The 72,089-nt window shown below is 32.2% G+C and overlaps 3 protein-coding genes, 1 long non-coding RNA gene and 1 other non-coding gene across 19 annotated transcripts; 2 read left to right on the top strand and 3 right to left on the bottom strand.

Annotated features, from left to right (window-relative positions):
• Nucleotides 1-21,732: 21,732 nt before the first annotated feature.
• Nucleotides 21,733-25,523, top strand: LOC107933951 (DExH-box ATP-dependent RNA helicase DExH11). Of its 15 annotated transcripts, none has more exons than XR_005915629.1 (7): nt 21,733-21,970; nt 22,052-22,151; nt 22,512-22,890; nt 22,998-23,076; nt 23,703-23,743; nt 23,818-23,912; nt 25,087-25,523. XR_005915629.1 is itself a non-coding variant. In XM_016866273.2 (3 exons), exons 2-3 carry the CDS (start codon nt 23,832-23,834, stop codon nt 25,345-25,347), a joined length of 342 nt encoding a protein of 113 aa, XP_016721762.2. In that variant the 5' UTR covers nt 23,083-23,743; nt 23,818-23,831; the 3' UTR covers nt 25,348-25,523. The 15 variants fall into 15 exon arrangements, 2 of the variants coding, with proteins under 2 accessions (XP_016721762.2, XP_016721763.2); XR_005915628.1 differs by having other exon boundaries at nt 22,052-22,231; XR_005915631.1 differs by having other exon boundaries at nt 22,052-22,423.
• A 6,005-nt stretch (nt 25,524-31,528) lies between these two features.
• Nucleotides 31,529-33,251, bottom strand: LOC107933946 (60S ribosomal protein L28-1; the record flags this gene model as incomplete). The annotated part of the gene is made up of 3 exons (XM_016866267.2): nt 31,529-31,844; nt 32,451-32,614; nt 33,104-33,251. Coding segments are annotated over 3 exons (453 nt in total), but the record flags the coding sequence as incomplete, so codon positions are not given.
• On the bottom strand, nt 32,096-32,185 carry LOC121219725 (small nucleolar RNA R24). The gene has a single exon (XR_005916616.1). It is a non-coding gene; the product is annotated as a small nucleolar RNA R24 (small nucleolar RNA).
• Nucleotides 33,252-36,179: 2,928 nt separating the features above from the next.
• On the bottom strand, nt 36,180-37,283 carry LOC107933965 (uncharacterized). The gene is made up of 2 exons (XR_001693776.2): nt 36,798-37,283; nt 36,180-36,474 (listed from the first exon to the last, which is right to left on the bottom strand). It is a non-coding gene; the product is annotated as an uncharacterized lncRNA (long non-coding RNA).
• Nucleotides 37,284-41,866: 4,583 nt separating this feature from the next.
• On the top strand, nt 41,867-43,179 carry LOC107933949 (uncharacterized). Its single transcript, XM_016866270.2, has one exon. It carries the CDS (start codon nt 42,187-42,189, stop codon nt 43,078-43,080), a length of 894 nt encoding a protein of 297 aa, XP_016721759.2. The 5' UTR covers nt 41,867-42,186; the 3' UTR covers nt 43,081-43,179.
• Nucleotides 43,180-72,089: the final 28,910 nt, after the last annotated feature.

Below are 72,089 nucleotides of genomic sequence, written 5' to 3'. Positions count from 1 at the left end.
CATGAAATCATTTACACATCCAGTGCACAAATCATAATATGATTTTGTTGTGTAAAAACTGAAGTGAAATTTGACCCTTTTCTTGCAAATAACCAAAATACCAAATGTTGCTTTCCATTAAACCTCCACGAAATAATAAAGAAATAATAAAATAAATAAAATTCCTTTATTTTACTGTGTAACAAAATACCAAATGTTGCTTTCCATTTTGTTGTGTAATAAATCCAGTGCACAAATTCCTTTATTTTACTGTGTAATAAAATTCCTTTATTGTAATTAATGTAAGAAAAAAATGATCAGTTGGCTGTTGTTGGAAAATTTTATATATTAATTAGATTTGGGCAATTTTCTTTGTGTAAAGCTGGAGACAATTCGATCATTCTTAAATACCTCTAATTATTATTTTTTTATATATATAAACCAAGAGAGAAGTTTCCAGGCTCCAGCTGCTGTGGCGTTTAGTGTCAAATTACATCTTTCAAGTTTCAACAATTGGCCAAACTTTTCCACATATATATTGACTAATTAAACTGAGATTTTTATTTATATAAAAATTTTATATATGGTGTTGATTAGCATATGAGATATATCTGTTAGCTGACAACAACATATTGAATTTGAATATATTGTAATTAATGTATATATAAACTGCTCCGTTTGTAATTTACATTCAAAGACAAATTAATTTGAATATATTGTAATTAATGTTTTTAATTATGTAGTGTTAATTCAAGACTTATGTAATGTTTTTAATTATGTAGTGATTCAAAGACTATGTAATAGTTTTAATTATGTAGTGATTTAAAGATTTATGTAATGCTTTTAATTATGTAGTGATTTAATTCGGGTAATTCGGGTAATTCGGGTAATTTTCGAGTAATTCGGGTAATTTGAGTAATTTTCGGGTAATTCGGGTAAGTCGGGTAATTCGGGTAATTTTTAACCAAAAATGAACAACACATATTTTTCGGTTAATTCGGTTAACCGACCTTATTAACCGAAAAAAATTTCGGTTCGATTAATTATTTTAAAAAAAATTCGGTTCGGTTAACGGTTAAAAAATTTGGGAGGTCGGTTAATTCGGTTTTAACAATTTCGGGTCAGTTAACCAACTGAACACCCCTACCACCCATGCTAATGCAGAACACAAATACCCGTATCATGTATTCAATCATTCTAATTCATTACACAATTAAATAAGATAGTTCAACACCAGAATAAGCATGATAGTGTACGTATAACTAAGTTGCTCACAGATCAATCTCAGAGTATCAAACAGTTCTCATATAATCAAATTCAATCATTTATGGATTGAAGAGGCCAGTATTAATGTTAAGTAACATTTTTTGTCTCCAAAATAGGTTTCGGGCCCCAATAACATGCCACACGGCCAGGTCACATGCCCATGTGCCTTGCCCGAGCGGTTTCGAAGCATAAATAGTGAGTTACATGGCCTGGACACACACACGTGTCCCTGCCCATGTGACTCACACGGCCTGGGTACACTCCAATGTCCCTACCGTGTGGCTTTGTACCACAAATAGTGAGTCACACAGCCTGGGCACACCCCGTGTCCCTGGCTATGTGGTCTTGTACCACAAACTGCGAGTTACACAGCCTGGGCACACGTCCGTGTCCTTTACCCGTGCGAACTCTGCACTAATATGGCCACAAGCAGCCTAGACACACGACCATGTGCCTTGCCAGTGTCGCCCCAAATCGATAAACAGTAAGTTACACGACCAACCATACGGCCTGGGCACACGCCCGCGTGCCTGGCCGTGTGGCGTCGATAGTCACCATTTTCGGCGATCAAAACTTGCAGAAATTAAGGTTTCCTATACGCACCTAGAGAGATTTTGAAGTAACAACAAGGCAAAAGATCCTCAAAGCCTAAAACAATCATTCAGTAACACAATTTAGCCATTTAATCAATGATTTCTGTAACTGATTCTAGAACCTCGAGGTAAATTTTAGATCTCTATCAGACACTATGGAAGATGGAATTTCATGCAGGTGCACTATTTCAACAATTTAGTGTTCAGCCAATTTCTCCAAATAATAAGTAGTATTCACAGACAGAAAATGAGCTGACTTAGTAAACCGATCCATTACCATCTATAAAGAAATCTTCTTAGATGGACTAAGTGGTAACCTTGATACAAAATTCATGATAATTTTATCCCACTTCTGTTCTGGAATTTCTAAGGGATACAATTTAACTAAAGGAACTTGAATTTTAGCCTTAACTTTCTGACAAGTTAAACATGTTGAAACATACTTTGCAATCTCCTTTTTCATGTCAGGCCGCCAATAAGAGCTTTTCAAATTTCTATACATTTTAATGCTTCCAGGATGGACTGAAAATGGTCCTTAATGAGCTTCTTTTAGCAATTCCCTTCACAACCCATTTCCCACTAGTAGAAACATTCTGCCCAAAAATCTCAACTCACCATCCCTTCCTAAACTGAAGTTTGTTGCCTTGCTAGAAATCATTCTTTGCTTAAACACTTCACATTGAGCGTCTTTCAAATATTCTTCAACAATCTATGAAAGAAAGGTTGGCTTCACAACTAATTCTGCTAACAATGATCCATTATCAGACATAGCCACTCTAGCTCGAAGAGACAATAAGGTGGCCATCGTTTTCCTACTCAACGTATCTGCTACTACGTTTGTTTTTCTTGGATGATACTCAACGGTTAATTCATAGTCCTTTAATAGCTCTAACTATCTCCTTTGCCCCAAATTAAAGTCCTTTTGAGTCATCTAGTACTTCAAACTTTTGTGATCTGAGAATATGTAACATCTCTCTCCATACAAGCAATGTCTCCACAACTTTAATGCTAAAACCACTGCTACCAATTCTAAATTATGTGTGGGGTAGTTTCTTTAGTGCGGTTTCAATTACCGTGATTTATAAGTTATGATCTTCTCTTTCTGCAAAAGCACACATCCAAACTTGCTCAAAGACTCATTTATATAGACTGTATACTCTAGCCCAAGCTCTGGTTAAGCTAACACTGGAGCTTCAGTCATAATTGTTTTCAACTTTTCAAAACTCTATTGACATTCATCACTCCATACAAATTTCTCTTTCTTTTTCAATAACCGAGTTAGAGGTGATGCTATCACTGAAAAACCCTTCACAAACCTCCTATAATACCTAACTAAACCCAGAAACTTGTGGACTTCCAAAACATTTTTGGGCGAGTTTCATTCAAAAACTGCATTTCCCTAACAATATCTACCATAATACCATCAGTCGAGATGGCATGCCCTGGAAAATGCAGTTATTTCAACCAAAACTCACATTTACTAAACTTCGCATGCAACTAATTATTACGCAAGGTTCTCAATACAATTCTACAATGTTCTTCATGATCAACTTCATTCTTAGAATAAACTAATATATCATCAATAAAGACCACTACAAAATGATCTAAATAAGGTTAAAACACCTTGTTTATCAAATCCATGAATACCGCAGTCGCATTTTTCAACCCAAAAGGCATTACCAAAAATCCATAATCTCCATACCTTGATCGAAAGGTTGTCTTAGACACATCATCACTTTTAATTTTTATCTGATAATAATCAGACCTTAGATCAATCTTAGAGAAAATTGTAGCCCTACTTAATTCATCAAATAAATTATCAATCCTTTGCAGAGGGTACTTATTCTTTATTGTAACATTATTTTGTAACACCTCTAGCCCGTCTTCGTCACCAAATTAGGGTTACAGAGTATTACAACACATAACAAAACAATTTACATCATTAAACCATTCATTTGTTAAATTAAAATGATAAATATTTTATTCTACGTTTCATTCATAGCATAATCACAATTACTAGCTTTAAAACGAGCATATAGTACTTAAAAATAACATTGAAATTGTCTAGGAATCAATTTGAATTAAAATTGAAAAAAAAATTTGAAAATAGGGGTCACATGACTGTCAACAAATGATCATATAACAAATGGTCACAATTTCATTTACATCCAATGAACCAAACATCAAACCACTTCCATAATGCATATAACAAATGGTTAAAAACATTTTTATAGACAGACCATTGTCATCACACCCCACTATCAACAAAAATACTAATTAAGATTCACATCAATAAACACATCTCATACTTCAATTGACACAAAACATATCCATAATACTTATGACATATATATATATATCAAAATCATATTTACATGCCACTTATAACCGGAATAAAATGAACAGATAGTTATCGATCAAGTTGTCAAATAGTGTGATCTCCAAAGCCAATCCAATCGATAGCTTGTATCCGATGATCTACGAGGAAGAAAAACCAAAACGAGGTAGCTTGTGTAAAGCTTAGTAAGTTCATAATAAACTTTAACTTATCGTAAATGATGTAATTTAAACATTTTACAAGATAATTCAATATCATGGTCATGAGTTCCTTAATTACCTCTATACACAACACAAGTCTCATAAAGTTATTGATTTCATATATGAAACATGTAACTTTATCATATTACCAAACATATACATGAAAAACACATTTGGTATATAAACCAACCATCACATATTCATTTAACATTTAACATTTAACATTTAACATCTTTATTTCAAGTACTCATTTCAAATGTCCATTTTCTCATATTTATATTCTTATAAATATTTTGTATAAGCATTTCATATAACTGTTTCATTTATACATATATATTTTTTCATATAAGCATTTTCGTAAAACCATTTCATTTAAACATTTCATCTTACCATTTCATTTACACATTTAACACAATTATTCTGTATATCGCATTTCGTTTCAACAATTTATATAAACATATCATCCTCAAATTACTTACTTTAGTTAAACAATGTGAAAACTAAATAAATTAGATTAATCATACATGTCAATCATTTACGAGACAAGTAGGATTAGTACTGAAAAAGGTTCATCATATGCTTCCTGTTCTATAATAATTCAATCCAAATTAATTCATATATCTATATAATTATCTACCTTTAATCACATAATCATCACTATGAAACATATTACAAAATCATTCTTGATACAATATTCAAATGGTATACATCAATATTTCAACATTAGACACACACATATGTATATCATAATAACCCTTCTCATATAACTTAATAAATATCATAAACCAAATTTTCTCAATGTAGCTATTCACACATACAAACAAAAAATTTATTGTAACATTTTTCATTTACTAATACCATAAATATGCAATAGCATTAAGCACATGGATAAGTTGTAATTCAATTAACACATAGCTCGATGAACTAGGTGACTTGACTCGGATACTTGGGTAATTACACCACACCAGAGGCATCATAGATGCGTAACAAAGGCACCAAAGTGCAAACAGATGCACAAATATGTAATAAAAGGCACTGAAGTGCAAACCTGTACAAGCGCGCGTTCAAACTCTATTGGCATACCAATCATATCCTAAGCGTTTACTACGTTCAACCGGGAATTAAATGTAAATTCGTTACATTTATACATATCCATCAATTAGAGGCTTTCATTAATTACATACACCTACTATAAAACTATTATGTTCATTTTAACAAAGTGAAATCATAAGAGTTGCCACCACCAATCATACATTTGATATGTACCTATTTGCAACATTTGATAATATAAAGGTAACTAACGAAATTTCACATATATACAGTTTACTATTAAACAATGATATAATCATAGAGAAACATACATCTATATAACATTACACTATGAGCTTACCTACTATTTGCTAACAATTGACTCACAGGTACTAATCTAAAATTTTTCCTTTCTCTTCGGTTATCCTCCATACGAATCAAATCTTGATCTATAATGATTAAATTCAATTTATCAAATTAAAGTACATTTTTCAACTCATTTTTATGTATAAGACCCTTAATTTTTCATTATTTACATATTATCCCTAAAATTTTATATTTCTCTCAATTTAGTCCCTAAACCCAAAACTCAAAGTTAACAAAATTTGTCAAATACCCATGCTAGCCAAATTTATTCCCATATTAGTACAGTCCATAATTATTCAAAATTCACAATAATTCCATGTCAATTTTAATATTTTATCAAATTAGTCATTTAACTAAAATCTAACTAAAATCACTTTACAAAATAGTCCTAAACAACAACCAACACTACGAATTCATCATTTAATATTAAGAATAACTAAGATTCATTAACGGCAAAATCCAAAATCTTTAACAATTTTGAAAATAGAGATATAAATTAGCTGGACCTAATTGCAACGATCTCAAAAACATAAAATTATTAAAAACAGGTAAAAATGGCTTACCATGCAAGAAAATATCTATGGCCAAACCTTGAAAGCCTTTAAAAATGGCTTCTCATGCTATGTTTTCTTATTTTGGTGGAAAATGATGAATAAAAAATAACATTTGGTGTTTATTTTACTTAATTTAACATATTAAATTAATTAAAAATTATTTTAAAATAAAGACAATTCATTTAACACAAAGCATTACCATCCACTACATTACACTAGCGTCTAATTGCCATTTAGATCCCTAAACCAACATTAATTATGTAATTTAGCTAATAAACATCAATACTGATTAACTTTTACATCTTTTACAATTTAAGTCCTTTTTCTTTAATTAACTAACAAATCACTAAAATTTCCAGACCAAACTTTACTTCACCCTGTAATAACTCGACAAATTTTTAATAAAAATATTTACAGGCTCGATTTACAAAAACGAGGTCCCGAAATCTCATTTTTCAAAACTATGTGACTTTAAGGACAAACCACTTGAACTTAAGTATTCATTCAAATAACATAAATTATCAAATTAACGTTTATTATAATATTATATTTGACTTGTAAACATTAAATAATAATATTTAAGGACTCATTCATTGAATTTGTGGCCTCAAAACAACCATTTCTAACATCACTGAAAAATGGGTTGTTCATATCCAATTGACAGTAATCTATACAAAGGTTCATAATCAAATCTTTCTTCTTTATGAACAAAATTGGTGCACCCCACGGTGACATATTTTCCCTAATAAATACCTTGTTCAAAAGATCTTGCAACTGATCATTTAATTCCTTAAGCTCTAACGGTGCCATCCTATAGGGAGTACACGATATAGAAGCTATTCTAGGTTCTAACTCAATTTCTCTCTCTTCAGAGGCATACTAGGAAGCTCCCCAAGAAACACATCTAAAAATTCTCTAACCACAAGATTTTAATTGATCTCACTCTTGGATTCGGGCATGTCCATGATGTACACTAGATAAGCATTTACGTCCTGAACTATCATTTTCCTAGCAGACACTGTAGAAATTGTTCTATTTAGCAATTTAATATGTTTACTAGGCAACGCCACCTCAATACCTTCAAGAATTATTAGGCGTGCTCCTCGAGTTTGACAATCCACTATGGTGTCGGGTCTTGTCAACCAATCTAATCTTAGGGTTGCATCAAACTCATGAAAACTCAATATCAACAAGTCTGCCAAAAATGCATGTTCGCCAAAAACTAGTGGAAAATCCTTGATCAACCTATTTACCATAGTACTCTGACCCAAAGGGTTTGTTATGAGCACATATGTTTCCAAGTACATTACGTCAAGACTAATACCCTTTACTACCTTAGTATATATATGAATGCACAGATCCTAGATATATGTTAGCATAAATACTGATTCCAAGAAAAGAAAATTTACCGATTATAACCTCAAGTAGATTTGCATCTTCCTTAGCCTTTATCACATATGCTCAAGCTAACATACTAGAAATTAACTTATTAAAATTCTTCCCTAGTGTTCCCTGCACTGAACCCAATTTAGTTGTCACACTAGATTTGTTCTCATGCTGAAACTTTTGTGGGCTCCTAACTAATTGCTTAGTGTTGAACTCGGGCTTAAACGAGCAATCCTTAACCAGGTGATTTTTGGACCCACAACCAAAATAGACTCGTAATCTTTTCCTGCATTCTCCACCATGGTTCCTACCATAATATTCACACACATTTCTCACAACTCTTGAGCCACTAGAGCTTGCCATAGAAGAGATTGGCCTATTGCACCCTTCACGTTTGAAATTTGTGGTCTATGAATCCTTCCTCGAAGCTAAAGTGTGATCTTTAGGCATTTTAAAAATCGATGGATTTGAGGGACTTTATATTCCTTTTTTTCATTTTGTCCTTCTCAAAATTCTTGCTCATATCTTTAACGATCATTCCATATTCTGCGTCTTGGTTGTCATTGCTGCCAGGGTTGTGCATTCTAAAGTTTCCATTAAAGCACGAAGTTCATCTCTAAGTCCCTATTCAAACTTATCGCACATTTCTTTTTTTGTCTGGAACATGTTTTTGGCATAACGATTGAGCCTGGGGAACTCATGCTTGTACTCCATAACAGACATTTTGCCTTGTTTCAGATACAAAAAGTCTTTCTATTGGAACGCCGGCACCCCTACGACGCAGCAAAAATTAATTCATCCGGCGATCCAAACCATGGATCCATGTACGAGGAACGAATCGGGGTGAAACAAAGGTTTCGAAATTACGAAATTTTTAAACTGATTAGACAGTGACGCTTCAACAACGAGTATTCTGATCTACTATCGAACCAAGCCACAACATTTGATGACTCCGGCCTCTACGTAATCCACCCAGTTGACAATGATCAAAAGAAATCCCAAAACTGTTTTTGAGAAAGCTTTTCTTGACGGCTGCTAGACCTTTTTTTAAGCAAAGAAAACGGGATTTTTAATTTTTTAGGTTTTTTTAAAAACACCCTCTTTAACCCTCTTATAATTAGTATATACATAATGAATCATAGTTCATTAAATATTTATTCGAACATAATAATCATAATTGAAATTAAATAAATATAACAATGTTTTAAACCGAAAATTATAATTACATTAATTATAATAATAATTTTGGTAAACTATATTTATTTGAATTTATATACGAACCAAATTCATATATTAATAGAACTATGTTCTCATTATGTGTACAAAAACCTTGTACATATAATATGTTCGATATTTGATTACCCACTTAAATTAATTCTATAATTAATTTAATTCATGTGACAACCAAACGCAATACCAACTATGTTTTATTCCGTTCATTTCAACCATAGGGTGTAACCCTTTAGGTTCTTGTAATGTTAGCAGTAATACTAGAATGATTCTAATATTACAAACAATAAGTGGCATCTAGCAATGCATCATTACTACCTAAGTTACAAGAAATCATGATTCGACATAACCTTTTTGCGATTAACCTTTCATGCATTAATCCTTAAGTCCTTTATCTCTGGGTTGGACACAAGTCATGGAATAGTCACACTTGCATAGTCCATCCCATGTTCCTTGATATCTTGAGTAGACTATGATATACAAATAAGTAGGACATCTCATATCAGTTTATTTGAGCATGGCCATGCATTTCTAGTCTCACTCAATCAAGTGGCCTAAGATATTACTCCCATTATGTAAGAGGGACTTATCCTATATCGATCAACCATATCCCTCTACATAGATCTTGGTATATCCAACATCAACCTTTATAGAACTAGTTACGATGTAAGTTTGACAGTATCAAAATATACAACTCACAATGTTGGGATAATGATGATCTCAAGTCTGAGGATCCTATACATATTAATCACTATGAGTAATGTTGTGAAAATTACATAATAATCCAAGAAACATACTCATAACGGGTCAGTCCAATATGTTGTTCTCTAACATACATAATCATGCATTGATTTTGACACTCCATATCAATGACAACTCTTTATCATCAATCAACTACATGTTAGTCTTAATGTATTATTGTTGCCCTAGCCAACAATAATAATTGACTAATAACCTTTTAAGAAAAATCATATTATTCTTAGGACATTATTATACAACAGTTTATTTATACATACAGAAAAGAAACTTAAATAATAATGGTAACGCCTTATATTAATAAACATGATAAATCAAGTATGTTATTACAACCATCTCATGATTGATCTTTTGGACATACTCTAACAATCTCTCACTAGCACTAAGACCAATCACTCATATATCTAATACCAAGTGACTTAGTGTGACGATCATGCTTCTACTGTGTCAGAGGCTTGATCAGGGGATCAGCAATGTTATCATCTGTAGGTACTCTGCATATCTCTACATCCCCTCGATCGATAATCTCTCAAATAAGATGGTAGTGCCTAAGTATATGTTTGGATCGTTGGTGAGATCTAGCTTCTTTAGCTTGTACAATGGCTCAATTGTTATCACATCGGAGTTTTATAGCATCTGATATGCTAGGCACAACCCCTAGTTCAGTAATGAACTTCTTGATCCAAACCGCTTCCTTTGCTGCCTCACTAGCTGCAATATACTCGGCCACTGTTGTAGAATCGGCTACTGTACTTTGTTTTAAACTCTTCTAGCTCACAGCACTACCATTAAGGCAAAACACAAAACCTGATTTTGATCGAGAATCGTCCTTGTTGGTTTGGAAGTTGGCATTAGTGTAACCTTTTACACTTAACTCTTCCCCACCTTCATATATTAGGAACGTATCCTTAGTTCTTCTTAAGTACTTAAGGATATTCTTGACTATGGTCCAGTGACCTTCACTGGGATCTACTTGGTACCTGGTCGTCATACTTAAGGCATATAAAACATCTAGACACAATAGCGGAAACATATGGAATTTTACTTATGCGTTCTCTCTCTTGTGGAGTTGAAGGATACATTTCCTTCGAGAGTGAAATATCATGCCTCATAGGTAGGAATCCTATATTAGATTCTACCATACTGAACCTTTTCAGTACTTTAAATATGTATGTACTTTGGCTTAGACCTTCGTCTTAATCTATCTCTATAGATCTTGACTCCTAAGATGTAAGTGGCTTCGCCCAAGTCCTTCATAGAAAAACAGCTTACTAACCAAGTCTTAATAGACTACAAGGTAGGTATGTCATTTCCTATGATAAGTATGTCATCCACATACAGTACCAAGAATGTTATAGTGCTCCCACTAACTTTCTTGTAAACACATGGCTCATCTTCATTTTTGATGAAACCAAACTCTTTGATTGCATCGTTAAAACAAAGATTCCAACTTCGATAAGCTTGCTTTAATCCATAAATGGATCTTCGTAGCTTACATATCGTTCTAGCATCCTTTGGAATGACAAAACCTTCAGGTTGTGTCATGTACATATCCTCTTCAAGTTTCTCATTAAGGAAAGTTGTTTTGACGTCCATCTGTCAGATCTCATAGTCATGAAATGCAGCTATGGCAAGTAAGATCCTGATGGATTTGAACATAGCTACAGGAGAAAAGGTTTCATCATAGTCAACACCATAAACTTGGCGAAAATCTTGAGCGACTAATCGTCCCTTGTATGTTTGTACATTACCATCTATGTCGGTTTTTTTTTTGAAAACCCACTTGCAACTTATAGGTTTAACCCCTTCGGGTGGGTCAACCAAAGTCCATACTTGGTTTTCATACATGGAATTCATCTCAGATCTCATGGCCTCAAGCCATTTCTCAGAGTCTAGGCTCGTCACCGCTTTTTGATAAGTCCTAGGCTCATCTTGATCTATAGGAAGAACGTCACCATGGGTTGTAATGAGAAATCCATATCTCTTAGGTGCTTGGCGTTTCTTAAAGATTTGCGCGGTGGTTGTGTTTCTACAGCAGTTACTTGTTCCTCAATTTCTTGTGGAATTTGCTATTGTTCTATCTCTGGTTCAGTGGTATTTTGTGATTCTTGAACTTCTTCAAGTTCAATCTTTCTCCCACTTCCTTTTCTAGAAACGAATTCTCTCTCTAGGAAGACACCAGTCTGAGCAACAAATATTTTGTTCTCAGTGGGATTAAAGAAATAATATATTTTGGTTTCTTTCGGATACCCCACAAAAGTACACCTTTCAAATTTGGGTTCAAGCTTAGCAAACATCTAACGTTTAACATAAGCTTTGCAACCCCAAATTTTCATAAAAGACATACTGGGACGTTTTCCAGTTCACATCTCATATGGCGTCTTTTGAACCGATTTAGATATAACACGATTTAGTGTGAAAGTAGTTGTCTCAAGTGCATGTCCCTAAAAAAAAGTTGGTAGATCAACATGACTCATCATGGATCGAACGATGTCTATCAGAGTTTGATTTCTTCTCTCAGAAACTCCATTCCATTGAGGAGTACCAGGAGGAGTAAGTTGTGAGACAATCCCACATGCCTTTAAAAGATCATCAAACTCTAGGCTCAAATACTCTCCACCTCGATCAGATCGAATTGTCTTGATAGTTTTGCCTAGCTGATTTTGTACTTCATTTTTTAATTCTTTGAACTTTTCAAGGGACTCAGCTTTATGGCGCATGAGATAGGCATACCCATATCTACTGAAATCATCAATGAAAGTAATGAAGTAGTTAAATCCACCTCTAGCCTATGTATTTATTGGTCCACATACATCAGAATGTATTAGGCCCAATAAATCACTAGCTCGTTCACTTTTACCAGTAAAAGGAGATTTAGTCATTTTTCCCAATAAGCAAGATTCACATACTTCAAATTGTTCAAAAACAAATGAATCCAAGAGACCATCTTTATGGAGTTTGGATATGCGTTTCTCACTTATGTGGCCCAAACGACAATGCCATAGATAAGTTTGATTTGAGTCATTTATTTTCAATCTTTTAGTATTTATGTTGTAAATGGGATTCATTTGATCTAAAATATAGAGGTTATTAATCAATTGTTCCGAACCATAGAAAACATTATTGAGATAAAAGGAGCAACAATTATTCTTAATAATTATCTTAAAACCAATTTTGTGCAATCAAGAAATTGAAATAATGTTTTTAGTCAAACTGGGCACAAAATAACAATCCTCTAAACATAAATGAAGTCCACTAGGCAAAGATAAAGTATATGTTCCTACAGCTAATGCAACAACTTTTGCTCCATTTCCAACTCGCAGGTCCACATCTCCTCTAGCCAAAGTCCTACTCCTTTGTAGTCCCTGTACAAAAGTACAACTATGAGAACCACTACCCATGAAGTAGTAGTTGATAAATTAATATCAATAACATAAATACCTGAAGCAGACATTCTGCTTGTTTTGGCCTTCTTGACTTCCTCAAGATAGATAGGGCAGTTCCACTTCCAATGTCCAGTCACACCACAATAAAAACAGCTTCCTTTCTTAGACACCCTACCTTTAGGTTTCAATGCAGCTTTTCCTTTTCCAAGCTTAGGCATACCTTTGCCCTTGGGCTTTGTTTGAACTTTGGCCTTTCCCTTGCCCTTGTTATTACGGACCATCAGTATGGGCTTGGGTCCAACCTTTTTCATGTTGCCTTCAGCAGTTCGTAACATACTAAGCAACTGCGGCAGAGTCTTGTCAATTTCATTCATATTTAAGTTGAGGACAAACTGGCTATGGCTATCCGACAATGATTGCAGAATAACATCAATGGCCAACTCTTGGCTCAATGGAAACCCAAGCTTAGACAGGCTTTCAATATAGCCAATCATCTTAAGGACATGGGGTCCTACTGGACTTTCTTCAGCCAGCTTACATTGGAATAGGGCCTTAGAGATATCAAACCTCTCTTGCCGTGCTTGCCCCTGATAAAGTTCTTTCATGTGCTCGATCATTTCATAAGCAACCGTGTCCTCATGTTGCTTCTGAAGCTCAGGATTCATAGTGGCAAGCATAAGACATCCGACGTCTACCATGTCATCGAGATGCTTCTTGTAGTATTTACATACAAGTTCTTTTAGTATTTACATACGAGGGAGTAAGATGAGAAGAGAAATACAAGAGAATAGTATTAAGGCATAACACGCAGGCCGTATTTATAAAAATTACAACCTTTTATCTAATGGGTCATCGGGCTATAACTATGCATTTCAAACACCGTACATGTCAAAAATAACATAATAATTCAACGTTTTGTTAAGGTGAAGTATAAAATATCCTTTCAACCTTTTATGGCCCACCAAGATTTATTTATTATAAAACATACTGTAAGAAGATAAGGTCTGAGGCAGTCAGAGGAAGCGGGCCAGAGCCCCCGCGGTACAAAACGCATACCCCAATCAAATGAAACCTCACGATTTGATAACTTTTATCAACAGAATCATGTTTTCAAGATTTTAATCCTTGAGGTTTCATGCCAGAACAACCCTTGTTCCACTAATCAGTTAACTCTTACGGGAAACTATAAATACCAACGTCGTACCATTACAAATTTGTTAACACTTAACAGTAATAAAATACAATCAAATAGGCCACAACACCATGATTAACATTTAATCAATTATCGAAAGGAAAGGTTATCAGGTTATGCTTAAATGATATAAACGGTTGGAAACATAATAAAATTAAAGCATGCATCTCATACAATTGCATCACCCAAGTATTTAAACCCGAGTCCGTATCACACAAATGGCTCTGATACTACTGTTGGAACGCCGGTACCCCACGGCACAGCAAAACTAATTCATCCGGTGATCCAAACCATGGATCCATGTGCGAGGAATGAATCGGGGTGAAATAAAGGTTTTGAAATTACCGAATTTTTAAACTGAGTAGACAGTGACGCTTCGGCAACGAGTATTCTGATCTACTATCGAACCAAGCCACACCTTTGATGACTTTGGCCTCTACGTAATCCACCTAGTTGACAATGAACAGAAGAAATATTCAAAACTGTTTTTAAGAAGACTTTGCTTGACGGCTGCTAGACCTTTTTTTAAGCAAAGAAAAACGAGATCTTTAATTTTTTAGGGTTTTTTTAAAAAACACCCTCTTTAACCCTCTTATAATTTGTATATATATAATGAATCATAATTCATTAAATATTTATTCGAACATAATAATCATAATGGAAATTAAATAAATATAACAATGTTTTAAACTGAAAATTATAATTACATTTATTATAATAATGATTTCGGTAAACTATATTTATTTGAATTTATATACGAACCAAATTCATATATTAATAGACCTATGTTCTCATTATGTGTACAACAACGTTGTACATATAATATGTTCGATATTTGATTACCCAATTAAATTAATTCTACAATTAATTTAATTTATGTGACAACCAAACACAATACCAACTATGTTTTATTCCGTTCATTTCAACCATAGGGTGTGACCCTTTAGGTTCTTGTAACGTTAGCAGTAATACTAGAACGATTCTAATGTTACAAACAATGAGTGGCACCTAGCAATGCATCATTGCTATCTAAGTTACAAGAAATTATGATTCGACATAACCTTTTTACGATTAACCTTTCATGCATTAATCCTTAAGTCCTTTATCTCTGGGTTGGACACAAGTCATGGAATAGTCACACTTGCATAGTCCATCCCATGTTCCTTGATATCTTAAGTAGACTATGATATACAAATAAGTATGACATCTCATATCAGCTTATTTAATCATGGCTATGCATTTCTAGTCTCACTCAATCAAGTGGCCTAAGATATTACTTATCCTATATCGATCAACTATATCCCTCTACATAAATCGTGGTATATCCAACATCAGCCTTTATATAACAACCAGTTACGATAGACTTTTGACAGTATCAAAATATACAACTCACGATGTTGGGATAATGATGATCTCAAGTCTGAGGATCATATACATATTAATCACTATGAGTAATGTTGTGACAATTACATAATAATCCAAGAAACATACTCATAGCGGGTCAGTCCAATATGTTGTTCTCTAACATACATATTCATGCATTGATTTTGACATTCCATATCAATGACAACTCTTTATCATCAATCAACTACATGTTAGTCCTAATGCATTATTGTTGTCCTAGCCAACAATAATACTTGACTAAGAACCTTTTAAGAATAATCATATTATTCTCAGGACATTATTTTAAAACCGTTTATTTGTACACACAAAAAAGAAACTAAAATAATAATGGTAACGCCTTATATTAATAAACATGATAAATCAAGTATGTTATTACAACCATCTCATGATTGATCTTTTGGGCATACTCTAACACTTTCTTCATCTACTCAACAAACATTTGAATAATGTATCTTTCTCTAAACTTTTCCAAGAAGAAGTCTCAATCGATTATATGCTCAATAGCTACACTAACCATGGTTTCCCACTGTTGATAAGCCTCCCCTTCTAATAATAAGATAGCACACCAGAGACTATCCTCAAGAGTACAATTTAGTTCTTTAATAACCCTACATAAACGAGATAACCACTGCTCAGCCATGGTGAGGTCATCTCCCTTATCACCAAAGAACTCCTTAGCACCTCTCTTCTGAATCTCTCTGACAAGATCAACCTTAGGTGGAGCCATAATAGGTATAGGTGGAGCAGGTTGAGTTGGAAAAAACACTTTAGTCTGTGGTTATTGTGGCTAAGGTTCTTGATGGTTTCCCATAAATTGGTCAAACAACTGAGTTATCATTGTGAAGAGCACATTTCCAAATGCTTTCTATGCCTTACCCCCGTTGTTGGCAGTAGTAGCTTGTTCTTGGGTGGGCACATGGCTTTCTATTTCATCATCAACGGCTTCTCTAGAACTATTAGACATTTTTCTTATCTCACTATAAAAGAAGAATTATTTTAGTACATAATGTTAAGAACTAAGCCAGACTTGTATTATGCACGATAGGGGTGTGACACAAACTTTGATTTTTCTGAGAATCGACTAAATCTTGACTCTGATACCAAACTTGTAACACTCCAAACCCAATCCTTATGGAGGATCCAAGAATGGCGTGTCACTACATTAAATCATTAACTTTAGACTATTTTTGGCGCAGACAAAATTAAATCATTTGTCATTCAAGACTAAATAAAATAGTATGCTTTTAAAATCATAAATACTTTAATTGTAATTTCATTAAATTCACAGTTTCATAATCATAAGTTTGAATACAATTTCATCCTTAACAATTAAACATCCTGACATCAACCCCTATGTCATGCATAATACAAAACACTAGAAATCTCACGACAACAATTGTCCTCTGGCATAGTCTAAGCACTTCCTTTACTTCAACAGTAAGCTTGAGAAGGAAAGGTAACTAGGTAAGTTAAAAAGAACTTAGTGAGTTCCATAAGAAAACATTCCAATAGTCATTAACAATTTAAGCAATTTCTTTGAACTCAAACACAATCACACAGTTCGCCAGCTGAGTATCAATCACATATAGACTATACACCAGTTTACTATTCCTTTGGCGTATACATTATGTATATTTGACCCTACAGACCACCCTCTTCATGTTAGCCACATACCAAGATCCTTTTTTGTAGTCATTTCATTTACTTCATTCATATTCCTTTGTCATGATTTGTCAATCTGGTTTCTAGCATACTCTTTCCCTACCAAAGGCTACATGACAATTTTCATGTATCACGATCTGCCAGTTCAATACTTGTTCCATTGAAGGTATCGCCATGAGTTTATTTCTATTTTTTCCTTATCAGAAGTAGCGAGTAGTGGCTTAAGCATGAATAAGGGTTCTTACTCTTTAATATCAACCTACCATTACCAGACTTACGACTCTGAATGACCACATTTCATGTACAGACATTTCATCCCTTCAGAATATGAATACTTACCTCACACAAGGTATAAACAAAGGTATTACACACACACATGGAAGTAAGAAGGAACTCACCTAAAAATGTAGCAAGTCTAAACAACAGGACCTTTGCCCTTATCACAAAGACCTTCAAGATTATCTTGAGCTAAAATATGGATAGTTAAACTTATCATATCACTATTTCAGAAACTAAACATGTTTGCAAGAAACATTTTCATAAAACCCAGAACTAGAAAGTTTCCTTCCTTACACTAGCACATACAGCGCTAATATCACGTAAATAACCATGAAAATAACCTAAGGTTCTTCCATAATTACCAAGGAGCTAAAGCAAGCGAAGAAGTTGGCTGGTATAGCAAACCCAACTCAAGTAGATTTTTGATCTTAGGTTTTTAGAAAGAGTGAGTGTAGAGAAAATTTTGAAAGAAGATAAATGCCAAGAAAATGTGAAGATTGTTCAAGAAGTCACTACTTACTTATACATATTAATACAGACACTAGGTTTAGTGAAAAAGTCAAATCATCCTACTAACCCTTCCTTGTTTCCTGTAATAAGTACTCTCATAATAAATTATAGTCTTATAAGCTACAGTAACTTAGTTCCATTCTAACCCGATCTCATTTGACTAACTAAATAGTCCTACCAAAATGGTACCAGTTCTATTAAACTAAGAACTTTAACAAAAATGTCTACCCCAGTGGCGTGGCGTATACTCCACAAAAGAGTCCGCCAAACCATCGAGCTCACCAAAATGCGAAATTCATCGATTGGCACATTCACAGAACCTTATAATTGGCCATATCTAATACCTTACTCCCACGTAATTCACTCTAAGCATCATATCTCAATAAATAGTCATCGAGTATTAGGACTTAGCCGGACGGGCTGTTACACGAGTGATCCAAGCAAAGCATAAACTCTGGAAAGGGACTAGCAAACCTTGGATAAAAAGGCAATATGGGAATTTGTGTGGGCTTAGTGATATTATAATTGATGACTTTGCCATTGTTATAAGACTTAATTTTCCTCATTTTTATAATTTATATTTTGCGAACTAGTAAAGCTATGAAAATTAATACTTGATTGATTGATTTTGTTAATTTCCTTTCACTATGAATAAAATACCATGCAATATCATTCTCTCTTATATGTGGGCTCATCTCTATGTACTTAGAATCTTACCTGATTTAAACTCTAAACCCAAAAGGTTTGTATTGCACTATTATGATGAAATTAAATCGAGTTAGCCAAAATTTTTGCAAAGTACTTGTACATACAACCCCCTATATGTGTTTGTGAACCCTGATAAGTTTATAAATCCTTGTATGAGGAACCCCGATAAGTATGTGAATCCATATAAGTAGGACCCCATATGTTTGCAAACTTTGACATGCCTGCGAACCTTATAATGTATGCTAACCTTGGAATTAAAATTCAATGTATTTGTGTACATCTGTCTGATTATGCGAACTCTGAAAATCTCTTGTTTGACTTCATACTATGTTACTATGATGTGAAAACCCTTTTCCCTTATGCAGTAAATATCGTATGTTCGCTTGTCTTAGGTTCTACGTTTATGGTTATGTTATTCCGCTGCACTAAAATGATTTAACTCATGCTTTATGTTGAAATGTTGTGGTGTGATGAAGGTTTGGTTGGGAGTTAAATGGGGAGTTACTCGTGTGGTGGCTAATGTGGCACACCAAATTTGTGTCAATCCGCCTCGGTCGAGTTTAGGGTGTTACAATAATAGTTATATATACTAGTAGTCACTACACCAAAACAGGCTTTTAGCGGCGTTTTTAGCGGCATTTGGATAAAAAAACGCCACTAAAGATCGAGCATTAGCGGCGTTCTCCAAAAAGCGCCTCAAAAAACCTAAGCCCAACGACGTCGTTTTCTGAGCTTTCGGGGATTTAGTGGCGTTTTTAATAAAGAGCCGCTAATGCTCAGGGATTTAGCGGCGTTTTTGGAAAAGCGCCGCTAATGCTAAGGGCTATAGCGGTGTTTTTGAGGAGGCGCTGCTAATGCTCGGGGATTTAGCGGCGTTTTTGAGGAGGCGCCGCTAATGCTCGGGCTTTAGCGGCGTTTTTGAGGAAGCGCCGCTAATGCTTGGGGCTTTAGCGGCGTTTTTGAGGAAGCACCGCTAATGCTTGTGGCTTTAACGGCATTTTTGAGAAGCGCCGCTAATGCTCAGGGCTTTAGCGGCGTTTTTTGAGAAAGCGCCACTAATGCTCAGGGCTTTAGCGGCGTTTTTTTAGAAAGCGCCACTAATGCTTAGGGATTTAAAATAATTTAAAATATTTGTTAAAAATGGAAAAATTAAAATACTATTACTTAAAATAATTTTAAAGTTTTTTGCATACATTACTGATTTTTTAATTTATATATTAAATAATTTCTTATATAATCGTAAAAGAGATAGTATTATTTTAAAATATTGAATTAATTATCACTATAGTTTAGGCTTTTTGGTTTAGGGTATATGATTTAGAGTTTAAGGTTTAGGTGATACCATTTTAAGGTTTATGGATTATGGGTTTAGGGGTTATGGTTTATTAGTTTGATATTTTGAAATTAAAAAAAAAACTTCATTTGGTAGACATGTAACAAAGAAATTTACAAAAAAAAATTGTAATAGAAGAATTAAATTCATTGAAATAAAAATAAGGGTAAACTACACCCAATGTCACTATACAATTAGTGGATTTACATTTTGATCACTCAACTGCAAAAAGTTACAAAATAGCCATTTAACTATTTGAAAGTTTTCATGCAAATCACTAAAGTATTAAATTTTTTCCTTTATAAAGTCCTGCTAGTGAGTTCCAAGTAATGATTTGATAATTAGTATGGTGGATCAATACCCATTGTCAAGTAGAAGAATATACCTTAGATCCAAGTTGATCTGACAGTTGGTGTCAGAGATCAAAGAAAAAGTTGGTTGGATATTGGTTTGCAGGTTCGTAGTGTTCAAAGTTGTTTCATGAAAAAATTGAATTGTAGAAAAGGAGAATAAGATTGGTACAGGTGGCACAAACAAAGAAGGCTATACAATAATGATTTTCAATCCCAATGTTCTTTTTATAACTTCATTGCTTGTCTTATAGCAACAGATAGTAATTCAGGATCAATTAAAGCTTCAATGAAGATATTGAGCTACAATGTTTGTTTTAGGGAAGATTTAGAGGTTCACAAGAGGATGAAAGCTATTGGTGACCTTATTCAACTTCATTCCCCTGATATCATTTGTTTTCAAGAGGTTACTCCGATGGTTTAGGGATTATGGTTTATGATTTATGGTTTAAAGGTTAGGGTTTAAGGTTTAAGGGTTAGGGATTAAAGGTTAAGGGTTATGGGTTAGGGATTTATGTTTTATAATTTAGGGTTTAGATTAATTAGTATTTTTTAATTTATATATTAAATAATTTCTTATATAATTGCAAAAGAGATAATATTAATTTTAATATATTAACATTATGATTATAGTTTAAATTATTTAAGAGATAATAGATAAACTTTATATATATATTAAATGGTTTAGGATTTAAGGTTTACTTGATATTTGTTAAGTGATGAAATTTTATATAATTAATTAATGCTTTTATATTTAAAAATATTTAATATAAACCATTTGATGTATTTAAATATTAGATTATAAAAAAATTGATAAATAAAAAAAAAAGTAACAGATTGATATGAATAAGTAATTATCTATTTTGGATAGGACCAAATTATAACAAATAAAAATGAAATACAAAAACTAAAAGTTATAATTTTATCTAATTCTTTTAAATATTACTTAAAATTTAAAAAATTATTTATTTAAATTTTATATGAAAGATACAATAATTTAATATAAGAATTGTAAAAAAGTTGAGCGTTAGCGGCGTTTATGAAAAAAACGCCGCAAAAGGTATACAATAGCGGTGTTTTTGGTCTAAGCGCCGTTAAAAGTCGAGCAAGAGTGCGAATATTTTTTGCGAAGTGACGTCGTTTTGTATTTATATTTTTTTATCCCAAAATTTCAAATGAAATATTTTCTCTTTTCCCCCTTTTTCCCAAAATCGATTCCCCCCACCCCCAGAAATCCCGCCTAAAATCTCTTCTTCTTTTTTCCCCATTTTATTTTTTCCCAAACCATATTGTTGCAAACTTGTAAGAAGATTCAAAAGAAATTGAAGATAAGAGGATACAGCTTGAAGACGGATGGTCTTGATGAGATTCTCTCATTCGTCAATCGCTTCCAAGATGCTGAAGATGAGGCTATTGATCTCCTCCTCGACTAGCTCGATCACCAATCCTGTAATTTTCTTTATTTATGCTTTTCTAGGGTTTTCCTTTTTTTTTTAATATTCTATTAGTATTTTTTTTAATTGTAAGCAGTGAATTCTTCCATAATCGACAAGGAGGCGGTGCACCAAGTAGTCAGTCTTCTATTGGATGCTAAAGCAGCTGAGAAGGAGATCTGTTTGAATATGCGGATGTAATTCTTGCAAAAATCTCCTTGTTGAAAATCTAGAGACTTAATTCGTTACAGAACACTTTGATAATTAGTAAAAGCAAGTAAGGAGGGAAAGACTGATGCTGGCTTTTTTTGTTTCTGACCATCTAAAATTTCATCCATGATCCTCAGTCAACGTTTGTTTCTATGTCTATACACCACTGTGTTACAAGCTCCTTGGATAGTATTATTTTTCTAAAAAAGTATTGCAATCCTTATAACATTCATTCTATGGCTTTCTGTCTAATATGTTGGTCAGTTTCCTTTCTTTAGATCATGATTTATGAATGAAAAGCAATTCATTCTTACTAAGGTGTACTGATTTTCAGTGTTTGTTTACAGACCCTGGTTTTGATATATGGGGCATCAGTTAATTTGAATGTAAAGAAAATGGATCAACACAGGAATTTTAAGACTTGTACTGAAGTTCTATTGGAGGTCTTGTAGATTCGTTGTTTTTAGATGATAAGAGATGGACGCAGCTTGTAGAAGCTGCAGTTGCGAATGTTGATTATTTTCTGGCTGATATTCTATCATTCTTACGATGAGAAGTCTATTCCTGTCAGTATCATACATTTCATGCTACAGTCTAGCAGTAAACCATATATGCAAGCTAGTGATCAAGCCTATGTCAATACTGTAGACACCTCTACTTGGAGGTTGCTAGAACTACATTGACAAATTGTTGATTGTCATCTGCTACAACTGCAAGAATGGAAAGGTTTGTTCCTTGCACTGCATTTAATATTGGTTAAATTTGTCAAGTTGTCATTTGAAGCTTGTATTTCTTTATCACTATATATTTCTACTTTCTCTTTTATCACTTAGGTATAAAATTTTGGAGGAGCTTGGAGATGGTACATGTGGTAGTGTGTTCAAAGCCTTCAATATAGAAACATTTGAGATTGTAAGGAACTTGATCCAGTAGTTGCTTTTTTTATCTTTCTGTTTACATAACTACATGATTTATTTTATTTATCATTAAGATATATTCTTCTCATTTGTTCCTCATGTATGGTAGAACTTAATTCAATGATTAATATTATATACTTTGCTGCAGTTAAAAAAATTCCTTTGACGTGTAGGAAATTCAACTTAAGTCTTGTACCTCACCTATTTAAGTTAATTTAATGATTAATGTTGTATGCTTAGCTTCACTTAGAAGTTTTCTTTTAACATGAGGAAAGTCAGCACAAGTCTTATGTGATGATTGAAATGACCTCAATGCCTTGGAGATAGCAAATGATGAATATAGGATCAATTTTGAAGTCACTTTCTGAACCATTATGTGAATTCTTTGTTTTTAATTGGTCAATCTTTCATGTACCTACTGCTAATTTCTGGAGGTTACTTTAAAGCTTATATCTGATTTCCTGTATACCTTTTTCTATATGTATATACATTTGAAATGAGATCCTATTCGATTTCAACAATACAGTTTATGGTTGGACAGCTATCCTCTTTCTCTGCCTTATATCTGTCTTATTTTTATGTGTTGAAACTGCTTTGATCTTTCTTTTTATTGTATATTAGACGGAGAAAGCATTTCTCAAACAACCCAAGGTGTTTTTAAGGTGAACTAGCTTCTTCCATTGTTATATATGTTTTACTTTGTTGCTAATTCATCTTACTCAGACCATTGTTATAGAATGTGAAAAGCCAATGAAGCAAGGAGTTCTCACTCCTGGACGTGTTCGTCTTTTGCTTCACAAAGGTCTGTGGACTTTGAAATATTTTTCAGAGGTATTAATTTTTCTCTTTTTCTTTTCTTCTTTGCTGAGTTTTTGAATTCTTCCTGTCTTTTCTTTTCTGTGAATCTGATGGAATGCAAGTGGTATTGGTCATGTAATTACGATTAGAAATATTTCTTGTGAATTGGATATTGAGGTGATTTTTCTCTGGTTTTTTATAGCTGAAAGTTTGGATTTAATTGGAATTAGGGTTTTTTTATTTTAATCTTAAAATAATTTTTAGTTAAAGAAAATCAGTATTTCATTTGTTAAGGAAGATTTTCGATGTTTAAATTTGGAATATGATTTTCAAATTCTAGTTATTAAAAGGCCATGACTCTTTTTTTTTTTTGATTGATTCTTGTTATTCATGGTTTTAAAATAAATCTTATTTTTTTAATTTTTAGTGTGTGGTTTTTCATTAATCTTAAGTTGCCTCTTGGGTTTAATCTCAAAATCCCTGAAATTCATTTGGTTTCTGGGTGAATTTTTATATGTAAATTCTCTCGTTGCCTTGTAAATTCAAAATCTTTCTTATTTGTATGATTTAGGAACTCTGATTGTTGTTACTGTATTTGTATGATTTAGGAACTCTGATTTATACTTGATTAATGGTAGCTCGCTCAATTATTAAATAATTTCACAGGGAACTCTGGTTGGAACCTGGACACATCAAATTACAAGTTTACAAGTTTGTTTCTAGTAGCACATGTGGAAAATATAATTGCCTTAATTAAGTTCATCCACTTATAAAACCTTTGTATGGGTTGCTTCTCTCTCTTTTCCCTCCCAGCTTATGACTTGCAGTCTGTTTTGCCTACAAGAACATCTCTTTATCTTCTATAACAAACTGCTCACATTAATATTTTGATATTTTTTTGGTGATGATTACATGCTATATATTATCTGGAAAAGGGGGAATCTGTTTTTGTGGCGGCACATACATCTGCTAGAAAGACAGTTGTAGCAGAATATGCATTTGCTTTGGCATCAAAATTACGTTAGCTATTTTGGTCTTTTGCTTGTAAATCTATAGATGTTTTGATTTTTTGTTAGCTGGAGATGTGACAAATTGCTCACATTGATTAAGAACCTCAGGCCACATCTTTTTTATTTTCAAGTTTCTGAAGTTCTATGCTGAATTTGGTTTAGTTTCAAGTTTTTTGATAAGTTTTCATGTCATGCAGCATTGCACTAGAGCTGTGTATACTGCTCCAATTAAAACAATTAGCAACCAGAAGTATAGAGATTTCTATGGGAAGTTTGATGTTGGCCTTCTCACAGGTGATGTTAGTTTGAGACCAGAGGCTTCTTGTCTCATCATGACAACTGAATTGTTAAGGTCAATGCTTTATCGAGGTGCAGATATTATTCGTGATATTGAATGGGTGAAGGGGTTGCTTTTTGTAGCATTACTTTACATAGTAGTTTCATTACTTTTCTGCTGAACGCTCTTGTTAGTTCTTTTGTCTAATTTGTGAACATGATATTTAAGATGTTTCTTTCTATTGTGACTATATGAATGTAGGTTATATTTGATGAGGTGCACTATGTGAATGATGTTGAAAGATGAGGTGCACATTTATTACCTTGCAATGTGTATAGTCATAAGCAGGTTCAACTAGTCAGTTTGTTTCTCATATATATTATTTATTTTAGTTTTGATTCTAAATTTTTATTTTTATTTTAATATTTACGACAACTTGAGTTCTAACTTTTGGATTTTAATTGTGTTATTAATTTATTATTTTAAATTCTAAAACTAAATTCATTAATTTTTATATTTAGTTTTAAAGTTAAAAATTTCATAGAAAATTTAATTTAAATAATATTTTTTATTTATCCTTGAAAATATATTTAAAGTTCAAATTTAAAAAATAAAACATAATATAATATTTATCATAAAAATAAATATTATTTGATTAAAATAATTTTTTTAAATGTTATGTTTTTAGTGGCTTTTTGCGAGAAGCGTCGCTAAAGGTTTGTTCTATAGCGGCGTTTGTGGGAAAAGCGCCGCTAAAGGTCTCGAGCTATAGTGGCGTTCATGGAAAAAGTGCCGCTAAAGGTCTCGAGCTATAGCGGCGTTTGTGGAAAAAGTGTCGCTAAAGGTCTCGAGCTATAGCGGCGTTTGTGAGAAAAGCGTTGCTAAAGGTTTTGATCTATAGCGGCATTTGTGGAGAAAGCGTCGCTAAAGGTCCTGATCTATAGTAGCGTTTATTTCTAAAAACACAGCTAACATTTGCGGTGTTGACAATAGCAGCATTTTTTGCGGCGCTTTCAAAAACGCCGCAAATACTAACGCGCCGCTAAAGGCATAAAAAAACGCCGCTAAAAGCTTGTTTTAGTGTAGTGAGTACATTATATATTACTTATTATAATTTATTGTGTATTATTGTACTAGTCGAAATATGCTCTAAGTCCCTATAATTTTCATACATTTAAAAGCTAACCCTCCTATAATATAATATAATATAATATATTAATAGTTTATATATGCATCGGTAATTAAATATTATAATATCATATAATATTATATCTTTTATTATAATCTATATGATAATAATAGTTATATATGTATTAATATTTTTAGTAATAGTTATATATTATAATACTATTTTATGTATTAGTAGTATACTAATTTAGTAAATCGGTTTAAGGTCAAGTTAAGTAATCAATTTCAGTTTCGATAATAGTTATACAATATATTATTATATTATCATTAAAGTTTAATTTTATAGATTTTAATAATTAATAATTTTATATATTTATTATACATATATAATTATAGTATTAAAAATATTTATATTAAATTAATATTTAAAAAATTATTCCACTTTATAATTTAACATAAAAAAATATTATTAATTAGTTTTCTTATTAATAAAATTTTAATATAAATATGTAATACTTATGAATATATTTTTCAGAAAAATAAAGAATTGTCATTTATTTATATTTTAAGTAATATCATAAAATTATATTAATTATTAATGTCTATTATGGTTGTTCAATATTATAAAGTCAGGCTTTGAGTTGGATTTATCTTAGGCTTGGGTCAGATTAGTTTTAGAATTAGGTTTATTACAGACTTGAGCTTTCTTAGGCTTGAAGTTTCTCGAGCTCAAATTTTCTTAAACTCGAACTTTTTCAAATTTAGATCAACATAAACGAATTTCCAAACTCTGGCCTGTTTTACCAACTCTAGTATCCTCATGAAACTTAAGATGAAATGCAATTGTTCAGCAACACTTGCCAAAAACAACGAAAGTTAGTTAACGTAGCAAGCGAGCTACTTCCTTATCAATGTGTTGGCTCATTATTGTACTGAGAATTGCTTGGTTGAAACGAGTTAAAACAAAAAACAAAAAAAAAGGTTTCATTAAATTCATCTCTTCTTCTTTTGTGGCATTGAAATTGATATGCACACAGGGGCGAAGCCAGAACAATTTTTTAGGGGGCCGAATGAAATTTTAATTTTTTATAGTCTATATCTTTATAATTCTTAAAGTATTAAATTGAATTTTTATAATTTTAAAGGGAACCAAAGTGCAATTTTATATTTACTAATTTAATTTTTTTTTAAATTAGAAGGCCTATATGGCAATTTTTCATTTTGGGGAGCCGGGCCCATGCTAGCCCCCTCTAGAATCGCCTCTGTATGCATGTGATAATCGCACATCTACAAGGTTCAAAACTATATAATAAATATATTTATAAAAGGAGAGAGATTTGTTTACAGATTATGCATATCAAAGTTAATGTAAATTTAAAATTTTTAACTATTTATTTTCAGTAAAAAAAACTTACAATCATTCCATAAATCTTAATATATATAGTATTTTTGTTAAAATATTAATCGTACAAAAATATATAATATTATACAGATATCAGATTATTTCAAAATTTATATGCATAACAAGTACAATTATATTAATAAATTTAATGATTAAATTGTTAAAATATTAATAAGTGAATCTCTTCTTTTTATAAAAAATTGATATAATTAATAAATAAGACTTTAATTGAATGGTAAAATATTAATGTTTAGGTCCAGATCTTATCATATATATATTTTTTCTATATAAAAAATGATAAAAACATCTTTAAATTACTATAATTTATTTTATAAAATAAAAATGTTTTAATCATTATTTAATTAAATTAATGTCCAATTAATTTATCAATAAACAATTTAGTATTATAAAGATGTAACATATCCACACACACATATATATGTATATATAAGGGTTTTTATTGTTTGAGGGTGATATTTGAACTTTTAAGACAAAATGCATGTGATGAATTGTGAGGCATTTCGTGAAAGGTAATCCAATAGAAAATAAGCAAAATGTAAGATATTATTATTATTATTATTATTATTATTATTATAGCCTTTGGCCTTCCCTTTCAATTCATGAAGGGGCAAAGGCAACCTTACCAAAAAGTCTCCCTCGGGGCCCCACTTCTCCCCATAATCATTCATTCATCTACGTGTCACCTCATCCCAACCAAAAATTTAATAAATAGTAATTAAAATAAAATAAATAACACTTATGAAATCAAATCAAATTATATCGAATAAACCCTTAGAACCATTGGATATGCTCCCATGTTTACACCCTTAAAACCGGATATAATTTGGGTATACCGTATATCCTTCTTTCAATGTCTCAACTTTTTCTTCTCTTTTTCTTAAATAAATTTGTTATTGTTCGGTTTACTTAAAAGGTCCTTGAATTATGGAGATTAATTCAAGTTAGTACTTATACCTTAAAAGTGATACATTTAATCCCTATTACCAATATGATGCAAATAAGTTTAAATATAAAATTGACTCCTAAATTATATTGTTTTTTAGTTAGGTATTTATTAAAAATATACTTAAATTATCAATTCCGTTTCTTTTTAATTAAAAGATATATGATGCCCTGTAAGAGTATACCACATGCCATACTCTTATTGGCTGGTATGGAGTTTTGGTGGAAAAATTAGATGAAATTAATAATTTTAAGTACTATTCTTTTTTTTCTTTTTTTCTTTTTTTGAGATTTTAAGAGAAACCCAAATTAACAAATGACAAATTTCAAATCAATGGCACTTAAAGAGTTAATGCTAGTTTTTCACTGCTATTGCAGTTGAAAAATATATTTTGGAAAAGTAGGATAGAAAAGTGTCAGTGTAAAAGTGTGTTTGTTAGTTTTTAGTGTTTTTTATTGTTGTAAAAAATTGCAATTGAAAATTAAAATATTTTTTTAGGCATAATATTAAGAAGTAAAAAATTAGTTATATGATATTTAAATAATCTAATATAATGATAAATGAAATATAAAATTAAAATACCTTTTAAGTAATTAATATAAATTATTTGTAAAATTGATGATATATAAAATGTTTTTAAAAATTTAAATATAATAATTAATAAGATTTAAATAATTTAATATAATGATAAATGATATTTAAATGATTTAACATAACTATACATAAAATATTTAAATAATTTAATATAATGATAAATAAAATATAAATTAATCTATTTTTTATACACCTTTTAAATAGTTAAATAAATAAGGATATTTTAATTATTTTCACTTCCAAACAAAAGAGGTCAAAGCACTTAAATCCCAATTTTTAGGTTTGAGTGGAAATGTACTTTTCAACCGCACTTTTAACTACAAAAGCAAAGTGTTCTTCATTGTTTCTATTGTAAAAAAACACTTTTAACCATCGCAATGAAAAACGAACTCTTAATAACATTGTCAAGAAAACCATCCAAGAAAGTAGTTAATATTGTTGCAGCTTTGATTTTTAGTATCATTTGGTTAGGGTATTATTTTTCTATATATTTTAGTTATTGATTAGCTATAAATTAATTAGAATCAATAATTTTTAACTACTCATATAACTTGTTTGTAGTAAAGCGAAATTTTTTTTTATAACTAACTATTTTAATATATATATCTATATGTACGTACTTGGAAGAAAGAACACATATATGAAAGGATGAATGCAGTGAGGTTGGAATAATTTTTTAAAATTTATCGTTTATATTATAATGTAGTTCTCAAATTTTTTTTCATAAGCTCAGAATTTAAATCAATTTTTAGTTTCATGGATATTTTCAACCTAATAATAAAGGGATCATTTTAAAGTGTAGGGGCTTGATTTTAATCAATGCGGAGCCACTTCTCAATCACTTCAATCATTATTGTTTTGGGTTTACTTTGGGCTAATATATATTCCCTTGAATTTATCTATTTCTATCTAGTTGGTATTTATTTTTTATTTAATTAGCATTTAGATTTGTATTTTATCACTCACTTTACTACTTATGCACTAAGGGCATGTTTGGTTCGCTGTAATGGAATAAAAGTATAATAGAATAGAGCTGTAATGGAATAGAGGCGTAATAGTAATTCAATTGTTTGGTTGAATGTAATGGAATAGAGGCGTAATAGTATTCTTGTGTTTGGTTGAATGGAATGATGTTGTAATAACATAAGGAAAAAAATTAAAATAACTAGAATACCCCTTAGTAGAATTTTTTTTAGGTAGATGATTATTGTTATTGTTATTAAATTTTAATAAGATTATTAATATAAATAATAAATAATTTAAAATATATTTTAACATAATTATTATTAAATATAATTTAATAAAAATATATAATTTAATAAAATTCTTAATATTAAATATTCTTATATGAATTTTCTAAAATCATAATATATAATACTATTAAATATAATTTAACATAATTATTATTAAATATAATTTAATAAAAATATATAATTTAATAAATTTCTTAATATTAAATATTCTTATATGAATTTAATAAAATCATAATATATAATACTATTAAATATAATTTAAAATAATTATTATTAAATATAATTTAATAAAAATATATAATTTAATAAAATTCTTAATATTAAATATTCTTAAATGAATTTACTAAAATCATAATATATAATACTATAAAATATAATTTAAAATAATTATTATTAAAAATATAATTTAGTAAAAATATGTAATTTAATAAAATTCTTAATGTTAAATATTCTTAGAATTTACTAAAATCATAATATATAATACTATAAAATATAATTTAAATTAATTATTTTTAAATATAATTTAATAAAAAATATAATTTAATAAAATTCTTAATATTAAATATTCTTATATGAATTTACTAAAATCATAATATATAATACTATAAAATATATAATACTATAATATATAATACTAGAAAGATCAATGATGAATGTTCAAGTTTCGATTAATCAATCAATTCATGATTGTTTTTGGTTTCGAGAACTTCCTTGCCCTGGTTCTTTATTTTCGTTCTTTGTTTCACTTGATCCTGACATTAGCATTCTACTTTCTGGTTTTGGGGTCAACCATTTTCAATCTCCACCTTAAAATAATCTGACAAATTCCAAAGAAGAAAAGTCTAAACAATAAAATTGACATCTGAAATTATATATTTTATCCCAGTTATTATGGCTCATCCTTTTGTTATATACTTCACAATCAACAGACACTTACAAAGTTCCACTGCTGCAGGATTATCTTGGAAAGGTGATAATAGTTGGCTATAAAATTGCGATGGCAGAAGCAAATGTCTCAATATCAGGGGAAAATAAAGGGTAAATAGCTCCAAATCTTTGTTGTTTCAAAATCTATCTAGATATAAAATACAACAACTCAGTTCAAACCATGAAAAATAAGACAAATTCAAAAAAGGAGTAAAAAAATGTCTGGGGCAATGAAAATAGCAGAGCTCATACAACCTGAAAGGTCTAGCTCACTTCCTGCCACGAACCTTCAATGCTTGCCTGTTCCTCTTCTTGACACTAGACTTGGCTACCTTTAGACTCCTGTGCACAGCACTCAACCTTGCAAGGGCTGTTTTTGTTAAATCTGGCCTGTAGTAGTTGTCTGTCACCTGAAATGTTGGAGAAGCAACTTAATTATAAAAGCAGACTAGAAAAGCACCTAAAACTAGATTATCTGAATATCTGTATATCATAGAAAGATACATTAACAAAATCTCAGAATATCATTGAAAATCTATAGTAATAACAGCACAAAAATAGTGCACACTTGGCAAGTTCATACACTAAAATTCAGCATAAATATACACATTATTGCCCAAAGCTAGCAATATAAGCATTGAAATGACATTTTATAACATTCAAAGCTCAGAAGCCAAGCGTAACAAGTAAATTTCATAGAAGAACCCAACAAATAGATCCTTCTTACATGTTATTGCTTCATCACTGCAAGATCTTCCAAGAAAATTTATGCTTGAATGGCAAGTAACTACACCTTTAGACAGACAAATCATTATTTAACCAAGAAATCCAACAATTTTTACTAGTTCATAGACTACACATTAAATATAAAAAGCCAACATAAAAAAGGCTTCCAACATGATCTTAGACAAACAATTTCTTTCCACACACAAGACAACCTAATCATTAGCAAATTACCAATAGCAAACCCAATAAAAGAGTAGAGAAATGAGTTTCAAAAAACACTAACTATTTACCTCGTTTTTGACCGCCTTGGCCATCCTGGCGAACTCCTTTTTCATGAGTGACTTGTGAAGCAAGGCCGAAGGCTTGTTCTGCTTCTTAGGCTTGGTGGTTGCTAACAGCACAGACTGGTCTTTGCCCCCACTTTGAATGGTGACTGTTTTCTTGTTTGCCAACCCTAAAATTACAGAGTAACTCAATTAAAAAACAAAACGTACAAAAATGTGCAGAACATGAGAAACGAAGGGGATTAAATACAATATATTAGACAAACATCATAGCTTGTTAGTCATAAATTATATCTTCTCCGATTCTGACCATTCAGAAGATAAAAATAATAATTTTATTCTACATTTCGTTAGAGTTCTAAATCAATTAGGATTCCCCAGAAAATCCTAGAATTTACTCAGATTAAGGTAAAATCCATTCAATTTTTCAAGAAACCAGATCCAATTCTAAGAAATACCCAATATTTCCCTTCGCGTTTCCTTGATAACTACGAATTCATATATAAATAAGCTGCTGCTGCACATGCAGAAAATACCATTTCTGCCTCACTTCTAAAGAAACGAAAAAGAAATGAAACAGAAAATAAAACTTCAGATCAAATATTCTCAAATGAAAAATAATAGTAAAAAAAAATGAAACTTTTGGATCAAAAGAATACTAGAGTGTTTGTAGGAGTGGAGGTTGTAGAGATTGTTGGGCTCTTTGCTAAACTGAAAGCTAGTAGTTCCTCTTCCAAACTGCCTCACCAAAAAGCAATTGTTCTTCTTCACTACCTTCCAAATCAACTGTCCGGGTGCCGATACAAAAAATCAAAGATGAAGAGAAAAATCAAAGAAAACACAAAAAAAAAAAGATAGAGCATATAACTTGGAGGTGGCTTTCGGGTTGGGAGGGTAAAACAGGGCTTAGAAATCAGGAGGGTTAAACGGAAAGCTAAACTGAGCTTTTGGAAGGGAATAGAAATCATAGAATTTTGGGAATAGAAGCGTAATGTAATAACCCCGTAATAGGGCATTACACCCAACCGAACCACGGAATAGGCGGGGCCCACGGAAACGTTACCTTAGTTTATGATGACAAGATATTAATAACTAATTAGATAATAATACGTGCCAATCTATTAATGTGACACATGACAATAACAAATAAGAAATAAGAAATCTAAATAATATTTTAAAAAGTATATAAATTCTAAAAGTTATATAAAATTTTTTCTCACACCCTTTTTTTTATAACCATTAATCCAAATTCAATTTTTTTAATAATTTTATATATTTTTAATTTTTATAACATTTCATGTTTTATATTATTATTTTGAAATTAAAATATATAAAATTTAAAAATAGTTAATATATAAATGTATAAATATATATATATATACACTAGCTCATATTAGATTTGACAAGAACAAATCGTTTTAAAGGCATCTAAACAACTATTTGCTTAGATACATTCCAATTTTCTGGTAGTTTTAGATTATTTTTTTTAGATTTTATTAAATTTTAATTTTAAAAAATAATAAATATAATATGTTATGACTAATATTATATAAAACTACTAAAATATATGTTTGGAATGAATCTAGATAAATTGTTGTTTAGGTTTATTTGAATCTAGACAAAAAATTGTCTAAGTTCATTCCAATGTGAAATAATATTTATAATATTTTATAAATTTAAGTATTTTTAAAATTTTTTAGCTTTTATATATTTTTAACTTCAAAATAATAATAATAACAACAACAATAATAATATAAAAACCCAATATGTTATAAAAATTTGAAATATATAAAATTATTACAAAAGCATGTCTAAAATGAACTTGAAAAGAATTTATATTTTTTAAAATTTTCATATAATTTTAAATAATTTTAAATATTTTTACCACGTCTTATTGAGAACTTGTTACTTGTCATTGTTTGATAACAAACTAACGATCCTAACGTAAAGAAACTAAAATATGTGATGAAATATAAGTTCAAATACCACCGACTTAATGAAAATGGATAAGTTGAAGGGATACAAATTCAACCTTTTAAAAATTAGTGTTTAACCCATTTCACATGAAAAAGATAAAAGCTTATCAATAATTTTAAAATAATTTGAGTATTCTTATTACTGATTTTACTTTGGGGGGTTTAGAGCTAACGGTTTTGTGAATATTTGGTTAGTCGAATATTAAATTATATTTCATAATAGTATTATAAAAATGTAAAATTACAGGTAAAATGTGAGATTATTTTATTTGGTTTATTTGGTTAAAATATAATATTTAAGTGTTTAGTTGATAGAATGTAAGATTATTTAAAAGTACATTTTACTCAATTGTTCTTATTAGAGAATTTGTTTTTTTAACAAGTTTAGTTCATTTAATATTTTTTTAGTTTCAATTTTCATAAAATTATGACCAATAATTAGAATTCTTACGTTTCATTACAATTTATATTTTAATAAGTAATTATATTATGTTAAAATAAATTTATAAATTATAATTATAATAATTCATGAAAAATTATTGGAACACAACCATAATTATAGTTATAGCCATAATTAATATATTAATAAATAAGTTATTAAATAAATATAATGATTATAATTGTAATGTATAATATCTACTAGTTCACTATTAAAATAAATATTTTTTTATTAGTCTTAAGAAAAAAAAAGTCTAAATTGATTAGAATAATAAAAACAAATGGCAAATTGATTCAAAATTTGAGATTATGCCCATAATATAAGATTATCAAAGGAATAAGCTGTAATAAGATTACACTCTATATTACGAGATGGTTAAAATGTTAAAATTCAAACACCGTAATCTCATTTCAAAATATAACATTGCCCAACTTTCATAAGTTTTCATTTTAGGCACCACAAATAAAAGATTCGTAAATTGGGCACTATTGTTAACAACCATTTCCATTTTAGTCACCTAACTTTAATAAATTTTCATTCTGGTCACCCCTGGTAATTTAATGTCATTATACATTCATTTTAGTCACTCAACTTTAATAAATTTTCATTTTAATCACTCATTTTATCTTTTTAAAAACTAATTTTATTTTTTTCCAAAAAAAATTGAGTTTTTATAAGAAATTGAGTTATTCAAAAAAACTTTCAATTCTCTATTAAACCCAAGTTCTTCAAAAAAAACTTTTTTTTCTTTTTACTGAAAAAACCAAAAATTAATTCTAGAAAAAAACAATAAAAGAAATTAAAAAGATAAAAAAAATTTCTTATTTTTCCCGAATAATTTTCTATAAAATATCCCAGGTTTTTCTCTTTTATTGGGGAAAATAAAATTAATTCTAAAAAGGGGTAAAATAAAGAAAATTAAAAAAATTAGTTTTTCCCATAAAAAAGCCAAATAGTTCTCTATAAAATCCTATGTTTTTTTCCTTTTACTAGAAAAACTAAAACTAATTCTAAAAAAGAAAAATAATAATAAAGGAAATTAAAAAGATAAATTTGCTTTTACCTATAAACACCCAAGTTTTTCTTATAAAAACACAGGAAATTCCCTATAAAACTTTAGGTTTTCCTTTTTTTAGGAAAAAAACTAAAATTATGATTTTTTTAAAAATCATTTTTAAAAAGATAAAATAAGTAATCAAAAGAAAGACTTAATAAGGTTGAGTGGCTAAAATGAGTGTACAACGACCCTGAATTATGTCAGGTGACCAAAATGAAAACTTATTGAAGTTGAGTGATTAAAAAGAAAATAATTGTTAATGGTAATGTCCAATTTATAAATTGTTTTTATTTTCGTTGCTTAAAATAAAACCTATGAAAGTTTAGTGACCAACTATGTTGTTTACCCTACTTATAATACATATAATAAAATGTATAAGCCCAATAATGCTTGGGCCCAAGCAAATAAATAAGCCCAAATACTAGACCCAACCTACTAAACCTAGCCCACACAAAAACAAAATAACATAAACCCTAGGAGCCTATTTGCTTCAGCACCGCCGCAGCTCACCCTCGCACGCCGCCGCAAATCTCGCTCCACGCACGCCTTGACTTGTACCTGCAGCAACACACACAAACAGAAGAGCAAAAATCGGGCCAACAAACAACATAACAGATTTATTCAGATTTTTCTTTTCTTTTTCTCTTTTCTATTTCGGCTATAAAAGGCTGATTTCAAGTACTGTAAAGGGGGGGTTTCAGTTTAGAGGATACGAAAAACAGAGAGAAAATAGAGATTTACTTATTGATTTTCGAATACAAAAGGTGGTTTTTTTTTGGAGTTCTTGATTCCTAGTTTCAGTTTTTTTAATTTTTATTCTATTTTCATTTTATTTGTTTTATTTTTCGCTTAATAAAAAGGAAAAAAGGAGAGAAATTTACCTGGTGCCGTCGCAGAGTCCCCCCTCCGTCACAATCGGAGGTTGGGGTGTCGTCGGAGGCCAAGGGGCGGCCTAGTGGCGGCGGCGCACAAATGGGTTCAAAAATCCTAGCAGAGCATTTGCTCTCCTTTTTTTTTTGTTTTTTATGAGGGTTATTTTTTTCTTTTTATTTTTTTAAGAGAATTTTCATTTAAATAACTGATGGAAACGGCACCGTTTTGAAAGGGCCAGATCCGTGCGTCGACCCGACCCGGAGGGGAGGATCCGCGCGTTCTGGCCCGAATGGGGAATTTGCGCTATGGGTCCCTCCTTTTTGTGGCGCACTTCAATTAATTTCATTTTTATCTCTTTTAATTTTAGCCTCACATTTCGTTTCTGTCTCAATTCAGTCCGTCACTGCGCAACGTTTTATGGACGGGATTAATTTCGCTTTTAGTCCTCCATTGTTAGGTGCGTATTCATATTAGTTTTTTTAATTTTATTTCAAATTTGCCCCGCTTTTTTTTTGTTTTAATTCAATTTAGTTCATTTATCAGTTATTTTATTATTATTTTTATGCTATTATCATTGTACTATTATTTATTATTATCATATTATTTACTATCATTTTTTATAATTATTTCTAAACTTATATACGCATTTTTACATAGTATATATACATATTTCTTTGTATAAAATATATATGTTCATCAGCTTTAAAACATGCATGCATATATTTATTCGTGCGTTTTAAATTTTTTTATATGGTTTTTTATTTTTATTTTATTTTTAACCTTCACATACATTATATTTTATACATACACACTTTTTTATATTTTTTGTTTTACTTTCCTAATTTTTATAGACTTTATACTTTATATATATATATATACATACATATACGTCGTATAACATGTACACGTTTTAATATATTTATGTACACGTTTAAAAAATCATTATAAATATTTTTTTATTTACATACTCTATTATTTTTTATATATATATTGTGCATATATAAGTATTTAAATATATACATATACGTATTTACACGATTTTCCAATACATACATACTTATAAATTTTTTTATTTTGTAAATATATACACATATACATATTTTTGTATTTTATCCTTTTTCACGATTTTCAAATACATATACATGCATTTTTTTAGTTTTTTTGATTGATATATTCCATTCTATCTTTTTATATGTATCCTTGTACATGTGTGTCAAATATATGCATGCACGTATTTGTGAATTTACTTGTATATTGCACTTGTATATATATATTTTGTAAATACATATTCATATATGTTTTAAATTAAAGTTTTTGCTTCATATTATACATTAACTTTTAACATACCCTTTTTGAAATATATTTTGGTTTTAACCATACATCAAAGTTATTTTCTTGATTCAGAGCTTTTTTGAATAAAAACATTATTTGAAGTTTGGGATTTTTGAAGGAAATTGAGCCCTAACGTATTGGATTCTGACTTTCTTTGATGATCTTAAATAACTGAGGATGTTCTTTATTCAAAATGCATGAGTATAAAAATCATTTTTGGGAACTTAACTTGTTGTGTCCTAACGTATTGGGTGTGGCATGTTACTTTCTCAAAATGGAGATTTTCGCATAAAATAAAAGTGATATTCAAAGTTCGGGGATTATGAGGAATTGTACCCTAACGTATTGGGACTCGATTTCTTTACATGACTTGAACAATTGATTATCCTTTTTCAAATTCCATCATTTGAGCTGATTTTAAAATCTTTTTAACCTTCGACACTAAGACATTAAATGATCAATTTGGTACCGATTTTGGGCGTCACGAGCGTGCTAACCCTTCCTCGTGCATAACCGACTCCCAAACTCGTTTTCTCAAAATTCGTAGACCAAAATAAATTTTTAAGGTGAGCCGATCACACCTTAATAAAGGATCGGTGGCGACTCCTGTTTTTGTTTTGTCGACAACGAAATTTTTGTTTTCAAAAAAACAGTTTCGACATAAAACATATAAAATTATTTCAAAAAGTAAAAAATATAAATTTGTTTATAATTATATTACATAGAATAAAATATATAATTTTATTTATTATTAGATAGAAAATAAAATATTAAATATATATTTGCATTCAGGTTGAGTTATGCTCGAGCTTGAAAATTTATGTCTAAGGTCCAACCTTTTTTTAAAAAAGATATTGGTTTTTTTTTTACTCAAGCTCATTTTTTTTTATACCAAACCATATTTTGAGTATCATATTTTTATCCAAACTTTCAACTCATGGATGGGCCTTCGAGTTTGAATGAGTAACCCCACTTTTGAACAAGTCATGTCCAGTGCAATTAACCTAATTAATTATTCACTTGAAAATGATATTACACATCTTAACTCATTCGAACCTATAATCTCTAAAAATTTACAATAGGGTTAATATATACTATACCTCTTGAATTTGTCTGCTTGAGCTTAGTTGGTGTCTAAATTTTTCTTTAGACCTCTAATTAGTACTTAAAGTTGGGTTTCATCACACGCTTTGATACCTTTGTAGTAACGTCGTTAAAAATTGATGATGTTGAACTAACAAGCAACCATACCATGACACATGACAACATCTAATTAAGACACGTAGCAAATATAAAAAAAAAGTAAAAATCTTTAAAAGTATATAAATTCATAAAAAAATATAATATTTTCACATCCAAACTTGAATAACCATTTATCTAGGTTCATCTAAATCTAGAAAACATTTTGTTTAAATTCATTTCAAATGTGCTTTTTAGTAATTTTATATATTTTAAAATTTTAATAAAATATTAGGTTTTGTATTATTATTATTATTTTCAAATTAAAGAGATATAAAAATTTAAAATTTAAAAATTAATAAAATTTTTTTTTTATAAATGTACGAAGAATCAACCAAGAGAAATGATTGTCCAGATTCAAATGTATTTATACGCCTTTTTGTTCAGAGTCATTCTCGACTTACAATTTTTTAGTAATTTTATATATTTTATGTTTTTTTATAAATTTATAAATTTTAGTATTTTTATAAAACTTTAATTTATATTTTTAATAAAAATTTAAAAATATTATTAACCTTTTTTATATATTTTTATAAATTATAAATTATATATTTTATATATTCTTCAAAATAATAATATAAAAACTTGATATTTTATAAAACATAAATATATATTACTAAAAAAGCATGCCTAGCCTAGAATAAATTTAGACAAATATTGTCCATGTTCATTGTAGGGCAAATAACCAAAAAAGGCCGTTTTTTTTCAAAATTTACCGAAATGGACCGATTTTTTAATTATTTACCGAAATGGGCCATTTTCCGCGAAATCGCATCCACGTCAGCGTGATTTGCTGACATGGAATGAAATCGCGCCCTCTAGGACGCGATTTGCTGACGTGGCATGAACAGTGTGTTTTTAGCTTGGAAAACTTTGAAAGGCCATAACTTTTGGCTCGGTTGTCCGATTGAGACAAAATTTTTTTTGATTTCGAATAACTTTTCGAGATCTACGCGTTGGAAAACTGCCGAAGGCGGTTTGCTTAAGTTTTCGTTGAAAAAGATCCTTTTTTGCCCCTAAATTTTGATTTTTTCGGTTTAAAATTGAATTTTGAAACATTCAAATCGTTATTTTCCTCATTTATTTGAAGTAAACACCGGATATTTTTTTACAAAATTGTCTTATATCATCCTGTTATAGGTATAAGTCAGCTCATTCCACTTTTGAGAAGTTCCCTAAAATTTTTCATTTTATTCAATTTAGTCCCTAAAACCTAAATAGTCATATTTTCAAATCTAAGCTTCGTTTTTCAATTAAAATTAAATTTCATCCTTCCATAACATTCAAATATTCTTAAATAAAAAAATTTCGTGCTAATTTTGAAATAATTACACTTTAGTCCCTATACTCGTAACTAACAAATTATACTTTACAAATTAGTCCCTATTCATCTCTAAGAAATTTTCCAGCGCGTAGATCTCAAAAAGTTATTCGAAATCAAAAAAAATTTTGTCTCAATCGGACAACTGAGCCAAAAGTTATGGCCTTTCAAAGTTTTCCAAGCTAAAAACACACTGTTCATGCCACGTCAGCAAATCGCGTCCTAGAGGGCGCGATTTCCTTCCACGTCAACAAATCACGCTGACGTGGACCCGATTTCCTGCGCGTACCCTGACATCGCGCTGACGTGGACGCAATTTCGCGGAAAATGGCCCATTTCGGTAAATAATTAAAAAACCGGCCCATTTCGGTAAATTTTGAAAAAAAATGGCCTTTTTTGGTTATTTGCCCTTCATTGTACTCTGAACAACTATTTGTCCATATTATTTCTTGATGTAAAACAAAGTTTTATACTTTATTTCTAAAATATTTGTATATTTTCCAATTTTATTAAAATTTACATATTTTTTAATTTGAAAATAATAATATGAAAACATGATATTTTAAGTAAATAAATAAAATTGTTAAAAAAACACATCTAGAATGAATCTCAACATATTGTTGTCTAGGTTCATGAGAAAATTTTTAATACTTTTTATTAATTCATTTTTTATATTTTTATTTCAAAATAATAATATAAAAGTGAAATTTTATAAAAGAAAGTAAAATATATCAAACTAATAATAAATATATAATAAATATGGACAAATAATTGTTAAATTTAGATGAATCTAAACAATAATAATGTATACTTTTTATTATTAATTTATATATTTTTAAATTTTTTATTATTTTTATTTATGTTCATCATGTATCATAATGTGAGGCTAACATCAATTACGTGTGATTGTTGTCAATGCCACATTATCATTTTCTAATGACGTTAAGGCAGAGATATTAAAATGTAATCGATTCTAAATTTAAATATTTAATTAGATAAAAAAAATTAAATACCAACTAAATATTAATAAATAAATTGAAAAGGAAAGTACATATTAACTATGTATAATAACATTAGTGCGATTTAAAATAATACTGATTCATATATAATTGGATTTGAAAGACAATCACAAGAATATAAAATAAAAAATATATAGTACTGAATTAACTGATAGGGTATTAATTAAAAATTCAAATGAAAGTTGCTTTTCATATATAAAAGAATTAATATTAAGGCTCGGTTATCCATTTAAACTCGAATATCAAAAGGCACAATCTGATATGATGCAAACACAGCAATTTATTGGAATATTCGACTTAAAATTCCCCCGTAAATATAATTTATTCACTTTCTTACCAGAAAAAAAAAAATCAAGCTGGGTTTCCCTTTTTTATGTCCCTCACATATCCCTATGTTCTTTCCCGTCTCTCCTATTTAAATCAAAACTAGTCAACACCAATACCCCTTAAAACACAAACCCGAGTTTGTCGTATAGAAATTCTTTAATGGCTCGTTCTGATAAAAGAGTTAAACGAGTTACTGACCCGCTCGACGACCGAGTCAAGGCTCGTCTCGTCGGCGTCAGTTACGACAGTAGCGGAAGCGAACATTCTGCCGCCGTTGTCGTTGAAGATGATGATTCGCCTTGCCTCTCGGAGCTTGTTCACAGTTTTCTGGAAGACGACCACGATGCAGCTGAACAAACGAGTTACAACTCTGACTCAGATCGAGTCGACTCAAACCTTGACTTTACCGATTCGCTTGAGATCATCATCAAGTCAACCTCTCTTAACAACACGGATTCTTACAGGAATCTGCTTATGGCTCACGTTCTGAGAGCAATGGAGATGCTTTCTTTTTTCAAAACAGATAAAGCAATTTTCAGGCGTAAAGTAATGGCTTATCTTCGCGAGGTAGGCCACAATGCGGCGATATGCAAGACCAAATGGAGCTCCTCTGGAGGCCTAATTGCCGGAAACTACGAGTTCATAGACGTGGTGCAATCCGCAGCACGCACGGGCCAAAACCGGTACCTCATTGATCTCGATTTCGCTTCCGAGTTCGAGATCGCCAGGCCGACGACCGAGTACTCGAGGCTGTTACAACATTTGCCTAGGGTTTTCGTGGGAAGAAACGAGGAATTGAAAATGATCGTCAAGGTCATGAGCGATTCGGTAAAAAGATCGTTGAAGAGCAAAGAACTAACCCTCCCTCCATGGAGGAAAAACCGTTACATGCAAAACAAATGGTTCGGTTCGTACCGTCGAACGACGAACCAAATCCCGGCGAGCTCCAGCTCATTGACCCCCTCGGCGGTACATCCCGTCAACATCGTGCAGTGCCGTCACGTTGGGTTCGACGTAACAGTGAACGGCCGTTTGTTTGTCCGTACGAGATAATAATTTTGATTTTGACAGACGACGATAAACGAAAACAGGAATAGATAATAATGCGAGGAATATTTGTAATCTTTAGTTATAATCAACATTATTTTCTTATTTTACCCTCAATTAACCTTTTTCTTTTTTTAATTATTTGGTGTGTATCGTGAGACGAAAAATTAATAAATATTTCGTGTAACGCGGCTAATACACATTGCGTACAAGGCGACCACATAGTTTGGTCATTAATCACGTGTTTACCACGGAATCTGAAAATTCAGTAAAAATATACAAAAATCCTGACCGTCGAAAATCTCAATAAAGATTGGCCTCCCCTGGTGAAAGGAACACGTGTTGGAAAACCATTTGGAGTACAACTCAGAAGATGGAATGAGGATGGCGTGGCAATAAGTTTGGATGTGACGCTGCGGAGGGTGTTGTCTTCTAGTTAAATTATATAATACTATATTTTTAAAAAGTAAATAAATCAATCTGATATTATTTTTTAAAAATAAAGAGAGAGGTTTTGAACTGCATTATGGAGAAGTGGGGGCAAAGGGGTAATAATGAGGGGACAGGAGTGAAAAGGAAAGATAGTGAAATGGATAAGGTATTATGTTAGTTTATTTGGCTTTTGAGAGAGAAAGAAGATAAGAGAGAAGGGAAATTATTGTCCTAGGCTTTTGTCATATGGGTAAGGGCAATTAGGGAAAGGTAGAGGGGTGGATGAAGTGTCCCAATGGTGAAGTGGGTGGCCACTTCTGGTTGGCTTCTGATTTCTCAACTGAGAAGGTAATCACCCAGATTTGGGATTGGCATGAAATTTGCTTCCCTCTTTTTTCTTTTTTTTTTTTTGGGTTGGGGGTACCGAATGAGCAAATGGCACTCCTTTCGCCACACCATTGGCCCCTTTTAGCTTTGGTAGGGTCAAAAGATCTTTTACTTTGTCAATCTTGCTGCTGATCTTATCTGTTCTTATAATATTAGAAGCATAAATGTATAACTTTAACGAGAAAAACATATTATCTGATATTTAAAATATGAATACTTTTAGGAAAATTATAAAAATATCATTAAACTATTATCTTCATTTTATTTTGGTCACTAAATTATTAGTTTTTTTATTTATTCACTAAATTTTTTGAAATTAAATATTTTAGTCACTTTTTGTCATTAGATGAGTGTCGAAAAGTTTATATAGGCTTTTTTATTGGTCTAATAACAAATTAGCCTTTAAATATTTACACATTATATTAATTTGATCTTAAATATAAAATATTCAACAAATTTAGCCATCAATGTTCACAAAAATTTTCATTTTAGATTGAATTCTAAAAAAAATCAATACATTTAGCCCTCAAAATTTACAAAATCCATCAATTTTATTCTATTTCAATAATTTTTTTAAATGTAATTTTTTAACTACTATAAATTTAATTCTATTTCAATCTAAAAAAGATTATTTCACTAAATGATTTTTTTCTTTTAATTAAGTATATATATATGAGTTGTTATTTTATAAATTGATGGTTTACATTTATATACAAATATAGATGTTGGTGCTTGACATTGTACTTAGAGACATTTCCTTGATATTGCGTACACCCGGAACATTTATTATCATTAGGATTTATATTTGATAACTTATGATTTTTTTTATGATGTGTCATTAGATTAAATAAATAAAAAGATAAGAAACGATGTGACCATCATTGGTTTCTTTAACCATGTGAAATCAAAATCCTCCAGTCAAAAGATATGAATTTAATAAAATGGCTAATCTTTAATGATAGTAATTCAAAGATTATATTTATCGTAAAAAATAAAAATAAATAAAACTACGAAGGAGAGATAGTATGTCCTTTCTGTGACATTTGAGTGTATGTATTTTATATGACATTTGTTTAGTTCTATTTTAGTATCCTTCGATTTTGGCTCTATTTCAGTTTGTTCTTGCGTTATGGAATCAGCATTAGCAGATCTTCGCTTGGAGGATGAGGAAGAAACGGGAGAGACGGTGGCATGGGAGATGGCCCAAGAATCTGAAGTACATAATAAACAGTCTTATTTCCTTCTGGTAGACTGTTTCTTGACGACAACCATAGTTAATTTTCAGTCTATGAGATCGGTCATGGTTAATCTTTGGCATCCTACAGGAGGGGTGATGATCACAAATATTGGTGAGAAACGGTTTCTTTTTAGATTCTACTGCGAAGTGGATTGGGATAAAGTTATTAATGGCATTTCTTGAACTTTTAACAACCATTTGTTACTATTAGCAAAGATTAAACCGAATAAGGAACCGTTGGAGGTGCCTCTTCTTTTTACCGCTTTATGGGTCCAGATCGATAATCTTAGTTTGGGCATGCATTCGGAATCTTTGGCGAGGCAGTTTGGAAACTTCATTGGCACCTTTTTAGAGTATGATGCGAATGCTATTGTTGCGGGTTTTCAAAATTTCATGAGAGTTCGGGTGGAAATTAATGTCTGTAAATCGTTGAAAAGGAGGAAAAAGCTTCTTTTTGCCAAAATGAAGGAATGCTATGCCACCTTCAAATATGAAAAGCTCACTACTTTTTGTTTTCTATATGGAAGATTAGGACACGGTGAGAGTTATTGTCCTATTCGCATGGTTGAAGGTAGTAAGGATTTGCTGTTGGCATGGAGCATTTCCTTGAAAGCGCCGCCTCGAAGGACGGTCGGCGACGACAGCATCTGGCTGCTCAAACCTGGGGAAACTGGCCAGAAATTGCGGAATTTTTGGAAGTAATTAGTGGAGAAATTTTAGGGATTCTAATCCCCCTAAATTTATGGTTGATGTTGGCAGATTTTTTAGGTTGAATTTAGCTGGGAAATCAAATCTTCCCAATAAGAAATGCAAGTTGACTTGGAATTAATGAATGAAGGAAGTTTGGAGGAAAATAGGCCAATCTCGATTAATAATGGTAAGAAACGACCCAGATCAAAAAATGTATAATCGGTTGCTTTCTCTATGGATTTGGGTGAGACTTCTGGCAAGCAGAACATGTTTTGCCAATCTGAACACTCAGTTGAACCTGCAGGGCAGGTTAGCCGATCGCAATGAAAATCCTGAGTTGAAACGCTTGTGGGCAGGGGAACCACGGTCTGTTCATAGAATTCAACATTTGCTGAAGGGTTATAATCCCCAAATTGTTTTTCTTATTGAGACGAAAGTGGATGAGGTTTGAATGGACAGACTTCGGGAGAAATTCAATTATCAAAATAGGATTGATGTTTCGGCAAGTGGCTCCCGCAGTGGTTTGACGTTGGGGTGGAAAGATGGTATTTTCGTTTCTTTGAAAAGTTTCAATGAGAAATATATCGATGTTTTAATTTATACTAAGGATGTGAATGTTGATTGGTGTTTTACTGGTTTTTATGGTGATCCCAAGAGCAGAGACCAGGTGAATTCTTGGGCGTTACTATCCCGTTTGTGTAATTCTTATTAGGGTCCTTGGATTGTCATGGGAGACTTTAATGAGATTGTCTCTAATCAGGAGAAGAAAAGTGGGAATACAAGGAATGAAACTCAGATGGCCAATTTTTGAGAAGTTTTGGCAGATCGTGATCTTTATGACCTGGGTTTTCATGGACGATGGTTTACGTGGGAACATGGCAATTTTGCTGCCACTAACGTTAGGGAAATACTGGATAGGGGTGTTGCAAACCCAACTTGGTCTGAACTGTTCCTGTTTTACCGTATTGATCACTTGGTTAGTCCTTGCTCGGATCATTGTCCGATATTATTGAATACAATTGCCTTTAGACTGATTCGGGAGGAGGACGGTTATATGGCTTTCAAATTTGAGGTTGATTGGTTATTGGAGGATTCATGTAGCAAGAAGGTGGCTACTCTTTAGAGTATTAATAAACATCTTAATGTCCCTGATCGTCTTGTAGTTATGGGACAGGGTTTAAAGAGCTGGGTTGCTAGAGTTAAAAAGGATAAAAATTACCTGCTAAAAATTCTCAAACAACGGCTTAATGATCTTTATTCGGCTCACCCATCGGATACAACATTGGTGGATATTATTGAAGCTAAATTGGATTATGGGATAGCCATTGATAAAGAGGAAATTTATTGGAGTCAAAGGGCCAGATCGAATTGGTTACAGTTTGGGGATCAGGATACAAATTTTTTTCACAATTTTGCGTCTTATCGTCAACGTTTGAACAGGGTTAGATGCTTGAAGGATTATTTAAGGATTGAACACACTAAGAATATGGCTATGATGCATACAACTATTAGTTATTTCATTGACCTTTTCTCTAGTTCGAATAGTAAAAGGGCGAATGAGATCTATAACTATGTAACTCCTAAAATTTTAGCTTCTACTAATGATAAGCTAGGCAAGGATTTCCAAGATGAGGAGATTGGATTGGCGGTTAAAGAAATGGGAGCTACAAAGGCTCCGAGCCCAGATGACTTTCATGCACTATTTTTCAGCATTTCTGGGAGGTGATTGGCACGGATGTATCTCATTTTTGCCTCATTATTCTTAATGACAGTATGGACGTTACGGAGGTAAACTTTACATCAATTATGTTAATTCCTAAAACTCCTAGTGCAGATAGAATGTCTATGTTCAGGCCGATTAGCCTCTACCCGGTTTTGTATAAGATTATGTCTAAAACTATAGCAAATAGACTCAAACTTACACTAGATGGTGCATAGACGAAATGCAAGGCGCATATTTTCCGGGATGCCTCATTTTTGATAACACTCTTATAGCATATGAGGTCCTTCATGCTTTAAAGGGAAGAAACAGAGGAAATAATGGGTCGTTTGCCCTTAAACTCAATATGAGTAAGGTTTATGATCAGGTTGAATAAGATTTCATAAGGGGTATGATGTCTAAGCTGGGTTTTTCTGATCGATGGGTCCATCCGGTATTGAACTGTGTTACTTCAGTCTCATACTCAGTAACTCTTTAATGGCAGGTAGAGTGATTGTTTCTATCCTGGTAGAGGCTTGTGTCAGGGTGACCATCTAAGCCCGTATCTTTTTCTTATTTGTACGGAAGAACTTTCAGCCTTACTAAATTCGGCTAGAAATAATAGGAGATTGAAGGGGGTAAAGGTTTACAGGGGTAGTCCTATGATCACACATTTGCTTTTTGTTGATGATAGCATCCTTTTTGGGGAGGCTACCAACCAAGGTGGTCAAATAGTCCAAGATATCCTATAGTCTCATGAAAGAGCTTCAAGTCAGAAGGTAAACCTTGATAAATCTCTTATCTATTTCAACAACAATGTTACTGAAGAGGTTCGACATCGTTTAACGAATGGTTTCGGTAAGACAATCTAACCATATGGAGAAATATTTAGGGCTTTCGATGATGTTTGGTAGGAATAAAAGAGAAACTTTTCGTAGTTTGTGTGAGCGGATGAGATTTAAGGTGCAAAGTTGGGGTGCCAGATTATTATCTTAGGGAGGTCAGGAAGTCTTCATTAGAGTTGTTCTATAGGCGCTTCCGACTTATTCAATGTCATGTTTTTTTTTATTTCCTAAGGTTCTTTGCTTAGAGTTGGAATCAATTATGTGTCTTTTCTAGTGGCAAAAGAGCTCAACTAGATGGGGGATCCGTTGGTGTAAATGGAGTGATTTGTGTACTCCAAAGAATCTTGGTGGATTGGGATTTCGTGATCTTTGCATATTCACTGTAGCCTTATTAGTTAAGCAAGGCTGGCGATTGCTCACTAATCCCGCATCTTTACTTGCACGTATTTATAGTGTTAAGTACTTCCCAAACACGTCTTTTTGGAATGCAAGGCTTGGTTCTTACCCATCTTTCACCTGGAAGAGCATTTTTGCAGCTAGGAAGTTATTGGTAGACGAAATTGGGTGGAGTGCAAGTTCGGCCGTATAATTAACATCTGGGAGGATAACTGGCTACTGAAAGGGACCCCTGCTATTAATAGTTTTAATACAGGCGATGAGAATATATTTCTGGTGGCTGATTTAATAGAAGCAAATAACAGAATCTGAAAGACTGATCTTATTATCTTATTACCAGATTGTTTCCCTTTGAGATTGCCACGGCCATCTACTGTACTCCACTGTCTGAATATGTTGATGATAATGTGCCAGTTTGGAAAGGAGAACATACAGGACTTTACAGTCAGGAGTGGCTACCAAATGTTAACATATGCCCCCGATTATTCAGACTCTACCAAAGGTAATATTGACTTTTATAAAAAATTTGGTCTCTCCAAATCACTCCCAAAATTAAGATAGCAAATTGGAGAATGTTACACAAATTTATTCCTACAGCATCTATACTTTACAATAGAAGACTTGCTTCTTCCCCTATGTGTCCTCGTTGTAATATTGAAGCTAAGACTCCACTACATATAAGTATACAGTGTGGTCTGACATAGGAAGTTTAGAGATGGGTTAAACTTGAATGGTCTCTATCTGGTAACCATAAGGACTACTGGAGTTGGTTTACTTACCTAATAAGATCAAGTGACATCCACGCCTGTTCTATCATCGCCATTACAATTTAGGCTTTGTGGTTCGCTCAGAATAGACATGTCATGGAAAGGAAAGAACAACATGCACTAGAAGTTAGTGCCAAAATAATTAGCCTTGTTTGTGAACTAAAGGAGCTAAAAGCGAAATTTCCTAAGGCGAGAATAACGATGAAGCAAAGCTGGACCCCCCGATGGATCTGATGCTCAAGCTTAACTTTGATACTACTTTTCATGGCCAAAGCCATCAGTCTTATTCTGGTTTTGTTGTTAGGAATGCCCAAGGCCAGGTTTTGGGAAGTGGAATGGTAAGGAACAATTTTGTCTCTGATCCTTTCGTGGGTGAAGTGCTTGCTTGCCTCGACGGTCTGCATTTTCCCACTGACATGGGTTTTTCGAATTTAGTGGTTGAAGGGGACTCAAGATCTACCATTGTACGTATCATTGAGAAGGGTAGGGCTAGATCTGCCATCGGGGTTTATGTTGAAAATTAAGTAAAGAGCTAGAATGTTTGATAGAATAATTTTTAGATTTGTTGATCGGAATGCGAATAGGGTGGCCCCATATTCTAGCTAAAGCAAGATCTACTTTCAGGGAAGTCCGTTTTTGGGTAGAGGATGTACCTGATATGGCTGTGTTGGCGATGAAGGCTGAATGCCCGATCCTAGTTGCGCTAGATTAAGGTTTTCTTCATCCTCAGCCAGGGCTCCTTTATGTTTCGATTTGGAGTTTCCTCGCACTCTTTTGGTTTAGTTTTGAAATCCTGGGTTTTTCTTTTTCGTCTTTTTTATCTCCTCTCCCTAAGAACCGAGGGTTTTGTTTATCTTTATTTATTATACACCGTTTTGTTTAGCTTCTTTAATAAGTTTACCTCTTTTTTATTAATAAATATTACCTCGGTATTATTCAAAAAAGATTATATTTATTGTAAATTTTAAGGATTAAATTTATTGATTTTTTTAGAATTCAAACTAAAATGACAAATTTTATAAACATTGAGGGCTAAATTTGTGGAATATTTTATACTAAGGATCGAATTTATAGAATGTGTAAACACTAGAAAGCTAAATTTATTATTAGACTAATAAAAAAAATCTCATGTCAGCTTTCCATCACTCATCTAGTGACAACTAACGGGAGAGTGACAAAAATATTTGATTTAAAAAAGTCTAGTGACTAAATAGGAAAATTTAATAGTTTAGGGACTAAAATAGAACGAAGACATTAGTTTAATGACCATTTGTGTAGTTTACTCATAATTTTAATATATAAAAAATTGTGAAGTAAATACTAGATATTTGATTTTTTTTCAAAAACCTCAAGCATCTAATTTGTTTTTGTAAAGTTTAACTATTACAAATAAAGTTCAAATGCAAATATATGCTTGAGTAACTAAAGCTAATAATCAAATTACTATAAAGTACAGTGGATGAGGAGTCGGAAAGAATCGAAGATGAATCAGACAAAACATATTTAACTTTTTTTAATTTTAAAATTATTATAACAATTAAGTTATATCAAGTGTTAAGGTGTACAATGGTGGCGATTCTTACTATAGGTGGTAGAGAGAGCCACTAAAGATGAAGTTTAGTGGTGGTATTCAAGCAGAGTGTGGGTTATATGGTAGATCTCATACCTCATAGCCTTGGAAGAGGGTGTATTTATAGTAGAAGAAGAGCTTTGAGTAGAGCCGTCATATAATGAATGCCTTTTTGATAGAGTCCAATTTATACCTAGGTTAAGGTATGACCTAAATGTATCCCAATTTGATCATCTTTGGGTTGGAGAGTGTAACACCCCTAGCCCGTATTCGTTGCCAGATTAGGGTCACGAGGCATTACCGACCAAAACACAACTTTTAACAGTTTTTCATTTTAAATCATGTACAAAGTTATAATAACTCATTTACAATAAATTTCAAATTCAAATAGTGACCATCAAATTAATCATATAAATCACATTCAGTCATATTAAACATATAACTAATAAAATCAAAACATAATTATTTAACTCTTTCACATATACAAATTATGCTCCAAAAATTTCAATCACATGTTCAAATCAACTAGCCTGCCACAAGTCTTGTTACACATGCTTATTAACTCCACTATTTGAACTATACATACGTCTCACTCATGACATTTAACTTATCAAATTATATGAAAGCTTATTACACTACAATTCCATGCGCATACGTTAATACATTCAAGCATAAATCATTACAAATTTTGCACATGTGCTTATTAAAACTAATCAAATCATATTACACTACTAAATATGCATTCACATATGTGAATTAGTAATATTACAGCATAACCGAACATGCTTTTGATGCTATCTTATTATGCACACTTCACCTTAAAAATAAAAGCCATACAATATAAGCCTTATAAATATATAACACAAATCATATGCTCAACTCTCTAATAGTATTAAAATACCTAATAAGATTAAACAATTTACTTCATAATTCTATACACATACATATTAAACCAAATAAATTATTAACTTACCACATGGTAAATTATGCTTTTAATACCATCTATATATATACACGTATAGTCACCATATCAATATGAACCATTAAGAAACCGAACCTAAACAACTAACCATTCTAGCATATACATGTGCATACTTTACCATTCATTTTAACATCAATTCGGCTAGTAGGATAGTTTATAAATTTATAAACCCATCTCATTACAATAATATTTATCGATTAAACACCATTGACAATTCAAGCATAATTATCTCGCATATAAATTATCAAGTTTAGACCTCATATGCCAACCATTCAAACATCACCTATTCGGTCATTAGCATAACCTCTCAATAATTCATACCATTTCCATCTCTCAAAATTAAGCTTAACACACTATCTCATAATCTTATATCAAAACAATATGTCACTTATAACTAATCAAATGACCATTATAATTCGTACCTAAAAATCAAATTTACAAGCAATCATATATATATATGTATAAATTAGTTTATATAAACTTATAATGATCAAAATCACAACCATCACCACATTAACATCACATAACCGAATCATAAACAAATACTTCATACATATATACCATGAAGCATACTTTCCAAAAGGAGCTTATACCATGACTAAATATTTACAACTGTTAGCAATATAATCAAGCCATTTTCGCATGGCTGTATATACACAATTCAAAACCAAGCATATCAAGCTAGACTATGCATGCCATACGACATAAATACAAGTTTTCTTTCAAGGTACCAAAATAGATATCGATAATGTGATGACGTTCCTCCATGATCCTGAGCTCAAGCTAACTTTCAAATCTATAAAACAACGAATAAACATACAAAGTAAGCTTGGAAAGCTTAGTAAGCCATAAGCAAATAAATTAACACAAGAACATTCATAATTCATCTCGAAACAACCGAATCTAACTAATTCCGTACACATCTATAATCCCATTTCTTAGAAGGTTCACATAACCAGTTTAATCATCAAAACTTACCGTTTCTTTCAAAGTTCGTATAAACTTAATACATACCTTAATCGTTTAAATCGAACTCACATTCGGTCTTGCCATGTCTTTGCCCGTAAAACCATTCAGAATAAAAAAGGATATGCGGATAGCTCAAAAAGCTCGTACAATGCCAACGTCCCAGACGTGGTCTTACATGTAATCAAATAACGATGCCACTGCCCAAAATAGGGTCTTACACGTAATCACATACGATGCCAATGTCCCAGACATGGTCTTACACGTAAATCTCAAATCGATGCCAACATCCCAGACGTGGTCTTAGACGAAAATCACATATCGGAACCCTATGTCATGACATATGTATCCTAACTATTCCTATAGTTCGTACGAGGCTTTCAGATGTTTTATTCAATCGAATCAAGCTCGTAAACAATTCTCCCATGCTTAAAAAAATTCAACATTTACACATATATACATTAAAATTCAATTCAACATTTATAAAACATATTTATTCAAATTTAACGACATTTATTTACTTACGAACTTACCTTGTACGAAAACGAATGGATGGAATCGGCTACTCAACCACTTTCAACTTCCCCGATCTAATTCCGTTTTCTTTGGTTCTTGATCTATATAAATTCAAATTTGGCTATTTAATAACACATTTCATTCAAATTTATTCAAAAATGCATAAATGAGCAAATTACATTTTAGCCCGTAAAATTTTACATTTTTCACAATTTAGTCCCTATTTCACAAAACAAAAAATTTTCAAAATTCCACCACACCCAAGCTTGGCCAAATTTCACTAGGGTCCCCAGCAGCCCATTTCTTTCATTTATTTCTCATTTCAACCCTTAAATTTACAAATTTCACAAATAAATCCCTAATTTGGATTTTTATCAAAAATTACTTAACAAAATTTAATAATCTATCAACAAATATTTATTTTTCATCATCAAACAACAAAAACAACAATTTTTCATCAATGAAAAATCACAAAATACACAACCAATTCAAAAATTCAAGCATGGGCTAGCTAGTATTCAAAGCAACGATCTTAAAAACGTTAAAATTATCAAAAACCGAGCAAATTACATACCTTAATCAAGAAAAATCAAGGCCGAATGTACAAAAGCTTTAAAACCCCTTTTTATTTTCTTGTTTCGGTGAAAGAAAGATGAACTAATGCATGGCTTTATTTTATGTTTTATTATATTAACATATTTAACTAAATTACAAAATTAACCTTTATAAATTAATTAGAAAACCATATAACAAAAGCCCATGACCATACACTACATTGTTCCATGGTCAAATATCCACTTAAGGACTTCACCTTTAATTAATTAAAGAAATTTAACACTTTGACAAATACCATGATACTTTTTCATTTTACGCGATTAAGTCCTTTTTTAAAATCGAGCACACAAACGATAAAATTTTCACACGAAATTTTCAAACACATAAATTAACATGCTGTAGACACCAAAGATAATATTAAAATATTTTTTGACTCGAATTTGTGGTCCCGAAACCACTGTCCTACTAGGGTCTAAACCAGGCTGTTACAGAGAGTCTTGAGCTATTTGAAATATTAATGAGATTAGATCTTATGTGACGATTATTCTTGATGGTGTCGTGGCCATGCTCTTTCCATGGTGTACGATGTTCATGCATGGAAGGTATCTAAGCGTGGGGGTATAACAATTGTTCATGCATGGGAGGTATCTAAGCGTGGGGGTATAACAATTTCCCCTAGTTAAAGAGAAGTTTATAAAGTGAGCTTTTTTAAGATTAGAGGTTTCAGGGGATGAGGTGTTGCTTTTTTGGAAAAAGGGAAGCCTTTCCCATTTGGAATGTCTATAAAAAAGTTAATTATTATTTTGTGGTTACTTTGAGATATAAAAACATTTTTAAAAGGGAAAAATGCCATCTTTTGACATGACATCGTTTCATTAGACCAATTACAATGAGTATTTCACTTGAGAATGCATTCCTTCCTTAGTTTTCAAATGTTTCAAAATCAATTTTTTGTCCATTAATAGGGGAATTAGGTTATTTGATAGGAAACTTACTTCTACAATCTTTCAGTAAATTTTTTTTTTAAATTCAAGGATTCTTTGTTTTCTAGCGTTATTCCATTTTATTTCGAAGTTCATCAACTTTCTCTTTTTTTTTTGGTAATTTCTTTTGTTGTTTTATCTACCCTTTTTTTACTTCTAGAAAAGTTCTTGTTTGTTTGCCTATTTTCTTCTTCTTCTTTACTTCGTATTCATCTATGCCAAGTTTGTAAAAGAAAGTTAGAAAAGGGAAAAACTAAGATTCAAGATGAGGACTTTCTTACCGCTAATGATCATATTTTATGTACAACAGCCACAGAGAACATACAACGGGTTCTCTAACTGAGGGGGATTAAAGATCCAAAGTATAGATATATGTTCGTGGTTAGGGATGGGATTCATCAATTGGGCGACATGAAACACCTTATACTCAGCCCGATCTCCAGGTTCGGGTACCATACGCTACACTAACCCAAATGACTTAATTGATACTTTTGTTTCAGATTATTTATATACTTTAACAACTATTTTTTTTTGAAAATCTAACTACTATTAAAAATTATACAAAACTGGTGACTAATTCTTACGACCTTGGTCCAATGTTTATTTACAATCTTTAGATTAAGACTCGAAAACAGATATAATCAACTTAAACCCTGAGGCGAGGCTTCTACGGGTGCCTCTTTATATATATGAACAACTATCGTACACCACTTAACTTTGGTGGAGTCTGGCTTGCTCCTTCTTGATTTTTCTGAGTCTTTATCTAACCTGCATTCAAGAATCAATTTTATAAATTCAAGAGAACTTAGTGAGATTTTGTATGTAAAATGCATGTAAGACTGCATAAATCTTAAGTAATGGAGATTTTTGGTTTAGAATTAAACTTCCTAAATTTTATAAAAGATTTTATGAACTTAGTGATAAGGCCCAGGCTTTGGGCATTCAAAGCCATTTATTGGCTGTCTTAGACCTTGGTTTGGTCTTGACCATGTCCACTCTTGGGTTTCACTTCACTCCCCTTCTCTCATTATTCTGTATCTTTAATACTAGTCATTCATTACTTTTGGCTGGCGGCTACCCAAGTATTTACCATAACTACGATCTTTACCAAAATACCATATCTTCACTACCTTGGAGTACTAGTGCCCACAACGCATCACCATAACACTCACTTTCTCAGTGCATTCTTTAAAGAGGCTTCATTAGACATGCCATTCCTACCTTTTGTAGATCAACAAGACCTTTACTGTCCTTTATGGTCCTGACGGACCACCGCTTTCCACTATTCTTTGACGAACTTTACTCGCCATTCAGCCTTGAGCAAACATTTCTTTCCACGAATGAATCTTATCGACCTATCCAATCTTTCGACTGACTTTTTTTCGGCTTACAATTTATGACTACATTCTATAATAGCGTATTCCATGTCTGCTTAAACCATGTGGGATCCACAACTTCCCTGATGGACTGGTTTGACGTACACTATGTATACCTTCTTATCTAAGGAGTCTCTTCCTCTTTTCACCCTAACAGGGTTAAAATGTATCCTTGGCCTCACTTATCATTGCCTTTGTCGAATTCTTTCATTATCCTAGTGGTCTGTGTTCCTCAAACACACCAAGCTCATTCATTCTTGTGACTTATAACACTCGGCACATCGCGAACTCTACTTTAAGCCTTGGCATCCCTCTTGGTATACTGAGCTGCAGACTTTCCAATTTTGATCCCTATGTTTTACGTCTTGGCGAACTTTCCTGTGTTTATTGTCCTGGTGGACTACCCTGTGTTTATTGTCCTGACGAACTCCATATAACCCCATGTTTAACATCTTGGTAGACTACCACATGTTTAGTGTGTTGGAAAATTTTGTTGGTTGCCATAGCCGAGATATGGTCATACACACTAGAGCTCTTTTGAGGTGTCACCCCGTAGGACCTTACCACTGTCGCAGTATTCCTCTATGGAACCTAATAATCATTGTCACAATATCGCCTCGAAGGACCTATTGATATCATTTCATTTATCATTTAACCTTGATACTTTAACACCAAAGTGTTCTGTAACACTCTACACTCGGTCCGATTGTCGTACCCAAGCTATAGGATGCTACGATAGGTAAGAACAATTATTACCTATGATTTTAGCTTAAACATTCAATCAAACAATAAAACATTCAATAGTCTAAGTATAATATGATTTGCAACCAAAATCGAGTCTTAAATGAGCTTACAAAAGCTCTTAAATCAACCTGAAATCAAATAAGGACTTAATTGAAAACTAAACAAAAAAAAGTAAGAAAATTTCAGTAATTAAGAGTCACACAGCCATGTGATAGGCTTTGGCCGTGTGTGACTAAGTCACACAATCGTGTCACAAAGCCATGCCACTAATTGAATTCATGTTGGAGGGTGTCACACGACCGTGTCGCCACCGTGCAACCAACTGAAGTCGTATGGACCTATATGCAAAAATTCAACTTAAAGTCATACGATAGTGTTCTTGGATCGTGTAACGGACTGAGACTGTGTAAGTTGGAGTCACACAGTCTTGTATCTAGACAGTGTAACTCACTGAGGCCATGTACACAAATCACCTCCCAATTCATAAAGACTACACGACTGTGCCACATGCCCATGTGTGGCATACGACCGTATGTTAAACCGTGTAGATCAAAAGAACCTTTCAAAGCAAGTTACAGAACCTTATGCTCACATATGCCTCAAGCATGCATTATACCATTCCTCAAACCTATTCATATTCACCGACAACATACAAAAAATACAACTTAAAACACCACCCTATGTGCCTAACCAATATGCCACAATTGACACATCAATTCAACAATTCACAATCATCTTATCATCATTCATACCACAATATTCATACCTACACATCCAAAAACGATCATATTTTCTAAATGCCAAAGTCTCATCAACATAATCCCAAGCATATAAACCAATTCATGCCACAATAAGTCATTACACATGAAAGCTTACCATTACACATCATTCACATCAAAATGGCATAAAAGCATAATTCTTAACTTCACATTATATAACCATTTACACCTATTTACATGCCACTTATAACCGAGCTAAAATGAGTAAAAGTCTACCAAAAGGGTTGATGGATAATGTGAGCTCCGAAAACGATCCAATTGACAACATGTTTTCTGAAAATCTACAAGAAAAAACAAAACAAAGGTAAGCTTACTTAAAGCTTAACAAGTTCATATGAAATTAAACGCAATGCACTTGACAGTTCATATTTTAACTAATGAAAATAACATATAGACATGTTATTCCATTGTTACCTTACATCTTTCATGACATAACCAAATTGGTTAGTACATCATTTCATACATGTAAATAAAATATTATGTATCACAACGATATTCAATTTATAGCTAACATTTCCATTCCAATACATATTTTATCTCAATTCAATTTCATACTTATTGTGACACCCCTAACCCATATCCGTCGCCGAACTAGGGTTATTAGGTATTACTGGACATAACATAATTCAGAATAATCACAAATTAATTTTTTTTTAAAACATAACCAACTACATAGTCTATCAGAAGAAACCTCATAACTCATTAAATAAAATTTTTCTTTTCATTTATGTACCATAGCTGAACACATAATAAAACCAAACAAATTATACGCTTAACGATTTAAATTTTTATGCACATAATATGCCATGACCAATTTATTATAGTTCTAACATTATGAGCACATGATTAAATCTAATATTACATACAACTTCCATACACCTGTACTATTATTCATAAATACTAAACTCAAATCAACCTATGTATAAATCATCATATCATAGGCAATTAGATTATATATATGTCATTTTTATCACATCCAACTTCTACCCAATCAACTTAATCTCATTTAATACATACACATTCAGCATGTATTTTACCTTAAAATCAAGTCAACCACCCTAACATCACATGTTATATCTGTAATCCAAATAATTAAGCCGATCATACAATTTACTTAATCATCTCCATCCAATATGTCAAAAACAATAAAACCAAATATAACATATTAACAATCATACCATAGCCGAATATATGTCATACCAAAATCCAACAAACCATGCACAAAATAACATGAACATATACTACATCTTAGACCATTAAAGCATATTCATTAATACCAAATTCAAACCAAAAGAGATAAGCCATTTTCGCATGGCTATTAATTACAACTATATACATTGGTTCCAAAATCAACATTTCAACTACGCTATACATGCCATTTATTCGAAAACGACTTGGTAAAGTACCAAATTATGGACGATAGTGTGACAAGCTTCACAGACGATCCCCGAACACGTAGCGATCACCAAAATCTATACATCAAAACAATTATCCAACACATTGTAAGCTCATTTAGCTTAGTAAGTTACAAGCAAATAAACTCTACAATTTAACTTGATATCTCGAATAATATTTAACCAATTCATACTCCTAAATCATCTTACCTTTAGCTTACCATATAATTACTCAACCATAAGCATTTCTTCAAATTTAAATACAAGGTCAAATACATTATGCATTTCATCATCATGTAATATAAAGAATCATCTTATATATATATGATTCCAAATATAATCACCACATAGATTTAATACTTACAAAGCTCAACCTTGAATACCACCATAACGGTTATTACTCAAGAACCCCAAGTATTTACTCATTTTACTAATCATGATTTCTCAATAAGTCAAATACTCAATGCTAATAGTTATTCGAAAATATTTAATAAGTTCCACACTTAGTTCTTAATAATCAAACTCGCACACGTAATGCTTTACAATTAAACTCGCACACTTAGTGCTAATCTCATTATCATAAATTTTTATACCCGCACACTTAGTGTCGAAAATCAACAACTCAATACATCTTATTTCAATAATTTTACCACTACATGTATATATATACCATTCAATTCAGCATAATTACATAGATACTAAGATGATTTAAAATGATACAAAATATATGCTTAATAACTTACCTCGAATGTCGTCGACTAATAGATCGGCTACTCAACTACTTTCGATTTCTCTCGATCTAAATCCGATTTCTTAGTTTTTTGATCTAAACATATTCAAATAAATCTCATTTAAACATATTTTCATTCAATTTAGTCTAAAAACACATAAATGGGCAAATTACATTTTTACCCCTAATATTTCACATTTTCACAATTTAGTCCTTATTGCACAAAACACAAAATACATAAAATTTGGCCACACTCCCTAAGGGCCGAATCTTCCTAGTACCCATATAAGTCCATACATTTCATTTATTTCACATTTTAATCCTTCAAAAATTTATTTTTTTGCAATTAGCCCTTATTACTCAAAATCACCAAAAACTCCAATACAAAACATATTAATCTTTAACATATCTTTCATTTTTCATCAACAACTATCAAAAAGTTCAAACATTCATCAATGGCAAAACAAAAAAAAATCATCATCAATTCACAAAATTAATAAATGGGTTTTGAAGTATTCAAAGCAACGATCGCAAAAAACGTAAAAATTATCAAAAACTAAAATCAAACTAACCTTGAATTAAAATCCCTAAAATGACCGAATGCTAAAGCTTGAAGAACAAAGTTTCTTTCTTTTGTTTTCTGTGGAAAAAGGTGAAGAAAATGACTTTATTTTATAATATTTATGATATAATATACATTATTATTCTTTTACTATTTTAACCTTTGTAAAATAATATTTAAAACATATAATGCATGGCTTTTTAGCCATCTTGTCGTCCACTATCTTTTAAATGGGCATATTGCCCTTTAAGAACTTCAAGTTAAAAAGCCATTATGAAATAGGTGCTTTACACTTTAACTAACAACTTTTACATTTTATGCAATTTAGTACTTTTATAAAATTAAATACAAAAACGACCAAATAAATTTACGAAATTTTCACACAATCAAATTCAAATATCACAGACATAGAAAATAATATTAAAATATTTTTTAGACTTGGATTTGTGGTCCCGAAACCACTATTCCGATTAGGGTTAAAACCGGGTTGTTACACTTAGTGTTGCCTGGGGAACAATAGTAAATTAACTTCGAATATTTGGAATGTGACAGCCCAAAATGTGACCCTAGTCGGAAAGTGGTTTCGAGACCACAAAACCGAGTCATAAAAATAATTAACCGCCATATTTGAAGCTTATTATATGTATATATGCATGTGTGAAAATTTCATGTTTGAATTTTGTTAATTGTAAGTGAATTTTATTAAATAGGACTTGTGTGAGAAAATTTAGAAATGTGAGAGGCAAATGTTAAAGTGGCCTATTGATGCATGTTAAAAATGCTTGTACTTGCATGTCAAATTGGCCAAATTCTAGATGGTGGCCGGCCATGTTATGGACTAAAGCATATTATAATTATTTTGTGTCCACATTTTATGCTAATAATTTTATGTTACAAAATGAAATAAGGAATAAGGCTAATAAAATACTAGTTAATGGGAGGAGAAACCAAAGTTTCTCCATCCTTGCTCCTCATTGCCGTACCTAGAAGAGAAAAGCTTTGAAAAATTCAGCTATGGTGGTTAGCTAAATCAAGGTAAGTTCAAGGATGATTCTTGGATTTTTAGCATTTTTTTTAGTTAGTCATTAAGTTCTTTGCTTAACCCATGACCAAAATTTGAAATGGTGTGGTGTCTTGAGCATTCGGTTTTAGTTATTAAAGGATGAGATTGGGTTATAGTCTTTATGTTTTATGAAGAATTGTTGAAGAGAAAATGTTCAAGAAATGGTTGTTGTTCATGTTATTTGGATGAAAAAGAAAATGGTAGTTAGGTGAAGTAGAGTCTAACAAATGAGCACATATGTGCATTAGTTGCTAAATGGAGAAAAATCGGCTAACAAGTTGGGTACTAAGGCCGAATATGATTTTGGATACTATTGGGCAATGTATGTGTTTTGAATTGATGGAATGGAGAGGATGCTTTAATTGTGTTATGAACAATTATATGTTAAATTAAGGTTTGCTAAGCTAGCTACTAAGGTGAAATGCAAATGTTAGCATTTGATTTGGTAATAATCTGCTTGGGGACAGCAGCAGTAAGGTGATTTGGAAAATCGCCATAATTTGTAGGAGTTGAATTAGAAGCTGAGTAAATTATGTCATTAAAGCTTGAAGAGTCTAGTTTCTTACAAAAGAAACTATAAAAACAAAAGAGTTACCGATCTTGAGATATTTGAAGTATTGTGGGGCTGAGTCAAAATGACTACTAGATTCCCTGTTCTGTTTTTATAAAATCAGTATAAATTGTACAAAAATGGCCCTAAGATAAAATTTATGTGCTTAGACTCCTTAATGAGTCTAGTTTCAAATGAAATAAACAAGAACATATTTTGAATTCTGTACAATGAGAAATTTGATTCGTAGTGAAGGATAGTCAGTTTAGTCAAACAGTGAAACAAGGTGAACTTTAAGAAAAATCTGGTATTGTTGGGCTAAACTAAAAATTTTGAAAATTTTATGGATAATAGATAAATGAGTCTTCTGTCAAGAAAAATTTACGGCAATTGATTTGGAGTTTCGTAGCTCCAGTTATAAAAACTTTAGTGACTGTTGCTCAGGAAGTCAGCTTATAGGGAAATTGTAATTATATTGTAAACATTAATGAAAATTTGCTAATGAATTATTTATTGATTTTTATAAAGCTTACTGTAATCTATGTGTGTGAAAGTCGAATCTATATATATTATATTCTGAAAGTAATACTTGAATAGTCGATTAATGACTATTTTAAAATTTGTTGAACTTAAGCTCAAGAGCAAAGGGGAACTAAATCCGATAAAGGGAAGGAAAAAGTAATTGAATAGCCATTGAAGTCGTTTGACAACATCCGAGGTAAGTCTTCGAGTAATGACCCTACTTGAATTATATTGAAATGATTAGTCATACTATGACGGATAGCCGAATGTGCATAGAGACTATGTTATAAAGCCAATTGAAATCATGCTCTTTGTGTGTGGCTATTGAGCCGAAATTGGAAAGGTTTAATAAATGTTTTGTGTTTGAGCCTTAGTAACGAAAATGAAATATGGATGTGTCATGATTGTTGATATATGTGTGCATGAGCATTTGAATGATATCCGGGCTAAGTCCCGAAGGCATTTGTGCTAGTGATTTTATCCGGGTTAAGACCCGAAGGCATTTATGCTAGTGATTTTATCTGGGCTAAGACCCGAAGGCATTTGTGTGAGTTGATATATCCGGGCTAAGACCCGAAGGCATTTGTGCGAGTTGCTATACCCGGGTTAAGACCCGAAGGCAATTGTGCTTGTGGTTATATCCGGCTAAATTCCGAAGAAACTTGGGTTCGAAGGTGAGCGTGTTGTGCTGTAATAAATTCAATTAATACGCTCGAAAAACCCAAACGATAAGGTATGTTTGCGTGTGCATCGGAAAAGTCGATTCGTTTTAAATAGTATTCGTTCAATCGACTAACGAACTTTCGGCTTTTAGATAGGTTAATACCTTGTGTGTATATGTTGATGAAATGTGAAGTAAGTATGTTTATGAGAATGTGTATTAATAAAGTGATTCATTTAGCTATGTGAATGTAATACTTTAGTCAAAGCCGATTTCATTACTTAAAACTTACTAAGCTTTAAAATGCTTACCCCGTTGCTTTGGCTCTCTGTTTTATAGATTTGTTCGTTAGATATCGGATTCGGGATCATCGAAGTCGAAGTCATCCACACTATCAAAGCCCTTTTGGTACTCTTTTAGTTGAACTCTGGATATGGCATGTATAGGACTACCCTTTTTGTTGTGGGTCATGGACCCTTTGGATTTGTATAATTTTGGATAGCCATGCGAAAATGGCTTATATATGTTTGAGCATAATGTTACAATCATTTGGTATGGATATGGTTATTGAGAGGTGTGGATATGCTTAACAAGGATTGGCCATGGGAATGGTTAATCACTATCATAATTTGTGCTATTTATGCTAAAAGGGCTAGTTGAATCATGGAAACTATGAAATAGGTAAAGTCTACCTTAAAGGCAGATGCTGACAGCAGCAGTGATGTAGATTTAGAAAATCACTAAAAATAGTAGGAATGGAATTAAATAGTTAATAAATTATGTAAACGAACCTTGATGAATCTATTTTCATAGGAAAGTAACGAAACGATCATATGGACAGTATGTTAAGAGATATTCAGGTTCTCGTGAGACAGGGCCAGAACGGTTTCTGGATTCCCTGTTCCAACTTTGGAAATTCATTATAAATTAACCAGAGATAATTAGGAGTCATTCCATATATGTATAGATTCCTCTCTGAGTCTAGTTTCTATAGAAACAAACGGCATCAGTATTGAAGCTCTGTGCAGGGAGATATCCAAGTCGTAATGCGCAAAGGTCAGTGTAGTCGATCCCTGTAACATGGGAGACTTTGACTAATAAACTGTACTAATTTGCCCAACCAAAAATTCTAGAAAAAAATATGTAGATGGGAATATGAGTCTAGTTTCAGGGAAAATTTACAAAACTGATTTTTGAGTTGTGAAACTCAAGATATGATTTTTAAGGTGACAGTGATGCAGTTAGCCAACTGCCTGGAAATTTTTAAAATGGATTGTGCAAAGAAGTGATATAAGTCTGCAAACCCCTCGTGTCCGACTCCGGCGACGGACTCGGGTACGGGGTGTTACATGGAATAACTTCGATGCTACTCACACGAGCTGTGGAGAATCTGCAACAAACGCTAGATCTCAGCCATTGGTATGGTATCCACCACTGGTACATAGTACTTGATAAAATATAAACACTGACATATAGTGTCTGATACAACATGAACATTGATATAAAATACCTGAAAATATAGTCACCGATACATAGTACCTGATATAATGAAATCACTGGTACAAAGTACCTGATACATTAAACCCTAATGACATATCATTTGTATCCTAATCATTCACTAAGTTCACTTAGGCCTTTAACCAATTTCCATATACTATCCATATATATAACATTGTCTCATATAACATGGTCCAATTAACATTTCATATCATCTCTCTATTCATTCCAAACACATATAAATGTCATATTTTTCAATTCAATCATTCAATCTAAATTTCAATATTTATTTGAAACCAAGTACTCAAATACATATATATACATAATAAAAACATTAATAAGTATTAATAAAAATGAACCCAATACGAACTTACTTACACAAATCAGCAACAAACACGACACCAAGGACAATTCAATAGTTTTTCCTTTTTCGCATTTATCGACCGATTGATCCGTTTCTTGATCTATATAATAATTTAACTCAATTAACAATTCCAAATACCTTATAATATCTAAACATATGCATATGACCCCTTTAATAACATTTTACAATATTTTCTTAAACTTTTACCTTTTATTCAATTTAGTTCCTAAAATCAAAACTTACATATCTTTTATATTTGCGCTTCGTTTTTAATTCCATTATCAGGTTCGTTCTTCAATAAATCTCTAGAATAAAAAATTACAAATTTTTTATATTAAATTCAACATTATTATGTTTTAGTCTCTAAACTTAAAACTATCAAAACCCACTTTACCAAAATAGTCCTATTCCAACGATCTCAGAAACATAAAATTTACGAAAAACAAGCTTGATTTACAAACCATACTAGAAGAAATAAGCTTGGCTAATTCTCTCCTACCATAATGATAACTCTTGAAAAGAGTTATAATTTACACTCTTAGACTTAATTAATTGCTTGTACTTAAGTAAAATTAGCTTTATTTTAGGTAATTGCATGATCATTTCTAGTCAATCGAGCGGTGCATCTAAGAACTTGAGATGGTGATTACTTTATTACATCTTTACTTTTAATTGCTTGTAGAAAGGTCTTGTTGTGGCTGAATGACAAGTTTAAGGGAGAAGGATAGCAGAGGATGGAGGTTTGCCGAGGCTTATGAAAGGTTGCCATGGCAATGCTGGTGGAGAAAATGACAAACACCCAATCAACAATGAGAACACTCAGTGTTTGGTCCCTCACATGTACATGTAATGGAGAATATTCACCTCAAAATTAGGGAAAAAGCAATTATTAGATGACGACTTTTACCCTAGAGGACAACCCAAGTATAAAAGTGAATAAAAAGGAAAAGAAGAAAAAACGACAGGAGCAGGGACAGAGGTCTCATTGTAGCAAGAAATGTAAGTTGAGCTAACCGTTAACTTTGGTAAAGATGAGCAATAAGACGCTGAGTTGGCAGGGATTGGAATTTTTAACCTATATTTCTTCCTTTGGATTTTGTTTCAATTCTTCTGTTTTAAATTGTTATTTTTTGGATATTGAGGATTCTGTTCTTGAATTTGTGTAGCCTAGGTATGAGCTAACTTAATACTACTAGGGTTTGCTTTGGATGATGTTTTAACTTTGATTAATGTTTATGGATTAATATGGTTTATATTACTACTTTACTCAATGGCTGTTTTTGTTTAAATGCTTAAGAGAGTGTTGATGAATGCTCAATAATTTTTAAGGTAGCTTGACACTGACAGGATTAGGCTACCTGGACCCAAGTTGGGTAATATAAGTGAGTTTTGAGTGAAATACTCGTGTAAACTCTAGACATAAAGCTTTACCTTATACAGTTTAGAGGGTTGAGCTTTAATAGTAGTTACTAATCCTGAGCCTATAGACATATAGTGCCTTAGGGGTGAGTAACCTTAGGTCTTGCTTTTGACAAAGGTAAACCACATTAGTACCCACTTGAGCAGTAAGTTCACCATAGTTTTGCCACGACATTGTTCGCGGGTTAGAACAAATCCCTTAGTAAACCCAACCTTTACGACCAATATTCCAACTTTGCTAAAGTATTTAGTACTCTTGTTTGGTTTTTTGAAACCCTCGACAAATCTCCGATAATAACCAGCAAGCCTAAGAAAACCATGTATCTCAGAAACATTACTAGACTGTTTCCACTCAAGCACAACTTCAATTTTCCTTGAATCCACTTGGATCCCCTCCGCTGAAACCATATGCCCAAGAAGGGTCACCTTCCTCAACTAGAATTCTCACTTGCTTAACTTAGCGTAGAGTTGTTTCTCTTGGAGTACCTGAAGAACTACTTTAAGATACTAATCATGATGCTTAACTTACCAGATTGTTGTCTATGAAGACCACAATGAACTCATCCATGTCTGGCTGAAAACCCGATTCATAAGATCCATGAATGCAGCCAAAGCATTCGCCAAACCAAAGGGCATGACTAAGAACTCGTAGTGCCCATAACAAGTTCGAAACACAGTCGTATGGACATCAACCTCCTTAACCCTAAGCTAATGGTACCCAAAACAGAGATATATTTTGGAAAACATAGAAGCCTCATGAAACTAATTCAAACAAATCGTCAATCCTCGAAAATGGGTACTTATTCTTCACCATTAACATAGTCAACTGACGGTAGTCGATACACACTCTAATGATACCATCCTTCTTCTTTACAAATAACATTGGTGCCCCCTAAGGAGACACACTAGGACGAATAAAACCTCGATCAAGAAGTTCTTTAAGCTGAGCTTTTAAATCAATAAGCTCCTTCAATGCCATACAATAAGGAGCAATAGACACCGGAGCTATACCCGATAGAAGCTTGATACCGAACTCAACCTCTCGATCTAAAGGCAAACCCAATAACTCCTCAAGAAAATCATCCAGAAACTCTTTAACTATTCGAAATTCCCCAATAGATGAACCCATAGAAGTTGAGTTACTCACAAAAGCTAGATACACTTCACACCTTTTTTAAACTAACTTTTTTGCCACAAGAGCGGAGATCACATTGGATAAGTAATCCCGACACTCACTGATTCTAACGACTCACACATCATTCTCAGATCTCAGAACTACCCTCTTAGTAGCACAATCTAAACTGACCCGATGCCCTACGAGCCAGTCCATCCCCAAAATCAGATCAAATTCTCCAAATGGTAGCTCCATCATATTAGCCAGAAACACAACCCCTTGTATCTCCAATGGTACAATTCTTATATAATCTATTAACCCGAACTGATTGACCCAACGGACTAAGTATGGTAATCTCTCCGGAAGTGCTCTCAACCAAGATCCTTAAGTTTACAGAAATAGAGCTAGCTATCTATGAGTACAAAATAAGGGACAGTATGAATAAATAATGTATCGATGATAACATCTGCAACGTCTCTATCTTCACGACGTCTAGCAGCATAAACAAACGTAGGCTACCTCGCCTTAATCTGATTAGCACCTTTTCCCAGTGCTCTCAGCCTTCAACCTATACCATTACCACCCTTGGCCAGACCACGACCTTTAGGCGACTGCTGAACTGCTCGCTGTGGCTAAACATATCCCAGAGCTAAAGCTTGCATCTGATTAGAATGTTGTGGGCAATCTTTATTCAGCGCTCCATCAACCCACATCATAGACACACTCATAACCTTCTCTAACATTCGCCTAGATGGCATCTTCCACAGTCCCCACACGACTGAGCCACAGTAGAGCAACTCAAACCCCAACTCTCGAAGGCCAATCAGATCTGGCTTATTTTTTAGGCCTATGAGTAAAACTAGAAGGCTTTGAATCCCTCTTATTCTTACCCCTTTCACGCTTCCGATTTTCACTCTCAACGCGCTTAACCGCCTCAGCAATCTTCGCCGTATCCTAAGCGCTTAACCTCCTTAAACTATCCCTTAACCCTTCTTCAAAGCGAATACATTTCTCACACTCATTTGACACCATCCCACGAGCATAACGACTCAATCTCATAAATTCGGCCCCATACTCGACCACAGTAATATCCCTCTGGGTAAGATTCATAAACTTGCGTCTACGAGCATCCACAGAACCTGCCCCCACATATTTACTCTGACTGAGTACCCTAATCAATCGTTAACCACCACTGATACGCCTTATCACAAATTAGAGATATGCACTATTTAATTTCTACTTAAGGGTGCAGTCGATGTCGTTCATGATCCTCTCGGTGGCCTCCAACCAATACTTGGCCACAGTTGGGGTGACTCCAGTGACGCCCTTAAACAACTCAGCACTGTTAGACCGGAGTCGTTCAGTTACCAATCCATGTCTCTCAGTACCAGAATGAGGCCCAACGACCCTCTCCAACACTTTAAGCATGGCTTAGAATAATGCACCAAGCCCAGCCGAGTTACTTTGAGACCCTATCTCAATAGTAGGTGTACTCGGTGTCTCACTCGTATCTAGATTAGGCATACTACCCATCGAGGATGACTTAGCTCGAGCCCCGCTTTGGCACCTGCTGCGCCCATGGGTACTGCATCCACTTGATCCACGAGTGCTCATCGTATTTAAAGATCATCTACATTACAAAGTTTTATGAATCAGTTCCAGTATTTATTAGTCGATATTTTATGCTTCAAATGTTATCGGAAGAAGTTTCAAAAGTCATTCAGTCTCTAACTAACTTAGTACAGTTTTAACCATTCCAGAGTTTTCTAGCAAAAGTATTTCTAAGTCAGAAGTACTTACAGGATCGACACCGGAGACTCAGTATTCCTCAAACTTATCTTTCAGATTAATTTAGAAATAAACTTTACTCGTAAAAATAATATTTTTTTACAAATACAATTTTGAACCGAAAATTTTTATAGCCCGAGTTTTGCAACCTGGCTAGGATACCACTAAATGTAACACCCCAAACCCAGCCTAGATGTTATGGTCGAATCTGAAGTGATTATGTAAAATGGTTTGAAATCTAGCTTTCGTTTATTTAAAAAAACATCGTGAACTTTTATTATTTGAAAACCTATTTTATTAGAAAACATGTTAGTCATAATTATTAAACTTAAAACAATGTTTGTTTATGTTTCCCAATTAAATCAAATACTTTGTAGTGGAAATTCTTAGATCATTATATTTTTGAAAATCAAGTTTGTTTTCTTAAAAATAGTTGGTTGTAGAAAAATAATCATTTTCGGTAAATCATTTTATCAACATCGTGCAAAAAACTAAAATAAAATAAAAAATTGACATAGTCCCAAAAATATCCAAACAGTCCAAATTTTACAAAACACTTAGTCCAATTTAAAATAATTAAAGAAACAAAATACAAATGTAACCGAGTACCCGCCGCACAGACCCGCTTAAGTGTGAGGATTACTTGAAATTTTCAGTTAAAATGAGAGTGAGTTTCGAAAATTAGTGTGTAACTTAAAAGAAAACAGAATCACAGATTTAATTTCAGATTAACTACATAGCAGAACAGATACAGACGAACGTTTGATACAGAATTAGAATCATATGAAAATTTACAATCCTACCCCCAATCACTACACACAAACTTCGACCATCCCACCACACCATAAAGGGTATTAAAGACCCATCCAGCCCTACACACCAGTGAGTGCCGTTATGACACTTTTCATAATATTTGCTGCTATGCTACCAGTATAATGGGAGAGATATTGCATCTCACAAAACACTTCCTCCACATAATATATACCACCCTAGAATCAGATATAAAGAGAATAGAAATCATGCATGACTTTTCAGACACAAACAATGTACGTATTTAACTTTACTCTCAGTTTAAACTATCATATGACAACCCAAACACACTTACAGATATCAGAATTTATACTAAGTAGATGACCCAATTTCGTGTTTCATAGTGTATTTAATCATATATCGACCCCACAGAAGGCCCACAGTCGATTAGGACGACGTGTACGGCCATAGGGAAAAATCTTGAGTTTTTGGCCCATATGGCCCAAATACCCCAACCCATGTGGCCCACATGGTCCACACACGCACGTGTCGTCGACACGACCCAACACACGATCTATCAAGCGGCCACGTGTCGTACACAGCCTACAACACGGCCTGGAACATGGCTGTATGGCATTGACAGAGCCCAATTTTAGCTTTTGTCGTTCGATGTTTTTCGGGTTTCTCGTTACACACCTAGCCTAGTTTCGAAGTAATTCAAATGATGAGAATCTCAGTACCTATAAACACCAAAACTTCAATGAATTAAACCAAACAAACAATCCGATTACGAAACCAAAATCCTTGGTATTCTTAACATACCGAATATTCAAACAACCGTAACTATACTAAATTGGTGGAATCACTTACCCTCGAGAACAACGACCCACAACAATCACTGCACCAGAGGAACACTCACTGTCTCATAACTTTCCCCTAATTAATCATTAACAACGAACCAAAAGAATAGTAGAAAATCCTTTTACTTACACAAATATAACAAAAACCCCCAACCTATTTATCAGTTTCCAAAACCAAAACTTCACCCATCCCAAATACTTACCAAATCAACAATAAAACGAATTTGAATGACAAATATCTCCCAAGGAGAATCCCAAAATTAATCTTTAATTTTGTTTGTAGAGGAAGGAAAACATAAACGGAGAGTGAAGGAACAAGAAAAACAAAAAAAGAGCCAAAAGAAGAAGAAGATGAACGTGGGAAAAAGGAAGCTAATTTTTAGAGTTACCAAAACAAATAAAAAAGAAACTAAGATAATCCCAACAACTTGATAATTGCCCAATAGTTGATTTTCAATCCAATACCACCCCTACACCCTTGACGAATATTGCAAAAACTAAACCCTTTTTGTTCATGCCAAGATTTGAACCCGAGGCCTCGGACACAAATTTGAGATCCCTAACCACTAAAGCAAATATGAACTCATGGCAGAATCTAACAAATAAAACACTTGAATTTTTGGGACGTCACAAACAGAAAGAAATTATAGTCTTATCCAATACCACGATTACGCATAGGATCAGAACAACATAGAAGGAGTTGAAAAAATAAAGTTATTAGTAGAATAGTTTCAGTAAATAGTATGAAGAAGAACAAAATTAAAAAAGAAATTTTTTCAGGGAAAATAACAAAAAGGAACGACAAAAAAATAACAAA

Source organism: Gossypium hirsutum, chromosome D07, assembly GCF_007990345.1.
Source record: "Gossypium hirsutum isolate 1008001.06 chromosome D07, Gossypium_hirsutum_v2.1, whole genome shotgun sequence".
Classification (NCBI taxonomy): domain Eukaryota; kingdom Viridiplantae; phylum Streptophyta; class Magnoliopsida; order Malvales; family Malvaceae; genus Gossypium; species Gossypium hirsutum.
This window is presented reverse-complemented; position numbering and strand designations above follow the sequence as displayed.

What these genes read in the sequence shown, in the direction of transcription:
- LOC107933951 (XM_016866273.2), top strand. Translation starts at nt 23,832, where the DNA reads ATGAAGCAAGGAGTTCTCACTCCTGGACGTGTTCGTCTTTTGCTTCAC. An exon ending in CTTTGAAATATTTTTCAGAG is followed by an intron (nt 23,913 to 25,086) that starts GTATTAATTTTT and finishes CATGTCATGCAG; the next exon opens with CATTGCACTAGAGCTGTGTA.
- LOC107933949 (XM_016866270.2), top strand. Translation starts at nt 42,187, where the DNA reads ATGGCTCGTTCTGATAAAAGAGTTAAACGAGTTACTGACCCGCTCGAC.